Here is a 72,089-nt window from a genome sequence, read left to right as displayed (position 1 = left end):
ACTTTCTCCTTCGAGAAGTTTCCTAACTGCGCAGTTTGTCTCGGTAATTTTCCGCTCCGGTGTTTACGCGGGTCTATATGGAAATTTCCACGGGCGTTGCGCTCGCGATGCCCTGCCGTCCCGATGCCAGGGTAGTGGTTTTCCACTATTCCGAATATGCGTCCGCGGTTGACGCCGACCTGTGCGCCTATGCTAAATTCGCACGCCTTTTCTGATTCCGGGCGACTTCCCCGGGGAAGACGTCCGGGTGACCAGCACCACGTCTGCCGACGCCGGCGACCTATCCTGACGTGTTCTTGGGACCTGGTATCCCGCTTTCCGAGGTCTTTCCTCGGCGATGACGTCCGCGTCGCAATCTACCGGACGGTATCCTATTTCGCGACCTGATCGTCGGAATTCGACGGCGCGTGGTACGGCGCTTATCTAGCCTCTCTCCTCTCGTCAGAGCAACTCAGTTCCCGGAGATGATGCCCCTGGTGCGAGTTCGCGGACGGTACGCCAACTTGTTTACCGGTAGTCGGATTTCGGCGGCGCGCGGTACGGAGCCCAATTAGGCCCTCCCCTCTCGTCAGGGCTATGCAGTTCCAGGAGATGACGCACCTGGTGCGAGTTCGCGGACGGTACGCCCACTTGTTTACCGGTCGTCGGATTTCGACGGCGCGCGGTACGGAGCTTAATTAGGCCCTCCCCTCTCGTCAGGGCTATGCAGTTCCAGGAGATGACGCACCTGGTGCGAGTCTGCGGACGGTACGCCAACTTGTCTCCCGGTCGTCGGACTTCGACGGCGCGCGGTACGGAGCCCAATTAGGCCCTCCCCTCTCGTCAGGGCTATGCAGTTCCAGGAGATGACGCACCTGGTGCGAGTCTGCGGACGGTACGCCAACTTGTCTCCCGGTCGTCGGACTTCGACGGCGCGCGGTACGGAGCCTAATCAGGCCCTCCCCTCTCGTCAGGGCTACTCAGTTCCCGGAGATGACGCACCTGGTGCAAACTTCCGGACGGTACCCTAACTCGCGTATCCGTTATCGAATCGCTTCGATTTTCGGCTACGTGACCCTCTCGTGTCTCGTAGTTCTGTCATGCACCGCGCGATATCACGCCCCGATTGCTTTCTCGTAGATTACGGACGGTCCGCCATTTTCTATTCCCGCGGTCAAAATGCGATCTTTTCCAGCTACAGCCGTTTCCCGGGCTCCCCGATTCGATCCGGGACCGTTTATTGATGCGAGAATCTTTAATTAAACGAAATTGCGGACGGCCCGCCATCTTGGCTCCCCTTGGTCGGCCCTCGTCGCTGCTGCGCCTTGCCGTCCTTGATGGTCTGGTTTGTCGTCAGGGACGGCATCCACGCCGTACGGGCATCTGGTTCGCTATACTTAAATCTATGATCGCGTCGGATTGTATTATGTGGGTAATTTTCGCGCCTGAGTTCGCGTTCCCCTAGCCATAATTTTAATAACGCTTGGTTTCTAGCCCAGTTGAGTTCCCCCTCCTCGGAACGCTGTGTCAAAATCTTAAATCTAGTTTGGTTTTCGTACACCGTTGTCTCCTTCGGGTCGCCCGGCAGTCCCAGTGAAGCATACGGCTGCAAGGTAAAGCACACTTTCCACTGGCGTACTCCTAAAGATCATTATTACACAGAAGGGCTTCAGCGTATATTTTCCACGACTCGTAATTATCTTCCCTTAGATAATGAATCTTATTCGAACTCAATTCACTGTTACCCATGACTTCAGTGACAGTAATCTCTTCGACTTCACTCTTTACAATAGCCACGATACAGCGGACTTTCTATCCCTCGTGGCCAGATTTAGGTTATATTCGCAACGGACTCAGATATCGATTAGGATCGACGTCGTTCCTGGGTCCGTAACCTATTGGATTATTCGGGGTTGCGATAGAAAACAATAAACTTTAGTTAAGTCTCAAAAGAATGGAATGTTTATTGTATAAAGACAGAACTCACTGAGAGATACATTCGTTACGTGTAAGCGGTAAGGACGTGACAGACAAAAAGAAATGAGGGGGAGCTTCTGGTAGAAGAAGACGGAAATAAGCTACCGGGTGCGAAGCTAGTGTATACGCTAATCAAAATATGGCTTGATAATTAGCGCGATACTGGAATATCTAACATGAGGCTTTTTATTTATTCCATAATATTTCTATAGATTTGTAAAAAAAACGTATTGTACGAAATTCCTGTGACATATGCAACTTATATTTAATTAAAAAATGACATTATCAAAATTTTTTTGTTTAATTTAATTTGTTTTATTTATCCCCCATATGCTTTTTTTATGTAAGTACATTAAATATATATTTCTTTATATACATAGTTTTTAACATTTCTATTATCTCGTTGATTACCTAGATAAACTTTTAATGCTTGCCAAGAACGAACTCGCGAAAAAGCAACATAAAGTTGTCCGTGGTAGTAGTTATATTAGGCGGGTTCCAATCCACGAACTCCGAGGGAGGGTGTGGGAAGGGGGGGGGGTATCGGATTACGCGGGGGGAAGGGTGACGGAGGGTGGTATCGGATTTCGCGGGGGTAAAGGGAAGGGATGGGGTGTCGGGTTACACAAGGGTATCGGATTTCGCGAGGGTGAGGGGGAGGGGGGGGTGTCGGGTTACATAGGGGTATTGGATTTCGCGGGGGTGAGGGGAAGGGGGGGTGTCGGGTTACACAGGGGTATCGGATTTCGCGGGGGTGAGGGGGAGGGGGGTGTCGGGTTACACAGGGGTATCGGATTTCGCGGGGATGAGGGAAAGGGGGGGTATCGGGTTACACAGGGGAAATCGGATTACGAGGGGAAGGGGTGACCTTGGCATACCACCGGGATGACTCACCTGGATGACTCACCGGGATGACTCACCCGCGCCGCTGGTCCGCGCTGCTGGTCCGCGCGGGGGGAGGGGTCCGCGTTCGCGTTCGCTGTCGCGCCGCGGGTCCGCGTGGGGGTCCGCGGGGGTCCGCGGGGGCCGCGTGGATGTCCGCGATTGCGCCGCGGGGTCCGTCGGGTCGCGGGGGCCTCGTTCGCAACGACGCCGCTAGGCGACGTACAATAGGTAAGACTAACTCGATAGCGCACTGCGTTGGGAGCGTGTTTTGTCGATGACGCATCGAACCTGTCGGGACATGTTCGTCGTAAACAACATTTTTCTAGGAAAAGGGGGTGTTATCTTATAAACTAAACAATTTCGCGCTATTTTTTACGACGCAATTATAGTCATATTTATAATATTCTGCGTTAATATAAATATATTATGCAGCAATTAAATCTGAGGAAATAAGTATTTTTATGTTCAATGTTAAACTAAAAAATTTTTACTATAGGTAAATATATAAGATTTTATTTTATTTACCATCATTGGCGGAACTGCCTTTTGTGGACCAGCGTCTGCTCATTATATTAATTTATAATATTAATAAATATTTCTTTCTGTATTTATTATTACTTTTTAAAAATGAGTCCATTTGAAACGGCATCATGTTGAAAACCAGGTATTGCGACATGCGATAAATGCTTTAAATTTTGCAAATACATCCTTTGCGATTTGAAATATTTTGTGATTTTTTCAAGAAAGAGAAATGTAAATTTTATGTAATGAAAGTGAGGAGTTATTAATTCCCATCTGAGTATAATTAAATTGTGAATATCATGTATTTTAATGGAACAGAAATGTGGTAACAATACTGCTGAGACATGATAAGTGGGTATTTGAAAAGTTTTCTTAAAAAGTGTCCATATGTCAGTATCATAAGTATTATATGTTTCTTGAATTGGCATATTCGACTAAATTTTGTAAACTTTTGAGGATGTTTTATCATAATGCTAAAATTCGTCTGAAATACCGGATTGTCCCAACAAAGAAATAATCGTCGAGCTCCCATTGGCCACAGATTTGTCACCACTATACCCATCTGTCACATATTAACGATTAGACAACTATAAATATTCAATTACTGTAATTATTAAAAGTCGAGGAATATACAATTTAGCCTTTCTATACGCTATTTCAAAATCAATTTCAGTTTTGTTCTATTGTAATATTCCAGCGAACACTGAGTTACATGTAACTTACATGCAAGGTACAATTTTTTACTCAACAATGTAAATGCAAATATAACACATCATGTTTGTGTTTCCATTAAAATAAATTGTGAATTTGTCATACAGCGTGTAATATACAAATCCAATATAAACTTCTTAATCATGGTAAAAATTTAAGAAATTTTTAGCATTTAATTCTTAATTGTTATTTAATTTTAATAAAAAACTATATCTTTGACAGTCTTTGCAGTCTTGAAATTTAGCAAAACATACATGAGAAACAAAAAGTCGTGTTTGTTCGACCCGACTGGCCAAATAATAAATATATTCAAAATTCACAACGTTTCGACCGCATTTTCGGTCCTTTTCAAGTGATTCAGCTATGCATCTTCAAAAACCGCGTACAAAATATCGATTACGTCGCTGACATCGTGCCCTAACCACATCATGCACACGTAAAGATATTCTGTGCGTCAAAACGGAAAGTGAGAACGGTAGCGCAGAACGAAGAAACGTCGCAAGCCATAGCTGCGAACACATCAGTACAGCGTGACGGACGAAGTCATACCGTGTGGGGACGAAGTCAGTATGACTTCGTCCGTCACGCTGTACTGATGTGTTCGCAGCTATGGCTTGCGACGTTTCTTCGTTCTGCGCTACCGTTCTCACTTTCCGTTTTGACGCACAGAATATCTTTACGTGTGCATGATGTGGTTAGGGCACGATGTCAGCGACGTAATCGATATTTTGTACGCGGTTTTTGAAGATGCATAGTTGAATCACTTGAGAAGGACCGAAAATGCGGTCGAAACGTTGTGAATTTTGAATATATTTATTATTTGGCCAGTCGGGTCGAACAAACACGACTTTTTGTTTTGTATTTATTTACTGGCGAAGGAAGCTTCTTATTTTGTTTTCATACATGAGAAAGCACCCAGATAGCCAAGCGTGTCTGAGTAAAATTGCGCAAACCTGTGATTGCTTATGATGCTGGCAACTTGCCGTATATTTACTTCAATTGGTTTCGAGTAATTTAATATTTGAAGCAACACGCAGGCAACAATATATGTATTGCCAGCAATTTATCGGCAAGAGAGCAGCATATCAAATTTACTTAATATGACAGCATTGTGTGATTCTATGAATTATTACAGCAACATGACAGCAACAGCTCGAATTTTGAATCAGACGTTTTTAGACTGCAGCATAAGTTACCGAAAAGTTGCTGGCAAGTTGCTATACAAAATTGTTATATCGTGAAGGCATCAACTTGCCGAAAAATGCGGACTCAGTTGCCACAATTCTGATAGCAACACATACTATGTTGCCGGTAATATGCCAGCAACAATGCAGATACGTTGCTATCTGGGCAGATTATTTCGTGCTTTATTACAGATTATTATTACTATCCGGTAAACAAAAAAACATTAAGAACCATTTCAACTATATTGTATTAACGTTACAACGTTGCTGCAATGTAGTTGAAATGTTTCTTGATATGCTTTTCTTACTCTAATAGACATTCATTATTAGATATTTATTATTACTGTGTAACTATATTAAATTAAATGTCAAGTTTTTGGAAATTCTACAAAAACACCATTTAATTGGTTTATTTTATTATGTATTATAATATCTTTATGATTTAATGTTTATCGTATGTCTTAATTTACGACAAGTAAGGAGATATCGGAAGTGGTTTGCAGAGAATAGTAATTTGTATTCGCAACGCATTGCTTAACAATATACCTGCAGCATTTCAATTTTTACTCACAATTTATCTCCCTTATGATTTATGAATGATGTTCTGAAGATGCTTCCCTTGTTACTGTCATACTTTGTTACTACATTGGTATATGTTAAATACAGGTCGTAATAACCAGATAATTCCTCTGCAAAACAGAAAGTACAGATGTCAGTTTTAACATTGTACGTTGCTGTACTATTTGCAGATTTCATTTGATCAAATTTTAATTCCCGTATATGCGGCGCGATTTGTCTGTATGAAAACTTATATCTCGCGTTGGACGGTTGATCAGAATGGAAATTTTGCTTTCTCCGCGAGATAAAATATTACCATATGTATCATGTAGATCTAAATAGATTTCATAGTGGAGCGGTATTACATCGTTCGATAAACGGCTTCCATATCTGTTAAACTATTATTATTTCTTGAATTTTCGTCGATAGCTAGCGTTGTCGCAATAAGAAATAGTAGGCTCTTTAATAATAGTATAAAGGGTTCTATGCCAAAATTCGTTGCATGTATCTGTACAAAAGATTTTTTTGTTAAATAAAATTTCAAAGTAATGGTTTGTGGATTATATACTTTTTTTAAAAAAAGGTAAAAAAAGGCGCCAAGTACACGTATAGTAGTGTATATGTTGTTACCTAAAAAAAAAGTGGTAGTATTATACCTCGAAAAAACCTAAGTAACAAGTGGTAGATCTTTATATCTCAAAAAATCTCGAAAAAATCTAAGCAGTAGTATCTTTATTTCCGAAAAATTATAACCCAAGTGATACACGTCACAAAATTATGTTACCTTATCAAAAGAAGAGTCGCGCTTCAAGTGATCTATTACATTTACAAAAAAGAAATGATATCTTTTTAAATTAGAGCGCCAATTACAGAGAGAACATGTATATTGCCTCAAAAAATAATTGTTGCACTACTTTGAAAAATCTTTACATTGTGTCAATTAGAAAAGAATGTATGATAACAATTTTATAAGATTAAAAAATTTTATTTAAATTTAACAAGGGAATACAAGATATTTAAATACAAAGTATACATGTGTATTTTTTAATGGTCACAAAGAATTACGAGGTCTAACAACGCCAAGTTTTTTTACAAAGAAAATTTATGTATTTTAATAAAATATTTTTATTTTGTACTGTTACCTTTGTAATTCTTTGTGATTAATCTTTTATTCTATTGAAAAATACATATATAAACTTTATATTTGAATACAAATTGTATTCCCTCGTTGGATTAAATATTTTAATAAAATATTTGTATTTTGTACTCTTACCTCTGTAATTCTTTGTGACCATTAAAAAATACACATGTAAACTTTGTATTTAAATATTTTGTATTCCCTTGTTAAATTTAAATAAAATTTTTTAATCTTATAAAATTGTTATCATACATTCTTTTCTAATTGACACAATGTAAAGATTTTTCAAAGTAGTGCAACAATTACTTTTTGAGGCAATATACATGTTCTCTCTGTAATTGGCGCTTTAATTTAAAGAGATATCATTTCTTTTTTATAATTGTAATAGATCACTTGAAGCGCGACTCTTCTTTTTGATAAGGTAACATAATTTTGTGACGTGTATCACTTGGGTTATAATTTTTCGGAAATAAAGATACTACTGCTTAGATTTTTTCGAGATTTTTCGAGATATAAAGATCTACCACTTGTTACTTAGGTTTTTTCGAGGTATAATACTACCACTTTTTTTTAAGTAACAACATATACACTACTATACGTGTACTTGGCGCCTTTTTTTACTTTTTTTTAAAAAGGTAATTTTGTGCGGATATCACGCCTTTTTGTAGTATATTACGCATTTTATAAATAGTATGTACAGGATAAAGCTATTTGGAGGTATAATACTACCACTTTGTTTTTTTTTTTTTGAGGTAACAACATAACAGGGTAACAACACAATACATATACACTACTATGCGTGTACTTGGCGCTCTTTTTTACCTTTTTTTTTAAAAGGTAATTTTGTACGGATATCACGCCTTTTTGTAGTGTTACGCATCTTAATTTTATAAACAATATATCTTATAATCTTATAAACAATATATAATACAAGGTATGATATATAATACAAGCTAAAAGTGTTACGGATTATTATTTCTAAAAAAAACAACAACTTAATATTTTGCTTAGTTTTTTTTAAATAATAATCTGTAACCTTTTTAGTTGTACACCTTGTATATATTTTTCAATTTCAACATAAAACATAATCGCAATAAAGCATGATTAATGTTAATAAGTCGTTAACTGTAAAATTCTTTATTTATTTTTATTTGCGTGTCTTACTGAATGTTGTTCGCAACTGTATATGTACCGATATCTTCAGGTATCGATATTTTTGATAATTATTTTTACGTCAGACATAATTTTAATTCATCCAATTTTGCTTCCTCATAGAGGAAGCATTGTAATGGTGAAAAATTTTTGTTTCGAAATTTTGATGGAAATAGGTTTAGAATGTTCTAAAATGTCAAAAAATCATATTAGTAAAAAATGTCCGGAACTATGTGTGTGTGTGTGTGTGTGTGTGTGTGTGTGTGTGTGTGCGTGCGTGCGTGCGTGCGTGCGTGCGTGCGTGCGTGCGTGCGTGCGTGCGAGCGAGCGAGCGTGCGTGCGTGCGAGCGTGCGTGCGTGCGTGCGTGCGAGCGAGCGAGCGGGCGGGCGGGCGGGCGGGCGGGCGGGCGTGCGTGCGTGCGTGCGTGCGTGCGTGCGTGCGTGCGTGCGTGCGTGCGTGTGTGCGTGCGTGCGTGCGTGCGTGCGTGCGTGTGAACGGATTTTTGTACACGCTTCTACTTCTACAATTTTTTAGATACCAGTTTGAATTTTTGCACACAAATAGAGTATCATAGAAAGTATGTCCTCCTCAAATTTTATTGAAATCGGTCTACCGGTATAGATTTTATGCAGATTTTCCTTTTTTTGAAAAATGTGTTCTACGCTGCCGCTTTCTCAATATTTGAGATAGCGATTTATTTTTAATTTTATTATATTTTCCAGTTTTTTCTACCCCTATATTTCATATATAATTCATTAAAATTTGATTGATCAGATCTCGTATTACACACATTTGAAATTTCGAAGAATTCGTACATACATAGAAGCTTTATAAAACTTGATCTGATCAACCAAATTTTAATTAATTATATATGAAATAGGGGTAAAAAAGACTGGAAAATATAACAGAATTAAAAATAAATCGCTATTTCAAATATTTATAATATTGGGCTGATTTTCTTATCGATAAAGTATTGTTTTAGTTTTTAAGTGGACAAGTATTTTTAGTATTTTTTAGTGAATGTATATAATTATTTACGCAGTCTCCAAAAGAGTTAAGTGTGAAATCAGAACCTTTGCTAACAAAGCTTCCTCTATGAGGAAGCCAAAACAAATAAATACCGATAATTATACCTCGAATAAAATAAAAACTTGCACACTTAGGAACTATGAGGAAGCAATGTGCAAGTTTCTACTTGCACAATTAAAAACTACGAGGAAACAATGTGCAAGTAAAAACTTGCAATTTTTATTATGTCTAGACATAATTTTCGCCCAATTTTTATTATGTCTAGACATAATTTTAATTTAGCGATTTTTATTATATCATGACATAATTCTAATTCTGCCGCTAGGGAAATTTTAAGTCGATTCTTATGAATCAAGCTTGAATTCAATGTCTAGGTGTTCCAGGTTGCCGATGACGAGGTCCACATAGTGCGCTCTATAGTTTTCGGTGTCCAGGTGTATTAATACCTTGAATTCGATGGCCACGTGTTTCAAGTTGCCGATGACGAGGTCCACATAGTGCGCTTCGTAGTTTTCGGTGTCTACATGTATTAATACCTCGAATTCGATATCTACGTGTCCTACATTGGGTGCGTTCAGCCGATACTCCGCTAGCCTAGCAATCGTGAGCAGACGCTCGTTTTCGCTTGTTTCCTCTCTTTTGACCTAATGGATTAAAAGGAAAGGAAACGAGCGAAAACGAGCGACTGCTCACGATTGCTTGGCTAGCGGAGTATCGGCTAAACGCACCCATTCAGATTTAAAATTATTAATACACCTAGACACCAAAAACTATGAAGCGCACTATGTGGATTTCGTCATCGGCAACCTGGGACACCTAGACATCGAATTCAACGTACGATTACACCTGGACACCGAAAACTTTGAAGCGTACTATCTGGATCCCGTCATCGGCAACCTGAGACACGTGGACATCGAATTCAAGGTATTAATACACGTAGACACCGAAAACTGCGGAGCGTACTATGTGGACCTTGTCATCGGCAACCTGGGACACCTAGACATTGAATTCAACGTACGATTACACCTGGACACCGAAAACTATGAAGCGCACTATCTGGATTTCGTCATCGGCAACCTGGAACACGTGGACATCGAATTCAAGATATTAATACACGTAGACACCGAAAACTACGGAGCGCACTATGTGGACCTCGTCATCGGCAACCTGGGACACCTAGTCATCAAATTCAACGTACGATTACACCTGGACACCAAAAACTATGAAGCGCATTATCTGGATCCCGTCATCGGCAACCTGGAACACGTGGACATCGAATTCGAGGTATTATTACACCTAGACACCAAAAACTACGGAGCGCGATATCTGGACCTCGTCATCAGCAACCTGGGACACCTAGACATCAATTTCAAGGTATTAATACACGTAGACACCGAAAACTACGGAGCGCACTATGAGGACCTCGTCATCGGCAACCTGGGATACCTAAACATTGAATTCAAGGTATTAATACACGTAAACACCGAAAACTACGGAACTCACTATCTAGACATCGTCATCGGCAACCTGGGACACTTAAACATCGCATTCAACGTATTATTACACCTGGACATCGAAAACTACGAAGCGCACTATGTGGACCTCGTCATCGGCAACCTGGAACACCTAGATATCGAATTCAACGTACGATTACATCTGGACACCGAAAATTATGAAGCGCACTATCTGGACCTCGTCATCGGCAACCTGGGATACCTAGACATCGAATTCAAGCTTGATTCATAAGAATCGACTTAAAAATTCTCTAGCGTCATTTTCTGCCAAGCGTAGAGATTGTAGAGAACCTTCTTTTCCGTTGACTCAATATATATTATATCAAGCTTGATTCATAAGAATCGACTTAAAAATTCCCTAGCGGCACTTTCTGCCAAGCGTAGAGAACCTTCTTTTCCGTTGACCCAAAATATATATTATTACCTAATTTACCTAAATAGAAATCTTCTTCCTGACCGATATATCTATCGACCTAATTTCGAAATACGCGCGCGATATCGAAACTGGCGATACCTGCGCCACCAATGTCGAAAAAGTGAAAGTGACGTTCTCTGTTTGTTACATGTATGTTATAAAAAAAAAAAAAATGAATGAAAGCGGTCGACGTAGAAGAAAATATCTTAAAAAAAAATCTTGACATTTGGACTTTGCGTCGCAATATCTCCGCTCGTAGGGCACGTAGCGGAATATTATAAGAGAAACCCCCCCCCCTAATTGGACCCCAAGCTATCGATCAAGCCTACTTAGAACTTGATCCGTTCACTCGTTATCGAGATCTCAACATCTTGTATACTCGCAACCCGTCGCGTCGCGTAAAAGAGTCACGGTGCGGTCTCGCTTCGCGTGTACTTGGCGCGAGACACTACCGTGTCTCTTGATGTAAAATCATGAGGCATATCTGTTAAAATGACTGCCGTGCCAAAACTAAACCGTGTTATGACTCATAACACAATTAACACAATACAACAATAAACATTACCATATGTATAAAATATGGTTTATTATCCTAAATGTATTTAGTATAATAAAATGTTATTAAACCATTAACACAATAATATTAATATGTTATGTGTCTCTTTATAAGATGATACATTAATTATCAAAATTTTCTCATTTTCCTCTACTTATCTTGTTCGTTAAAGCGGCGTAGAACATTGTCTATCATATATATCATTTAGCATATAAAAAAGTGAAAGAAAAGGATACATTATATATAAAACCAGAAACTTTTTACTTAGAAATTTGAAATTTCTGAGTACAAGATTTTAAGATAAAATTGTAAACTTGAACTTTTTTTTATGACAACAAAAGAAAAGACAGCAATATTAGCAATGTTATTGCTTATAACAATAACAAAAAATGTATTTAAATATATTTATTAAAAGAACTAAATTTCTGATGACAATAATTTTTAGAAGATAATCTTTTCAAAATTAGAGGAGCAAAAATGTATATTTCGAATTCCTTCTTACGAATTATTTAAACGTACCTCTACGCTGTATATTTGTTGAAATAAGTGAAGGTGTACTATCTGAATCGAAATATTGAAATTGTGTGCCGATTAGAATACAACTTTTAGAACAATTAGCTATGGTTAACACATGCTTAACACGATGTGGCTTTGGAAAATTCTTCAATACGAGGTTTAAGGAGAACAGTCTAACTGTCCTGGGAAATCTCTGAGAACTGACAGGTCTAACGTATCATAATAAGTATGTATCAATATATGTAAACAAGATATCTAGCTAGATAGCTAAATGTGTAGTTAAGAACGAGAATACATAACAGTCTTGAAAGTAGTTCTCGTTCTGATCAAAGTACTGCGCGGTATTCTTTTGTTAGTCAGATAAGAGAGAGAGATAGATAGAGAGAGAGAGAGAGAGAGAGAGAGAGAGATTTATTATGTTAAAATATAAGATGTTTAATGTTCTATTTTTGCAAATATAAAAGTATCAAAAATGTAAAAACAATGAAAACGTTGAACATAATTATATTTGTAATACAATTTTAAAGTGATTTTTGTGTGGTTAATGTGGATAGTGAAATCGAAAGTCCATTAAATTTACGACTCTCGACGTTTGTCAATAGTTTGACATTATAGGCTGCGTTTCAAAATTCATTGTACTAAACTGCCAGTACTGAAAATCTATAACACATGTGACGTTGCAGCCGGCAGCTGCATTGCCGACGACTAACGACGACACCAAGAGACAACCCAGGATCATGGGGGATGTAGTGTTGCTACACCCCTTGGTGAAATACGATCAGGAAGAAAAGGGGTACAGACTGGCGTCACCACCCGGAGACAATGATGGACGAGCCAGCCCGGAGATCATACAGGCCCAGCGGCGTGTAGTCCGGACGGCAAAGTTGAACGTAGCGACAATGGCGGAGCGATTGAGCGCCATGCGACGCGGGGCGACCATTTGAGGCGCCTATGCGTAAAAATGTAGATAATAAAATAAATAGGCTTAAGGATTAAAAGATAGTAGATTAAGTGTCAAAAGACGAGGCACAAGAAAGTATATTTCTTATATTAGAGACATTCAGAGTTGCGTTTGTTTTCCTATGCTTTACTTTTAGTTGCGTTAACAACAATTATGGTTTAAGTTTATGGAAACCCGTCCGAACGAGGAAAATGTTTATTTGCACTAAATAAAAGAGTTTAATGTGACTTGATAATATAAAATGCGAAATATAATTTATCCCGAGTACCCAGCAAACACTAAAACAATAAGTTAAGAACAAAGATTAAAAAGCGCGGGGAGACTCACCTAGATAACCCCTGAAGGGAAGGAGAGCCACTGACGCGCGGTAAAGGTGCGTTCACACGTACTAGGGGGTAACTAAAGAAGCAGAACCACCGAGCGAATCGGGATAAAATTAACGCGAGCGAATCACGGAGATGAATAATAACGTAAAGCCACCAACAAAAGTCCGACAAAGTATGCGAAAACGAAAATCGGCTTACCACGGGCAATGGTAAGCACATCGGGTAAATAAACGACGCGAGCAATAAAGGTATGACGCGAGGGTAATTAGAACACCTCGAAAAGAGGATTACCGCGAATAGGTAACATAGCGAAATAATAGGTATCGAGATCGCATTACCATACGGGATGGTAAGAGAACCACGCGAACCACGAGGTCGCAGGACAAATTAAGAACGACATAGGGATAAGTAGGCCGCGAAAACACCGTGGACATCGGCAACCGATAGGAATAATATGGAACTCGCGAAATCGAGTTACCAAGGAAAATGGTAAACGGATTTCACGGAGGAAAAGCCGGAGCGGTAAAATCGAAACGAGAATACAACCGTCGCGGGCTAAGTAAACGAGCCCACACAGAACGATAGACCAATGTATGCGACAAGTGACCAGTGGTCATACCACGAGGCTTCACGAAACAGCGAGCGAAGCGTTAGCTATAAGTAATCCATTGTAAACGCGGGGTCCCATCTCTACCGCGAAAATTAAGGATAAAATCCAGATGAACGAATAATTAATTACGAATTAATGGAAATGGGACACCGGGTAGATTCTCGAAGGAATGTTCGAGAAAGATGAAAAACTTGTTATTGCGAGAGCCATTATCCCGAATAATAGGAAGGCGAATAATAAGACACAATAGGCCTTTTGTTCGAGGCAACATCTGCCTCAAAGGAACGCGGAAGCGATGTGTGGCACCTGGCATTGTAAGGCGAACAGGTGTGCAACAGATGTGAAGAGGCGGAGCCACGCCGAAGTGGGGAGGCAGCTCCGAAGTCGGGAGCCCAAGCGAAGCCCAAGCATCGAGGATTCCGCGCTAGAGCTTCAACAAGTACAGTCGATTCGGTCTTGAGAACCTTACGATCAACACTTAGACTCTGCGTAACATATCCCGCGGTAGACGCGTTAAATCTTAAGTCGGTCACGCGAAATTTGTACAACCTGAATTAAAATAAAATAGATGATATTTTATTTGCTAAAAGAAATCAGAGTACTCAAATTTATTCGTGTGCGGGTAACCTACCTAAAAGACATACTTACCTGATCCTGATACTTACCTGTGGGCGATCCCAAGTCCGTTCGGGGAGATCCTAAGTCGGTCCAGCGCAGATCCAGAGACACAGTCAGCGGTGCACAGCTGCAGTCCAGAAGAGGTCCGAGGTGCTTGGTCCATCGACGATCCAAGATCCAGCGGCAACGGGGCGACCTGAAACAGAAACAAGGAAAGAGGAATCAGCGAGGCGTCGAAAGGTTGGGAAAATCCTAATATCTAGCGTTATCCTTTCTCGTTTTGGGGGTTAAAATCGAGTGGCGACCGTGTCGGTGACACCTAAATCTAAATCGGGGGGAATATCACTCCTCCGTTCGGTTACAGTAGAAAGATTGGATTCGACGGGAAAATCGAGCGTTGTGGTGCGTGCGTGACGATATGGCGTGAGCCTGAAATCTCGGAGACGTAGCGTCTAAAAAACGCACCGATAGCTTGCCTGGCGCACGGGAGGGAACAAATCCCGCATTGATAAAATGGCGACCGTGACAGGATACGCGTAATCGAATTGCGTGCGAGCTGCAGCGCGAGAGTGAACCGATCGAGAATAATAGTCTGCAAAGAAACCGTAGTTTCTTGCGTAAAGACGGAAAGCGTAATCCGTACGATAGTATACATAGACCGAAATTAGGCGTGCGAATTAGGAGTTACAGTGGGAGCGTGAAACAACGTGCGGAAAAGGACGCGAAGCCGCGATTAGCATCAGCAAATTCGTGACGAAAAAATTCGCGTGGAGAACGTACGACGTTGTCCACCAGGCCTTAAGCACAAAGCCACATAAAGGTCGTATCACAAAGGCGGTACGCGAAAGTCATAGGTGCTGTAGCGAAACAAAGGTGATTAGTAGCGCGAAAAGGTGCATTCGATAGCACGCGTGTTAAGAATATCGAAACAACGTGCGCCAAATACGACGCGAAGTTGCGAAAAATAGGGATTATCGTGACAAAACAATTCGCGCGAAAAAAGGGTACGGATATTCTACGCGAATCGGCACAAAGCGCAGAGAGAACGCGAAAATTTCAGTAGGAAATAGCGTGGAGAGAGAAAATCTCGAAAAACAATCTAGACACCCGTTATACCTGGTATACGGAAGTCGAACACAGCGACCGAAAGTCACCACATACCGGGTGGGGCAACAACCGCGACGAGCGGGCATTTCAGCTTTACATACCGGGTGGGACAGAAAAAGGTCGGAAATGGATCGAAAATATCCGAAACTAATAAAATCGTGGTAAACCGTTCGTTAGGCTACGGGATAGCGACACTAATAAGCGAGACGCGCGAACGTTGAAAAAAAACGTGCGAAAAAGGGTACGCGTGGTCGTAACACCAAAACGGGCGCACGATCAAGAAAACAACGCGGCTAAAAACGTACGAGCGTTACGGGCGCCGAAGAAAGTGATCGTGACCGGGAAAAGTTGAGAACGTACGCGAAAACGGCAAAACGAAGCCGAAAAAGGAGCGTCGTGGAAAAGCGGCGCGGGGAAAAGTCCAGACGGGCATGCCCAATTTGCAAAGGACACCCGTAGGCGTGAAAACGCGATCTAGAGGAACGGCAACGCCAGAAGAACAAATTCTGGAGAACGCCAGAATAAACGCGAGTCAGAATCAAACTCAACGTGTTCCAATAATCGTCTATCGGGACGAAGAGGACGAAATGGCACAGGCACAGCAGCCGAATGAAAACGCGTTACAAGGTAACGAAAGCGATGGTAACCAAGTATTAAACTTGATTAACGAACCACCGCGAAATATGGTCGACATCAATGCGATGAGACAACAAAATGCGGAATTAGTCTGAATAATTCAGCAAATGACGGAAGAGATGCGACAATTGAGAGTAGAGGCGCGCGAAAATCGTGAGTTGCTCGAACACAATCGGAGCGGACGCGAGCTATCGGCCGGAAGACGGTCGAAGGAAAAAATAGACTCCCGTGTCTTCGACGAGGAACCCGCGCGACGCTACGCGCCACAAGAGTTAGTACCGTTAGGGGTCCGACTTCCGCGAGGGGGTTGGATAAAAAACCCGTTTGACGAGGTGACATATAGAGGAAAAAGCGATAAGCAAAATCCGATGCGATTTTTGCAAAAATTTGAAAAATTGGCACTGTACGAAAACGTTCCAGAAGACGAACAGTTGCACTATTTTGGACGATGCATGCGTGGGGCAGCCAGTCAATGGTTTGAGCTTCAGATGGCGGAGGATATAACCGAAATAAAACGCTTGTTTACGCAGACGTATTGGGGATGCCAAGCACAGATGCGGTTTCGACAACGCGTGTACTTTGGAAAATACCGAGCTAAAGAAGACCAAATGTCAATGGCGGAGTACGCTTTGAGCGTGGCCCGCCAAGCCAAGACACTGTTACCGCCAATGACGGACGAAGAAATAGTCCAAACCGTCAGAGAACACTTTGATACAGACGTGTCTAGAGAGTTGAGACCATCTGTGGTAAAGACGGTCAACGATATGGTGGAAATGTTGGACACCATAGAGAACGAAAGAGAAACGCGAAAGTTACGCGCAGATGCGCGATGCGCAAACGAGAGTAGCGGGAGTAACCGCACAAATAACGCAAGAGTAGCCGAAAAGGGGAATTCGACCAATCGCGGAGGCGCGAGCGACCAAAAAGTAGATGGACGTTACAACAATTCAGCCAGACGCGACACGGCGAACAAGGGACAGTCGTCGTACAACAAATCGCCAGGATGGCGGAAGACGGACTCGCCAGAGGCGCGGCGCAAGGGCGCGGTCGACATCGTCGAGCTGCCAGACAGCGGAGACGACGATGGGAAACCCAAAGTTACAAGATACACGCGGGAACGCGAGGCGGAAGCGAAGCGCGAACGCGGTTCAAACAAATCGTCGTGTGTGAAGAATGCAGAAAATTCATACGATCGCGGAAGAAAACTCGCGGCGATCACAGCCGTAGGTCACAACGATGACCAGTCAACACATGAAGAAGAAGATGAGAGAAGCGATATCGAGTCGAGCGAGGACGACCGAGAGTACGCGGACGAGAAAGCGTGTTGCGCGATAATACGCAACGGCAAAGGCACGAGCAACATAGCGGGTGGCAAAAAGGTACCGAGCGAAGTCACCGAGAGCCCGGTAAACATCATTCGGACGCGATAAATCGTTCGGGAACTCGACGAAGATATGGCGAAAGAGCAGGCGAAAGCAGTCGATCAGGCGGACGTGCCAATGATCGACATGAGATTCGGCAGATGCAGTACTAAAGCGCTTATTGATACAGGAGCGCAGGTCACGGCGATGACCCGTGCCTTTTACGACCAACTGCGCGAATCGAATGAAGAAATGGAATTGTTACCGATTAAGAAATTTACCCTGAGAGGAGCATTCTCGGAGAAAGGGTCCACTATTTCCAGCAAAGTACGAATAGTATTCGAGTACAAAAACGAGCGATACACGCACGAATTCTTCATAGTGGAGAACCTGGCATACGAAATAGTATTGGGAATCGATTTTCTGGTAAAATACAGGATGATGTTGGCTTGTGACGACGAAATCGACGTCAAGTTCCGTAAATCGATTAATCCAATCATACGCGTGAATGCGATCGAACGCGAAGAAGAGGCGAAACAGCAATTGCAAGAAATTTTGGACAGACATGCCGAGCTGTTCAACGGAGAGATAGGTCGGGTGAACCATTATGAACATCGAATTGACATGAACGTGACGCGCCCGTACAAAAAGAAACCTTACCCGATACCGGAAATACACATGGATCGTGTGAGAAAATATATCAAGCAACTCGAACGAGAAGGAATCGTGAGGAAACAAGCGACTCAATACGTAAACCCACTGGTAGTGGTTATTAAGAAGAATGGCGACATACGGCTATGCTTGGACGCGCGAGAGATCAACAAAAACATGGCAAACGATCATGCGCAACCACCGACGATCGAGGAAATCTTTCGACGCATAGGAAAGAGAAAAGTATTTTCCACGCTTGACGTGAGTTATGCCTTTTGGCAGATTCCACTCACGAAAGATTCAAGGCAATATGCCGGTTTCCTATTTGACGGCCAAACCTACGTATTCAAACGAATGCCATTTGGGTTGAAGACGTCAGGAGCGTCGTTCACACGGGCGATGCACGAAGCCCTGGGTGACCAAAACTTCTTGTTGGTATACCTAGACGACGTTCTGATAGCGTCAGATTCATTGGAGGAGCACATGATACACCTCGAGTGGGTATTGACAAAGTTGGAGAAAGCCGGATTCAGACTCAATAGAGACAAATGTGAATTCCTGAGAGAAGAGATAAAATTCTTGGGACACACGTTCAACGAAATAAAAGCAGAAATAAACCAAGAAACACGCGAGGCGATAGCCAACTTCGAGAGACCGCGAAATAAAAAACAAATACAATCGTTTCTAGGACTCGTAAATTGGGACCGTAGATTTATAAAAAACTTAGCGCGATTAACAAAACCGTTGGAGGAATTGTTAAAAAAGGGGCAAAAGTTCGAATGGCCAACGGAACGACAAAGCGCCTTCAATGAAATTAAGCAGGCGTTCCGCGAAGCGCCAGACCTGTATCTATTTAGGCCGGACGCGAAATATGGAATATACGTGGACGCGGCGCGAACGGGTCTTGGGGCTAGATTGTACCAATACCAACCAAACGCAGAGGCGGAAACGCGACAGACGGTAGGATACGCGAGTCGAAGTTTAAAAGGGGCTGAAGTAAATTACACAGTCACGGAACTTGAGTGTCTGGCTCTGGTATGGGCACTACGTAAGTGGCATACGTTGTTGATAGGACGACACGTGCGCGTGCACACCGATCACCAAGCGTTAAAGTTCCTCAGCACCTGCGTACAAAACAATAGCCGAATCGCACGTTGGTTCGCGTTCCTGCAGGAATTTGACCTAGAAATCGAACATTTGCCGGGCCGAGAAAACGAGATAGCGGACGTGCTCTCGCGAAAAGCGACAAACGCGGACGCGACGAACGAAATAAAAAGAATCGCTTTGATAAGAGACGTGAATCAGGGAAACGACACACGAGGTTGGATAGCCATAATCAGGGAAGCGCAAAATGCTGAAGAAAAGCTACGCGAGGCGATGCGGATTAATCCGGAAGCGATATACGAACGCGAGGGACTCGTACGAATCAAACGCGAGGGGAGCGAAAAAATTGCGCTACCGCGAGCGATCACGTGGAGAATCACGCGAGAAATTCATCAACTATTGATACATTTTGGCACAGACAAAACATGCGATTTCTTGCGGCGATACTTTGACGGATCGGACTTTGAACGCGTTGCACGCGATGTAGTAGCGTCTTGCGAGACCTGTCAGGCGACGAAATATTATACGCGACCGACAGTGGGAACCGAATACTACGAATTACCGGAGGCACCGGGAGAAACGTTGTCGTTAGACATATTCGGTCCACTACCGGCTACGCATCACGGATATAAATACGTTCTAGTAATCATGGATCAATTTTCCAAGTTCGTACGACTATTTCCGATGAAGGACCAAAAACTTGATACAATAACGCAAAATTTGGAAAATCGATTCTTTCGCGAAATAGGTATACCGCAAACGATCCTAACCGATAATGGAGGGCGATTCCTCACGGAGCGATGGCGAGGATTTGCCGCCGAAAAGGGTTTCGCGGTTAGGCGAACGTCGCCATATAATCCCCAGTCGAATCCAGTCGAACGCGTAATGCGCGAGTTAGGGCGAATTATACGCGCATACAGCAGCCAGCGCCAGCACGCGTGGCATAGAATAATTGACCGCGCGGAGGAAGTGATAAACCACACCCGACACGCGTCACACGGCTTCACACCGGTGGAGCTGAATAACGGAGAAACCGGACATTTAAGCGCGATACATCCCGCGCTGATTCCTCAAGAAGACCAAGGAGAACAACCTTGGGCCGACAAGGTCGAACGAGCACGGCAACGACTCACGGAGGCGGCACGAAAACGGAAAGCGCAAGCTGACAAGCACGGGACGGCCGCATACGAAGAGGGACAACGAATCTGGGTGAAACTCCACCGAAGATCAGACGCTAGTCGAAAACTGACGAGGAAAATACACTTGGTGTACGGAGGGCCATACCGAGTACAACGGATCATAAGGCCAAACGCGTATCTGGTGGAGGACCTAGACGGACAAACGATAGGAGTATTTAACGCTCGGCAGCTCAAACCGCATCGAGCAGCAAAGTTGCGAGAGAGGAAACCGGCTGACGAGGGTGACGAGCGACCTGACGAAGCGGACCAAGTCACGAATGACGAGGAGTCCGACGCCCGAGATACGTCAGACGAGCAGGAGGAAGACGTCGACGGACGCGCCCAAGACGACAATGACGGGGAGTCCGATGACGACGGAAGATCCGAAGGCGACGACGAAAGAGAGGAAGAACCCGAAGATGCATACGCCACTGAAACAATCAGCGACATAGATGACTGGTACGGCACGGAGAGGTGGAACGACGAAGACGATGGTGGGGACGTCGAGGAGCGAAGCATCGATGACACACAAAGGCGAGACAGTGAGCTAGCCGATCGCGAGAGTGAAACACGCCACGAGACAAGAGAAGCGGAAAGTGACGTGGAAATTGAGCCGGAACGATTAGTCGAACAGACGATCGACCGACCGGACGAACCGGAGGAGACAGACGAGGTCCAACTAGTGGAGAACGTGAATTGAAACGGCAACCCAAATGGAGACCGTACCGTGGAACTGAGCGATACGAGCCACCGCGAGGAAGAAAGCATACCGGAGGAACGCTGGAGAGCGATTTTAGACCGATTGCTGCTATCATCCGACGACGAAGGTGGAGAAAACGTCCAAGTACAAGACGACGTCATCGAATTATCCGATTCTGACGAACCAGACGGAGCGTAGATAAACACCATGTGGATGGACGTAGACGACAGTGAAGCGACCACCGTGGATTATGAAGACTTCTTCCAAGGAATCCGAGCTCACAGTAGCATGGAAAGAGAAGGAAAGATATACCTAACAACCAGAAGGACGAATGGAGTACTTACCCCGGTGAGCGAGCGACTGGAGGAATCCCACGACGAAGGCGATGACGAACCCTAGACGAGGACCTAGACGGACAAACGATAGGAGTATTCAATGCCCGACAGCTCAAACCTCATAGAACAGCAAAATTGCAGGAGAGGGAACCGGCTGACGAGGGTGACGAGCGACCCGACGAAGCGGACCAAGTCAAGAATGACGGGGAGTCCGACGCACAAGGAACGTCAGACGAGGAAGAAGAATCTGTCGACGGACGCGCCCAAGACGACAATGACGGGGAGTCCGATGACGACAGACGATCCGAAAGCGACGACCAAAGAGAGGAAGAACCCGAAGATGCATACGCCACCGAGACACCCAGTGACGTGGACGATTGGTACGGCACGGAGAGGTGGAACGACGAAGACGATGGTGGGGACGTCGAGGAGCGAAGCGCTGACGACGGGAGAAGACAAAACAGTGCGCTAGCCGATCGCGAGAGCGAGACACGACGTGAAGCGAGAGGAATAGAAAGTGACGTGGAGGCCGAATCGGAGCAAACCAGCGAACAGTCAATTGACCAACCAGACGAATCAGAAGAAGAAGACGACGTGTGGATAATTGAAAACGCAAATCCGGACGAACGGGATAGAGACCGTACCGTGGAGCTGAGCGACACAAGCCAGCGAGAAGAAGAAAGCATACCGGAGGAACGCTGGAGAGCGATTCTAGACAGATTGCTACTGTCATCTGACGACGAAGATAGAGGAGACGTCCAAGGGCAAGACGACGTCATTGAGATATCTGAGTCGGACGAGCCAGACGTCGCGTGGATAAACGCCATGTGGATGGACGTGGACGACAGCGAAGCAAGCACCGTAGATTACGAGGACTTCTGTCAGGGAATCCGAGCGCACAGTAGCATGGAAAGGGGAGGAAAACTATTCCTAACAACCAGAAGGAGGAATGGAGTACTTACCCCGGTGAGCGAGCAGCTGGAGGAATCCCACGACGAAGAAGAGGACGAACCCATGCGACATGAGGATGAACTCATACGAGGCGATGACGAACCAATGCAAGCCGAGGACAATCCAGATCACGAGGACGGCGATGAGGGCATCCCGGAGAAAGAACAGCTGAACCTGAAAATAAAAAGGGAAAGGTCAGTGGAGATAACTATAAAACAAGAAATAACAATCGAACGCGTCCAAAAGAATCACGCGAGCGCGCAAAAATTACCGAAACGGCGAAAACCGCGTAACCCGAAGACACTAAAATGGCGAGCTAAATTACGTACTAGACTAAAGCGGCGCGACAGTAAAGGTCGGTTTGCGAAAGAGAGGACAAAAGGAACACACCCAGTGGAAAGTACGAAACGCGCAAGACACCCGGTGCGTGCGAAAATTCGGAGCGCGACGCGAATACAGCGCGCGGCGGCGAGGAATGCGAAAAACAAAACACGCGCGATCCTAAACATTAAACACGAAGAACAACTGGCGGTCCGGCGCAAGAAACGCCAGCTCAAAAAACAGAAACAGTCGTCGACAATCGAACTGGAGAGCGGAGACTCTTCGGGACACCTCGAATCCCCGCTGACGGGGAGTATGCAGCCGGCAGCTGCATTGCCGACGACTAACGACGACACCAAGAGACAACCCAGGATCATGGGGGATGTAGTGTTGCTACACCCCTTGGTGAAATACGATCAGGAAGAAAAGGGGTACAGACTGGCGTCACCACCCGGAGACAATGATGGACGAGCCAGCCCGGAGATCATACAGGCCCAGCGGCGTGTAGTCCGGACGGCAAAGTTGAACGTAGCGACAATGGCGGAGCGATTGAGCGCCATGCGACGCGGGGCGACCATTTGAGGCGCCTATGCGTAAAAATGTAGATAATAAAATAAATAGGCTTAAGGATTAAAAGATAGTAGATTAAGTGTCAAAAGACGAGGCACAAGAAAGTATATTTCTTATATTAGAGACATTCAGAGTTGCGTTTGTTTTCCTATGCTTTACTTTTAGTTGCGTTAACAACAATTATGGTTTAAGTTTATGGAAACCCGTCCGAACGAGGAAAATGTTTATTTGCACTAAATAAAAGAGTTTAATGTGACTTGATAATATAAAATGCGAAATATAATTTATCCCGAGTACCCAGCGAACACTAAAACAATAAGTTAAGAACAAAGATTAAAAAGCGCGGGGAGACTCACCTAGATAACCCCTGAAGGGAAGGAGAGCCACTGACGCGCGGTAAAGGTGCGTTCACACGTACTAGGGGGTAACTAAAGAAGCAGAACCACCGAGCGAATCGGGATAAAATTAACGCGAGCGAATCACGGAGATGAATAATAACGTAAAGCCACCAACAAAAGTCCGACAAAGTATGCGAAAACGAAAATCGGCTTACCACGGGCAATGGTAAGCACATCGGGTAAATAAACGACGCGAGCAATAAAGGTATGACGCGAGGGTAATTAGAACACCTCGAAAAGAGGATTACCGCGAATAGGTAACATAGCGAAATAATAGGTATCGAGATCGCATTACCATACGGGATGGTAAGAGAACCACGCGAACCACGAGGTCGCAGGACAAATTAAGAACGACATAGGGATAAGTAGGCCGCGAAAACACCGTGGACATCGGCAACCGATAGGAATAATATGGAACTCGCGAAATCGAGTTACCAAGGAAAATGGTAAACGGATTTCACGGAGGAAAAGCCGGAGCGGTAAAATCGAAACGAGAATACAACCGTCGCGGGCTAAGTAAACGAGCCCACACAGAACGATAGACCAATGTATGCGACAAGTGACCAGTGGTCATACCACGAGGCTTCACGAAACAGCGAGCGAAGCGTTAGCTATAAGTAATCCATTGTAAACGCGGGGTCCCATCTCTACCGCGAAAATTAAGGATAAAATCCAGATGAACGAATAATTAATTACGAATTAATGGAAATGGGACACCGGGTAGATTCTCGAAGGAATGTTCGAGAAAGATGAAAAACTTGTTATTGCGAGAGCCATTATCCCGAATAATAGGAAGGCGAATAATAAGACACAATAGGCCTTTTGTTCGAGGCAACATCTGCCTCAAAGGAACGCGGAAGCGATGTGTGGCACCTGGCATTGTAAGGCGAACAGGTGTGCAACAGATGTGAAGAGGCGGAGCCACGCCGAAGTGGGGAGGCAGCTCCGAAGTCGGGAGCCCAAGCGAAGCCCAAGCATCGAGGATTCCGCGCTAGAGCTTCAACAAGTACAGTCGATTCGGTCTTGAGAACCTTACGATCAACACTTAGACTCTGCGTAACATATCCCGCGGTAGACGCGTTAAATCTTAAGTCGGTCACGCGAAATTTGTACAACCTGAATTAAAATAAAATAGATGATATTTTATTTGCTAAAAGAAATCAGAGTACTCAAATTTATTCGTGTGCGGGTAACCTACCTAAAAGACATACTTACCTGATCCTGATACTTACCTGTGGGCGATCCCAAGTCCGTTCGGGGAGATCCTAAGTCGGTCCAGCGCAGATCCAGAGACACAGTCAGCGGTGCACAGCTGCAGTCCAGAAGAGGTCCGAGGTGCTTGGTCCATCGACGATCCAAGATCCAGCGGCAACGGGGCGACCTGAAACAGAAACAAGGAAAGAGGAATCAGCGAGGCGTCGAAAGGTTGGGAAAATCCTAATATCTAGCGTTATCCTTTCTCGTTTTGGGGGTTAAAATCGAGTGGCGACCGTGTCGGTGACACCTAAATCTAAATCGGGGGGAATATCACTCCTCCGTTCGGTTACAACGTAAACTATAAATTTTCAGTAATTGCAGTAAATATCGAATACAGCCTTAATATATCGGTGCTATATATCTTTCCTTTATATGAAAATCACAACTTCAGTGCGTAATCAATTGTTTGATTTTTCTTTTAAAAAATACGAATTTTCGTTTTAAGTGTTTGTAAGAACATATTTCTCAGAAAAACGACTACATGAAACGCAGAATTCTCTGCTAGTTTTAACTTATAAAAAGGGAAAATATAAATATATTACAGTAATCGAGAGAAATGTATAGATAAAGAGTGAATCTTGTTGATGACAATCGAGAAAAACAAATTTTGATATAAAAGTAATATGTTCAACTGCAGCCGGTGTAAGTTTTCATTAAAAAACATGATTGCACAATCAATTTACAAAACGATACTGAGAGCCTGCCATCTATTTATAACCGTGTCATTGGTATTACTTAGTCGGCCCTGTATATTCGGTTCTGCTCGTTTTTCCCACCAGAGCACCTTTTGCTATCCGCGGATTTCGTTTGACAATTTCATTTCGCTTTGACTGTCTTACTGTTCGGACGTTGTGCCTCGATATGGCTTGTGACGTTTTGATCTCACTGTTTGTTTTGGAACGCATAAGAATTGTAAGTTTTTAACTGATTTTTACAGTGTTAATTAATTTACTGTTTTTGACCAGCGCGATATTATGACGATTTTGTATAGTTTTTTATTGTTAAATGTATTATTTTGTCTTTTGTTTAGTTTTGCGTTTGTCTTGACGTTGTCAGGACACCACGTCAACGATGCATGTAAATTTGTTATGCGGATCGATGTAACCTAAAGCACTTGATAAGGACCGGAATTCGGTCGAAACGTTAAAAGTAATATGCATTTAATTGATTATAAATTAATATGCTTCAATGACAGAATAACTGCTTTGAGGTGCAAATTATTTCTAGCAACTCACCTTATACAGCAAAATTTTGCTCCTAATTATAAGTTATAAGCAATGCGACAATTACCTGTGCACTAGGGTGTCATTTTGGGGCAACTTTTTTTTCATTTTACGAATAGCATATATACTTCCAGGAAGGTAAAATAAGATACCTGTTAAAATTTTAGCCCTTAATATTAATATTAACAGGTCGCTTATCGCAATTTTTTATTTTTTATTTAGTGAGATAAAAAATTTTTTATAACTATCTAACAAACAGTAATACAGCATTGCGCCACATAGATTTTCTGTAGTAAATTTACCGCTCTACAAAAAAGATCTCATCATTTTTTCATAAATTCAACCGTTCAAAAGATATTCAAAGTAAATTTTAATAAATTTTATAAAACTTGTTTTTGCTTTTTATAAATTTTGTATCATATTGACTATAAAAAATTATGAAATAATCAATACACATTTTTGTAGAAAATTTTACGATCTACAAAAAAGGTCTTGTATTTTTTCCATAAATATAACCATTTATGTAAATATTTATCGTGAGCGGACCTGGAACACGTCGCATAGGTTTTGGTTCCCATTCACCATTCGCTTTACATCTCACGTTCGTTCCTTGTCCGGACAGTAGATGTTGATTAGTTTTATCCATTCACGACATTCACGTATGTGCTCACCAGTGTCTGGTGCAGCGATCATACACGAATAACACAGGTTATCTGAACCGTACGAGGTAATGAACGTTCAATTTTGCACAGATTGTCATAATACTCCATTGTTCCAAATTGTTTGAGATCGCAAACGTAGCATCGCAACAAAGTAGCATCGCGTTCGGCTGCATGTCAGCACATGCACGCTTGCAATAAATTTCGTTCTCATATTTTATAAGGTGATTGTGAAAGTCAGTTTGACTGTTATTTCCTATTGTTCGCGTCCTCGTGATAAATTTTTTTTTCCGTCGCATGTTTAATGATATTGTTGCCATTTAGGAACCCACCCCCTTCTGTGCTTATCAGCACCTGGTGACTCCCTTTCGCAGATTAGATTTTCTGGCTACCCCCAATCCTTATTCACACCCTCCGTGTCCCCATTCCTTGTCCACTATCATACATTAAACCTGTCAACATTAATTTACAAAAGATCTTTCCCCGACCGCCCAGATAACATTACACTGTTTCTTCATGTTAGTACCGGACAATACATCCCTATGTCCCCTCGTATATATTTCTGGGCAAAATCCCGCATGGTGACTATTCCGGTGCACCTCCGGGCCCATCTCCTATTGTTGTTCTTCCCGACGCGCCGCCTCGGTCCCGTTGCTTGTGTGTGTTTATAATACGTGCCGCTCCCTCGCAACGCGCAGCGGGGAATTTTATCCACACCCGATTTGTCTCGCCCTCCTTTGTCATTGTCTTAGCATTTATATTAGCAAAATCCCGCCTAGTACCGCTACCCCCCGCCCTTTTTCTTGCGCCCACTACGTGTTCCCCCCGCCTTGGTCATCGAATCCTTTAGTTTCTTGACGTCCATTTCGCCTACCTCTCCGCCTAGCTTTCCCACCTTGTTTGCTCGCTTTGTCTTCTTTCCACGGTACTTCCTTGAAAAGACTGGCGGCACCAATTGAATCCCTGTTCAAGGACCTCTGCTATCATATCTCCTAGACCATTATGTTCACCCCAATATTCTCCAGCTCGTTTTATTTTTGCGCCCACCCATTCGCCCATTATCGCCCCCGTGTCCTTGGTTTTTTTGGGTCGTTCTGCGTTTATCCTCGCTGTTCACCCTATTTCTCCGCGAACCACCCCTTTGCATTGCTTGCCTGCTGTCCGAATTTCCAAAAATATTATGTCACATTATATTACGCATTAATTTATTATCTTAATTTAATCAGGAACTAGGTAAGCACCTAACCATAATATCCGTAACACACTCAAAGATCCTCCCTTCACTCCCTACCCACAGCATGATATATCTACCGCCTATCAGGTGGGAACAACCGTCCCGCGATTTTCCTCTTTTTGATTTCAACGTGTTTATCGTAGACCTGGAGGGGGCACGTCCCGCGCACTGCCATTTATTTCCTGGACTTGGTATCCTCCCCTATTCCTTTCTCTTCCTTTCCTTCTTTCCTCCTATTTATTCCCCTCCGCCAGTTTTACGCCCATTAGTCTTCAAAGGGGGATACATTGAGTCCGTATTATCTTACTCCGTAATTTTTGTCATTTACTAAGGTCTTGGAGCCGATATCCTTTATGATTGGGCGGCCAGGTGCGATGATAGACCGCGCACAACGTATCGGCAAATTGCTCACCGGTCCTCAATGGGCCTGTCACCGAGCTCAGGCGTAAGTCAGCGCCGAAAAGAGGTGAGGTGGAGAAGGAAGCGTCGTAACACAACGACACACAAGTTCGTTAATGACCAAGAGTAAGCAGATTATATTTCACGCAAATAATACAAAAACATATGAATCATTAGCGGGAAACTAAGGCCAGACATCGCGCGAATGGCGGTAAACAACGCGTGTAGTATAATTTCAGGCGGTTGTTTCAACGCGGCTACGCCCCGTGCCGCGCATCCTTGTTTATACGTACAAAAGAGCGGAGATTATCATAATCGAGATAAAAGATTGAAAGCTCTGCAAACAATAGCTGAGCAGCTCCTCGAACTGAGTGGTTGTGTGGTTACCGTAGATGTAATAAAGAAAAAAATTGCTAATTTAAGAACACAATACTTGGAACAAATTAATAAAATTCAAAAATCTAAATCGAGCGGAGCTGGTGCAGATGACGTATATAAACCAACTTGGTGGCTATTTGAAGAATTAAATTTCTTGGCACCTCATGTAGCATCCAGAAAAGGCGAATCCTCTGTATCAAAAAATATTGTCGCAAAATCATATGTTGATACATCTACATCCTCTCAAGAATGCGAAAACGATGAGAATATAGATGACTTATTTTTCACGGATGTACAACAAGTATTGAGATCAAATAACAGCCATAATATATCAAGAAAAGGTAAAATCAAATCCATTATTTATTTGAATATGTATTAAAAATTACTGGTATAACATAAATTTACGCACTAATCTTTTATTTTGCAACAAGCCATGACTATAAAGTCTTACTTTACAGATTTTTGTAATTCAACCCCTATCAAGACTACAAATTCTTCAGCAACGACGTCTATTCCACATAATGAAACAGAAGAAATTATCGAAACACAGAGTGTGTATTCTGAAACTTCCAGTGCGTCAGGTTCGCAGCTCACATCGGGTAAAGGAAGCAAAAGGAAAAAAGTAGAACCAAACGAAAATACTAGCGAAGCATTTTGGACAAACATCAACGCTGCGTTGAAAGACATAAAGAAAGATGATCAGAAACAGGAAGGAAAGGAAGAAGACGCTGGTCTTTATCATTGGCTATTATTTTTGAAGTCAGAAATGCAGTGCATAAAAGACAGACGACGTTTACGGAGACTACAAGTTAATATTTTAAATCTCGTTCAAGAAGCGCAGGATATAGACAGTGCTGTGCAATGAAAATGATTAACAATAACTTCAAACTATATCAATTACATTTGTTTATTTTTATTTTTACATACATGTTCAAATTTTAATGTTTCTTTGTTTTTTCCTCACAATGCCGCTCACTTATGCTGAACAAAGTTTTTTGTAAAAAATGGTATTAAAAAATAAAAAGTATAACTGTATTGGAGCTATATGTCTACAATTATTCTGACGACCTAATTATTGTTTCAAGTATTGTTACCTGAGCTAATTCTTATTACTTATATCTCTTACATCTCATTAGTTCATTACTTATATACTTATTATTTACTACTTATTACTGATACACTTACTATTATATAATATTCTAGTTACACTTAATTTTATACTTAATATACTTATTATTATTATATACTTATATATTACTTATTATATATATATATATATATATATATATATATATATATATATATACTAAAATATATACTATATATTTATACGCGGGCGTACATGCGTTTCTTCAAGTTTGTGGAACGTTTTCATTATATATATAGATTACTTATATCTTATATCTCATTACTCATATTATTGTACCATATTTTCTTGCCAAGAAACCGAACCGACTGTATTAAAATATTGTTTAAACGTTGAACGTACATGAAGAGAATTTTGATTTGGACGAACATTAGTTACATGTAAACTTTGTAACTGATTATTATATATTGATGAGTCAAAATTGATGTCTTTGACATCTGTTATTCTATTAAATGCTGCTTTACCTATAAAATTATGCAATGCACAGCAAGCTAAAGTTACATTTTGTACTGTCTCAACCGGTAAGTAAATTACAGTTTGCAGTACACAAAATCGGTTTGCCAAAATTCCAAAAGCATTTTCTACAACTCTACGACCCCTAGAAAGTCTATAATTGAAAATGCGTTCACTATGCGTCATGTTTCGGAATGGTTACAGCTTTAAAATATTGTTGCGAAGAGGAAAAGCAGCATCCGCTAGAATAACATATGGCATTAGTTCAGTCATCCCAGGGAGTGGTTTATTTGATAGAATATTCAGTGGATTTGCAGGACTCTCTAGTAATCGAGATAAATCACTGTCTCGAAAAACTCCACCATCACTCACTCGTCTATTTACTCCGACATTTACGTACAGAAACAGGTAATTCGCATCTACTAGTGCCAGAAGGACTATACTGTCAGTTCCTTTATAATTACGGTACAACGATATGCTCAGAGGAACTTTAAACTGAATATGCTTGCCGTCTAATGCACCGATGCAGTTTGGCACATCTCATTGTGTCATATAGTCTTCAGCAACACGATTCCACTCATCTTCTGTATCTGGAATCTATAATATTATGTGTTTTACGTTAAGTATTCTTTATGTATTTTGTACTAAAAAATAAAAATTATCGTTTAAATATTTACCTTCAAATACTCATCTTTTAGTATCTCGTAGATTACTCTGACCGTTTCAGGTATGATGCGTGATAAGGTACAAGTAGGTATCCTTGTTGTGAATTCTAGACTCCGATATGATTCCCTAGTAGCCAAGTATCGTAGAGTTATAGATAATCTTTGACTCGGCGGAATGCATTGTCGCATAATTGTGTCTTGTCTTTGAATATATAAATGGAGATACTTTATCCAATAAAATGTTAAATAAACGCGGATCCATCCTGAAGAATGAATGAAAAGACTCAACATTTTCATAGAGAAGTTCACTGTGTGCTAAATGAAGCGATCCTCTTAATTGACGTCGTCTTCGTAGAATCCATTTTCTTGTCCACCATCTCCGTGTTCGTCGTCGCTATTGTTTTTCTCGTTCTTTTTACTGCTTTTCATGATGTTCTACAGCCATAGCAATAGTTGCAAGTTGCAAGAGTTAACAACTTTTTTAATTTGTTCATTGTCGTTGAGCTATTCATTCTTCAAAATTGTCACAAGCATCTGAAACTGTATACATGTTATTTTCCAGGACTATAAAACGTATGAGCAAGCAATCCAGTTCGTATTTAAGTTTCACGTATTTAATACTCACTGTGTATCGTTATTTATGTTTGCGCTATGTTCTTGCGGTGTACGCCAGGCTCTACGGCAAGTAGCACGTGATGGGTTACAATCTGAATCGAGCGTTGATACGTTGTCCAGGCGTGGAGCATTAGCAATCGTGGAACTACATAAAATACCAGTCCTTGTTACCAATTGCCACGAAACTCATGAAGACGTCGAATCGTTTCGTTATCGAACATGCAAATTGTGTGGTATAAGAACACTAATTGGAGATGTAACGATTTGCAAGCAATGATAAACGCGATTCTTGTGCAGCATCACCTTCTTCACTCGGAGATGTAGGAAGTGTCCCATGTGCAACATTTCTATATATGTGTATATACAAAGATATGTTAGAAATCTGATCAAAATACATAACAGATGACGTTATTATGAAAATGTTGCAATAACATTTTTTGCATAAATAATTAAAGTAACCTAATTAAAATAACCTACACATCGTTTCGTGCATCATCTTGATCCTTCCTTCTTTTTTGAGGTTACTGGCACCGGGCGGTTAATAGAGGCTGCGGTCCACTTGACGCTACAAAGGCTTTCAATGAAGAAAGAAGGAGGAGAAGAAGAATGCTCCGAAGTATTTGTAGCGTCAAGTGGACCGCAGCCAGAATCGATTATTTCCATCACAGTTTTTTATCGCAGCGCCATCTGTTTCTATACAAGACATTGCTTCTTGCGCAAAGAACTTGGTTCAATTTCTTTGTCCAATTTCTTGTATCGTGGACACAGAGCTTTTTTGCCACAGTATATACAGTAGCGCAACTCTCTGTCGGCGCCTTTGATGTTAGTGTTGTCCAAAATGGAGTGCGCATGCGCGAAATAAGTAAGCGCCCACTAGCACCAACTGAACGACCACGTTCAAGCAGACACAACTGTTAAGTGTCGTCTTATCGACACGCTACGCTGATTCGTTGGATCTAAAAGTATAAGAGCCAATCACGTGCTATTGAGCGGTTTTACGCGCCCAACGTCTTTCTCTGAACTTCTTTCTCAATTGCTCTTCCTTTCTTCGCTCTCACTCCACTTTTACATGAAATTAATCTGCATTTAATAAAAATAATGAAGATAAATATTTATTATGTATCTATTAAAAATAAGGAAAAAAATTCAAAAATAAGAAAAAATAAAATTATATAAATGTGATTGCAGATTGAATAATATAAATGTATTGAGGAAAATTATTAGAAAATATAATGTTATATAACATATATTGAACAACCAAAAAGCAAAATATAATATTTTTTATACATTATACTTATAAGAAAACAATTATAATTATAAAATATTTAATTTAATATAATTTTATTAAATTAAATGAAATAAACGAATAATTTTTAATTATGCATCCAAAATAAAAATAAGATACGCTATATTAGTGTTTAATTTAAAATGCAATAAATGAAATTTTAATTTTAATACGACGATATGTTTCCGGATAGCACGGAGAATTAAAAAAGAATTCTTTTTAACTTCTTGATTTAAAAAATTTTTAAAGTACTTTTTTCGTATATAATTTCTGTCCCAAAACAACTCTTACAAGTTTAAAAGAAATTCTTTTCTATGTCACCAATTCTGAGTTCTTCTTCAGATACAAAAAAAAATCACTTTTCTACTCCATAAAAATTCGTAATATATTCGAAATTATGTTTAGGTAGTATTCTAATAAAGCTCTATCTAAGCGCTATTTCGAATGCATTGCGATTTCTTATAGAATAGAAAAATAATTCCTTTGTATTTGAAGGATAAGAAATGTATATACTAATCCATTTTATGTTCTTTCTGATGCAGAAACTGTTTTCGGATAGATTATGAAGGATTCTTTCTTATCCGATGTTACAGACAGAATATTAGGATTATAAACACTGAAATATTAGGAATATAAATATAGGAAAATATAAAATAGAAGTATCCGATGACTCCTATGTCGATTAATGATTATATTACTAAATTGGTATACAGATTTGAAATATTGTATCATTAATTGTTATAACAAACAATTCGTATAATATAAAGCGACATATTTATCGTACATACAAACATGCAAAATAAAATTTTATATGCAAAATAATCAATGTATACCTAATATGATATATTATAAAAATATAAAAGTGTCCCAAAAGAGTGGTCGAGTAACGATTCAAAATTCTACAACCATATTGTTACTTCGCAGAAGCAGCGACGATCGTTGTATTTCGGAATTCGGACGCGCTTCCGCGCGTTCCGTTAATGCTTCATCGAATGAGAGTCTATATGTACTTCGATGCATCAATCAATTGGCAGTAAATGGCTTATATAAAATGTGTCTGGATAGAATAATGGACATATGTATTATATTATCTCGATGATTCCCATACGCCGGATTGAGCATTGCGTTTATAAATTTATAAAATTTTTCCTAAGAGCCGTTCTGATCCGAGTAAGCAAAAGTCCACATACAAAAATCCACATACGAAATTGCAACACCATGGATTTAATAGCACTTTGATATTCTTATTTAAGATAGCAGATACAATGAAAGAATCTATGGATAGATTTGAATATATTCTGTCTAGTCTTAGAAGCTATAGTGTCGATAGGTTTCCGTTTAACGATGCTAAACTGGTAATAATTTCTGCTCCGGTGTCAGTCTTCAAGGATAATACAACTTGTCTTGTATTTAAATGTAAATCAGATACACTGAATTTCCTCGATTTCGTCGGCGCACTGCTATATTTTGCGAATCCATATCCGTAGTTTATTCTTCTCTGTAGGTACTTGCACGTCGTCATCAATAAAACACGATAATACCTAGAACATTGATATAATTTAGAACTGTTGAAAATATATACGAATATGTTATACATTCTTTGTTGAGTTACCTTATTCCGTATGTTATAAAGTTGATTGAGCCGGGATAAAGAAAAATGTACTTTCGTCGGTAGTCCCATTTCAATGAAAAACTGGCGGTTTTTGCCTAGAATCATTTCAGATTTTATTGTCGCAAAAGAAGGTGGAATACCCGTGTCTGAATGTGGATCTCCATGCTTTGTTTCTATCATATAAATTTTGAAATCCTTCTCGCTCGGTATTGCGTTTAGATTTTGTGCATCGCCGAGCACTAGCTGTTATTGTTATATTGAAATGAGATATCTATAAATTCCGCAACAATATTAATTAAAATAAAATATTTAATAATATGCCACATTAATATTAAATGACGTATTAATTTTTTGTAAGTAAGATGGTATAATACGTACTTGTATCTTTTTAGATAAATATGTTGCTGAGAGAATATGTTATCTTTCCGCAATTTACTAAAAATTTAAACAGTGGAAGTATTATAGTTTCAACCATGAGCCTTTCCCTACAAGAAAAAAAAATCATTACTTTTAATATAAATTCTGAATTAAATCATGAAACGCTGTTATATGATAACTTACAAATTGTATTGTATTGTGAAATGCATGCTGGACATTTCAAAATCGACACCACTATCTTTTGTGAAGTCGATATCTGAATTATCTGACGTCTGTTTCAGCCAGAAATTTGCATTTTAATAAGTATTTCAGAAATGTAACCGTTCGTAGACAACGTAGAATCAAGCAGCAATTTTTTCTAGATATTAGAGTATCACAGAGTTAGTTTCACAAGATAAATAGATAAACGATATTCTTCATTTAAGCATGACTGATTTTAAGTACAATGATTATGAATAATTATCCTACCTTCTGAGGTTTGTAACCACTTTATACTCCTAAACTCTTTTCACTTTCATCACAAACGTAGTTATTCAGAGTTTTTCAAACACTTCTAACAACTCTCAATAGCATTCAGTGGGTAATTGAGCTAATTCTCTCCAAATTTCTGTTCCAATACAGATAGGCATTTACTGAACTGACCATTTAAATTCTGAGAGGGAGCAGAGCAGAACGGAGAAAGGAAGAGCAATTGAGAAAGAAGTTCAGAGAACGACATTCAGATGGTGTTAGTGGGCGCTTACTTATTTCGCGCATGCGCACTCCATTTTAGACAACAAGAAATCAGGAGAGTTGCGCTACTGTATATACTGTGGTCTTACTGTACAGTATTGTGCGTTACATAAGACAAAGCCTTAAGGTGGTTGGGCTAGTACCATATATAAGTCAATATAAGGCCTAAATTTTATTTTAAGAAAAACCATTTTTATGGATATATTCTAGACACTTGTATAATTACTGATTTTATAATGTAACTTTTTATTCGATTATGTATCAATTTATCTACTGATAAATGTAAACAGTTCAAGATTTGACTTCAGTTGAAATTCGTACAAGAGAAATGTCGCGACATTGTATCTCTTCGCTGTACGCAGCTATCATGCCAGTGCCATGTGTTTGAGTGAGGTTATGTATTGTGCTTATGTTGAAAAATAATGGAAGGTAACAAACAATGTCGATGACGAAAGATTTGCTTGCAAAAGAATAGTGCTGTGGAAAGAAAACACTACACTGCGCGGCGTTGCCACATGTTCACGTCGCATACAGCTGATCGAAAGGCCGACAAGAAATGCGACGATTCATCAACTTTTGATTGAATTTTTGGCCTTATTGCACGTCAACGTGGTTTTGTTTTATACTCAACAAGTGCTAGAAGAATCAAATAATGTTATTTTCAGTTTTTTGAACTTGTTTATTTACAGACAGTGAGTGAAATTCTCGAAAAATTTATGTTTTCGGTACAATTTCCAAAACCTATGTTAAAAATACCAACTTTGAGATTTAATATCTCAAAAACTAGACGTCAGATCTTCTCAAAATTGCAAATTTAAGCGTATTTAGGTTTTCTTTATAACATATTTTTAATTCGGATTTTTTTCTTTGACATGCTCTGATGGCCCAACCACCTTAAAGCATAAAACATTGCCGAGACATCCATTCTGCTTAGGCCCTTATGCTGGGTCTACAATGCGAGTCGCAAAGTCGAGTAGTGTATATAAGGGAGTTCCACCCCGGAGGCTCCGAGGGGGGATGAGGGAGGGGGGGTATTGAATTACGCGGGGGGTCAAGGGGTGAAGGAGTGGGGTATCGGATTACGCGGGGGGTAAGGGGGTGAGGAAGGGGGGTATTGGATTACGCAGGGGGATGAGGGAGGGAGGGTATCGAATTTCGCGGGGGTGAGGAAGGGGGGTAACGAATTTCGCGGGGTGAGGGGGAAGGGGGGATCGGATTACACAGGGGTATCGGATTTCGCGGGGGTGAGGGGAGGGGGGTATCGGGTTACACAGGGGTATCGGATTACGAGGGGAAGGGGAGGGGAAGAGGTGACCTTGGCATACCACTGGGATGACTCACCTGGATGATTCACCGGGATGACTCACCCGCGCCGCTGGTCCGCGCCGCTGGTTCGCGCGGGGGGAGAGGGTCCGCGTTCGCGTTCGCGGTCGCGCCGCGGGTCCGCGTGGGGGTCAGCGAGGGTCCGCGTGGGGGTCCGCGAGGGTCCGCGGAGGCGCGTGGAGGTCCGCGGTTGCGCCGCGGGGTCCGTCGGGTCGCGGGGGCCTCGTTCGCAACGACGCCGTTAGGCGGCGTACAATGGGTAAGACTAACTCAATAGCGCACTGCGTAGGGAGCGTGTTTTGTCGATGACGCATCGAACCTGTCGTAACACGTCGGGACACGTTCGTCGTAAACAACATTTTTCTAGGAAAAGGGGGGTGTTATCTCGTAGATTAAACAATTTCACGCTATTTTTTACGACGCAGTACGTAAAAGACAAAGGAAGAAATAACGTCATCGGGACGATGATCGACCCGATAACGCATCGAACCTGTTGGAACATGTTCGTCGTAAACAACATTTTCGAGAAAAAAGAGGGGGGGTGTTATCGCGTAAACTAAACAATTTTGCGCTATTTTTTACGACACAGTACGTAAAAAACAAAGGAAAAAATGACGTTATCGGGACGATGATTGACCCGATAACGCATTGAACCTGTTGGAACATGTTTGTCGTAAACATTTGATAAAATATAGGTAGGGATGGACATGCACGCAAAGAAATTACATCGTTCATTTAGTTGTAAAAAAACCCTGTTTATTTAACTCTTTTTTTTACATAATATATATATATATATATATATATTACATACTAAAAAACTAAAGCTGCGAGCTCACAATCGACGATCTGATTCATATTGAACGCATCGCTAGCGTATATTACATTCGACGCTTCCTTGGGATCCTTCACAGAGGACGCAATATCGGAGAACTGCGCAAACTTTGCATCGACCGTCGCAAGTATTCTGATCAAACGATCGAATCTCGCATCGATGCATCGATCGAGATCGAACATACGATGCATCGTCGATTCGGTCATTCTCAAGCATACGTTTAGCAGATTCGAAACGTATGAGTTTGATGTTATTAACCGTACAAACTCTCACCGTTAGCGGTCCAACGTTTATAAAACTATGGATATCTTTGAAGTCATTGCGAAAGAAATTCTGAACATTTTGCCATTGCTCGTATAGTGCCTTCCACGTTTCGAGAGACAACAGCAGTTCCTTTCCTCGGCGAGGATCTCCAACGGCGATCTCCACGTAGCTCGGTGGACCCACGTTGATATCAATTTCGAGGAATTTGTATTCCGTAGCTGTCAGCGCGTATCGTCTGCTGAGTATACGAACCGCGCGACGATCCAACGAAATGCTGTATAAAATATATGAAATTAGTTTTATTTATTGTAAGTATTACAATTTGCTAAGATATAAAAACTGGGGTAAGCTCTATATGTTTTTTTATCCTAAACAAAACTTACCTATTACATTTCTTCTCATACGTTTGAGTTTCAACGTCGTGAATCGGCACGTAATAATTCATGGTATTCATGCGTTTTGCACCGTTGTTGTTGCTGCTGCTGCTGCTGCTATTGCATCCTTCAAAGGAGAACATTTTCGCTCTCTAGACTCTGAGAAGTTGACCGTCAGTACGAGCAATCGCGACAAGACTGATCATATAAAATTAATCGAGTATACGCGACAATTCTCAAAGTAATGATGTGGTGGGGGAAAGGAAACTGCGCAGTGGATTTTTTTTTAGGAGAGGGAGAAGTAAAGCCTACTCTAACGGTGATGATTGGAGAGGGGAGGGGGAGTAAGAAATAAAACATTATAAAAAGTTATATATAAGTTATTTATTAAAAAAAGATCGCAAATCTTTATGGCGTCGCGCGCGACCACCAGTTAAATAGTTTTATTACATTTTGTAACGCGCAATTTTTTTTATGTTTTTTGCATCGCATAGTATTGGTGTCATCTAGTTTATTCAAAGATTCGATATCTTCGTAATGCGCATCCAGAGTCTCGACAAATTAAGTTTTTTAGCGCATAATTCTCCAGCAGATCGACCAGCCATTCTCGTTTCTGGCATCCCTTGACGTACACGAGAGTCGGCATCTCGTCGTCATCGTCTTCTTTGTCTTCTTCTACACCAAGCACGGCCGATGTAATCAGGCGTTTTACCATACTGTACGGTACGTTTCCGTCTTCCCATCGTAATCCATGGTGATTGCGAATCAACCAGGAAGCGCACGATTTGTCGGATTTTGTGAGGAGATTCCACGGCATGGGGTAATTAAAGATGTGATGCGTCAGAACGCAGCCTTTTCTCAGCACCGCCACCTCCTTCACGACAAATTTCATCCCGACGAGGAATCCTTGCAGGTCCACAAACGTTGGTACGGACATGACGAAATTTCTTTATCTTTCTCTCGCTCGTCGATGCGTCAATCGAAAGGAATGACGCGCAACTCTGCAAACCGTTTCGCGACACTCTGATTTATACTTCCCCCCTCCCTTACCCCTCTCAATAATTGTATCGGAGATTGATGGAAAGAGAGAGAAAATATTTACGTTGACGTTGCCGCGAACATTCAGACTATTTTGCGCACCAAGTTCGTCAACGGGTTGTACTCAATCACGCGGTCGTGTATGATAAGACAGTACGCGGAGGTATTCGGCGGTACGTTCTCCATGCAGTCGAATTCTAGTCTAACATCCACGGTGGCGTTTTTGACGGATTCGTTTTAGCGAGAGCAATCGATGATCACAAACGGACCGTTACGTAGAAAAGTCGAAACGGTGAGACTCGGCTCGAGATATTCGTATCCGTAATAGCCCTTGCAGAAACGCGCGTACATATCGTACAGAATCGCCTATCTGTGTTTACCAAAGTCCAAATTCAGGTCGTCGTACGGATAAACTTCCGAGTTTAGATAGAGTTTTACGTTGGTCAAGTTGCAGTCGTCGAATCGACTTGTGTCGGCGGACATAACGTTCTTCCGACCCGTTTGCAGAGCAAAGACGACGTATCGCGGTTTCTCGAGCCGAGTCGCGGTCTTAATGGCCCACGAGTGCTTGGTCGGGTTCTGCAACAGGGGATACTCGTACAGATCCCACGAACGGAAACTCATACTTAGATATCGTCCGTTTTCTAAGGTGCGCAGCATCGACAGCTTGTTGACCTCGCTCAATACCACGTGAGGCATTCGCCACTGTATCTTGAGTAGTTTGACAGTAGGCTCCAACGCGAGACTTCCCACCAGGGAATTGTTGTCGTTGCGCGCTTGTATCAAAATCAATTCGTGACGAGCGTTGATCACCACGCGTTTGTAATCCTCGCAAAATCCCAGTAACAAGTTGAGCGGTATGCAGAAATTGAAATATCCGTTCGGGTTATTATGTGGTTCCCAGCCCGCGTTTCGCAGGATCACGCTTCTGTCGGACGATACCGTAACGTAGTTCTTGAGCGTGCTGGTTATTCCTACGTTTCTGCAACGATCAATCTCCATACCGTCGAGCTCGTATCAAATCTCGTCGAACATGAACGCGACGCAATTAGTACCCAATACCACGTTATTGGCTTGACCGGCTGCTCTGGTCACTGTCAATGTTTCTTCGACGTAAAGAAAACTTTCACACGGCAACGTATACAGATCCTGCTGTTGTATGGGTATTCGTATCTTGTCGCTATAGTCAAACGTTGTGTTGGCGTACGGGTTGTACGTGCGAGTCTCTATCTTGACGATGCGATCGTCAAAGACCGGCTCGCCTCCAATGTTGAGAATTTCAGTCATCGTTCAGATGTTTCGCACCGCGAATCCCAAAGATTGTAAAAACTTAACGTTCAACGCGTTGAGCTTCTTTTTCGTCGTTTGTTTAAAGCCGCCGAATGTCGACTTGACGATATCGTCGATCGACGCAGCCGTAAACATATTATTGTTATCTGTCGCGTGCTCCGAGTCGTTCAACACTAGCATCTCATGTGTCGCGCGTACACTCACGCTCACGCACACACTGACGCGTACACTCACGCTCACGCACACACTGGCGCGTTATCGCTCTCGCTGTCGTACGTGCAATCTGACGGTGATCTCTTCTCCGCAAAAATCGAGCAATCGTCCGTCTTGATCAGCGACACGTATCGTTAGATTCGTAACGCTCCGCGCAATGATCGGCAGGTAAATGATCTGCGCCGGCGTTTCCGATATCTTATATCCCGGTGGTACGCTCGGTGAAAATTCGTGTATCGTATGAACGCGTTTGCCATTGCTGTACGCACCCGCGGTCACGTTACACTCCACGCGGATAATATTTACATTGATAATATTAATCGGTGCGTCCGATTCGTGCCACTGTCCCGGCTGCAATATACGCGTCGACGAGAATCCCAGCAGCGATCCGACGTTGTTCGGTTTGTTAAAGTTCACTCTGAAAGCGCACTTGATCTCGCTCTTCATCGTATGGTAATTTGCGCGGAGCACTATCGGGTATTTCGCGACCTCGTCTTCGTAGTCGTTCGCGCGAACGGTCTCCTCTTGCGCGATATCCGCGTTTACGCGAAATTTCACGTTTCAAAAACTCGTGTATGGCCCGTTTCTTGTACGATCCCTCGGAAATCGTAATTTCCGTGTCATTCTCGTCGAAATAAAATTTATTATTCGAAGAATTCACGTTCGGAATCGTGTGATAAGTCTCGAAACACGTTAGCCCGAGCTCGTAGTCACCGTCGCTCAAATCCACGGCGGGAAAATAGTGCTCCGCGAAGATGCTGCTCTTCCCCGTCAGCGTGAACGTTATTGACATGTTGGCGGAAGCTGTTCGACGAACACTGAGTCTTCACACGGCGCGTCGTCAGGTTTTAAATTAGCGCCGATCGTCGTCGATTGTTCGGAGAAATTGCAAACATAATTGTCCACAGATGCTCTGATCGTATAGCTGATGAGACGTGCGATTGTACTCAATTTTCATCACGCTTGGTCCGAAATATCGCACCAGTTCTTTTGGTGGTCGAAGATTGCCGAAACTGTCAAAATATACGACTCTATCTCCCCTCTTGGCGTACGCTACCCAATGAGTACCGGGGCCCGCTGCATCGTCCAAATTCACGATACCGCTCTCGTTTCGACGTATGCCATCGACGATCGGTAACGAATCACGCATGAAAACACCTCTGAAGAACGGTACGCGCATTCGCCTTGCCAGTCGACTCAATTGTACGTTAGTCGTAATACCCGTGGCCATATTTAACGTCTTTCTTGACGTTTTTTTTTATCTTCAATGCTACTTCTCGCCCGCGTTTGTGCGGGCCGAGATACAGTCCTTGTCCATATTTGTACGGAGCGAGATAAAGTCCGCGACCTTCCATGGCGCGTTGTGACGTTGCGTCTCTTCCAGCTAACGCCGCGCTGCTTTGCTAGCGTTCATCGCCGTTGTAATTCCGGCCGCTCCGCCGGCCAGAGAACCGAGAACTCCCAACAACGGTAGAATTGGCAACACGCCGCCTCGTTTCGCTGTTGGAAGTATCCGTTTCTTCGTCGACCTCTTCCTCGTTCGTGTTTTCCGTGATTTCAAGCCCATTCCAAGCTTTGTCTTAGCCTTCATGGCAGCCCAGACGGCTGTAGCGGCTGCCCTCTCTCCGAGAGCCGAATCTCTCGCGATGACGCGTTCTAGCGCTCTCTCGGCGAGTATCTTGTCCGCCGCGTGTCTCTCGGTGAGGCCTTTGTTACGCGAATAGTTTATGTCGTGCTCGCGACACGCCACGTCCAATGGATTTACACCCGGATCACCTCTAGCCAATCGTTCTTGCAAACGAGTACCCGGACCGCAAAACTGATAGCCGGGAATGTGCAGTTCGAACGGAAGTGCACCTATCGCGCGATTGAACAGACTTCTACCTGTTTTTTTTTTTTTGTTGACATTTGCCGCATTCGGCTCTAAAATCGCAATGTCCGAAGGTCTCTGTGCGAATGAGCGATTCGCGGTTCCGCTCGCCTATAAATAGACGTTCGAACGATAAAGTTCGATTTAGTCGTACAAAGTATGAGGGAAAAAATGAGATTTGTGCGACAACCGTTAGCGATTCGCGTGACGAATTGCGACGACAGATCACGGTCGATGGAGGGCAACGCGGATAGGCGCAGACACGGTACGATGCTGCCGACTACTATACGTGCGATCATTTGCGGTCCCTCGAATTGCGGTAAAACCAACGTTCTGATAAGTTTGCTGGAAAGTCCGCACGGTGTACGTTTCGAGAACGTGTACGTGTACTCGAAATCGCTGCAACAACTGTGTCGCACCGCCACGGACTTTGACGCAATGTCGTGCAAGATTCGTCGCATAGCGCAACCTGAGAATGACGGTGACGCGGTTAACAAACTATACGGGGATCAGTGCGTTAAAAGTTTGACAGATCAACGGAAAGAGTCAGACGAGAAGCTTACCGCGTTCGAGAAGGACGTGCGAGCGTTACAGGCTGCGGTGAACAAGCTTCGACGTGCGAATATCGTTGAATCAGACGCGACAACGAACAACAATGGACAAACGGTTTAGCAGAAACGACTATCGAAAGGCGACGAGTGAAGAGAGGCAACGGCTAATTAACGACGGCGACGAACAGCAACGAACGACTCGAGAACGGTTGTCGGACGACTGTCTAACGGTTTAAGAACGATTGTCGGACGGTTGTCGAACGGTTCAAAAACAGCTCAGAAACAATTACGAGCGGTTTAGAAACAGCTGCAAACTACGCGGAGACAGGAAAGGCTACAAACGGCTAAAGAACGTCGACGACGACGACGATGAGTGGTAAGAAGCAGTTAACTGACGACGACGAACGACAACGAACGATTCAGAAACGATTGTCGACCGGCTGTCGAACGATTCACGAATGGTTCAGAAACGGTTACAAACTGTTCAGAAACTGCTACGAACGATGCACTAGAAGCAGAAACGGCGACAACGAAACATGAGACTGTTAAAATCGACCGATGTGGATAAAAATATCGAAAAGCGACGGTTGGTGGACGAATTGCACGCATCGGCGAGAAGAAATTTTCCCCGCAGACACGTCATAGTGCGAGGGTACGACGATCTGTGGCAAGCTGATATCGTTGAGATGCGCCCGTACTCACGTTTCAACAGAGGCTACCACTACATACTTACCGTCATCGATATGTTGAGCAAGTATGCGTGGGCCGTGCCGCTCAAGGGTAAAGGTGGCAGCGAGACAGCTGACGCTATCGCTGAGATAATTCGAGATAGCGAGAGATGCCCTAGTAATCTACAAACCGACATGGGGAAGGAATTTTACAACACCGACGTGCAACGTCTCGTGAGAAAACACGACATCAATCATTATTCCACGTATTCGGTGATGAAGGCATCGGTTGTCGAGCGATTCAATCGCACGTTAAAAAACAATATGTGGAAGATGTTTACGCTCAATGGAAATTACAAGTGGGTCGACGCCTTGCCGCGACTCGTGTCGGATTACAACGCGAGCAAGCATCGAACGATCGGCTTGCGACCCGTCGACGTTACCCCCGCGATCGCCGAAAGACTCTTGGCTACGGTGTACAGCGCGATAACGATCGCGGGCCCGGCAAAGTTCAAAGCGGGCGACTCGGTACGCGTCAGCAAATACAAGACAATTTTCGAGAAGGGTTACACGCCGAATTGGACCACCGAAGTGTTTAAGATCGTTAAAGTGCAGCGTACCAATCCCGTAACCTATCTACTCGAAGACTATCGTGGAAATTCCGTCGCTGGAGCGTTCTACGAGTACGAGTTGCATCGCGCGACTTATCCTGACGTGTATCTCGTGGAGAAAGTACTGCGCAGAAGGGGCGACGAGGTTTACGTGAAATGGCTGGGATTCGATGGATCGCACAACTCTTGGATACACAAGAACAATGTTATTTAATTCGTGCAGATTGTATTTTTAAAACATATGAAAAAATAAACTATGTAAAAAAAATATTAAATACAAAATATCCAATGTATAAAAATATGTAAGACGTATGCAACATATAAAATGTTTGAAATATATACGATATCTTTATTAATATCCTTTCTAATATAATACGTTATCTACTATTGTGAGTTTCGTCTTCATCGTGGTGCCATAAACACTTTTTTTTTAAGAAGGGGGTGTTATTGCATAGACGTATCTATTTCATACTATTTTTTTTACGACGCAGTACGTGAGACAAAGGAAGAAATGCAAAACAAATAAAAAAATAATGAACAAGATTCAGTTGGAGCGAGAGAGAAAGCAAAGGGTATATAATGAGGGATGCATCAAGCCACAGTAGTATGATTTGAGAGCTTAAACACCTCGGTGATACATCTGTGCATTGATTGAGACATTTAAAATCTGTGTGCAGCGATCGAAACAGTTAAAATCTGTGTGGAGGGATTGAAACAGTTAACAATTTATGTGCAGCAATTCATCTGTGCAGCAATTCATTTGGTAAATGTGCAAATTATTATTATTTGAAATTATTGAAATGTGATGTGACATACTTTTTGTGACACCATAATTTTATAACACCATACTTTTTTTTTTGCCAAGGGTTTCCACAGCATGGCGGTGGTTGTGGAAGGTTTCGGGCTGAAGCTCACGCAAAAAAATCTTCACACGATGGTCGGCTTAAATTGGCTCAACGACGAAGTTATTAATTTTTATATGAATTTGCTGATCGCCAGAGGTACATCTTCGAACAAGTATCCGAAAGTTCAGGCGATGAACACGTTCTTTTATTCGAAACTTTTGTCGAGCGGTCACTCGTCTCTGAAGCGATGGACCAGGAAGGTGGACATATTTGCGCAGGATCTTATTATTATCCCTATACATCTGAACGTTCACTGGTGTATGTCAATAGTAGATTTCCGCGATAAAACGATTGTTTATTACGACAGTATGGGCGGTGATAATTCGCAATGTCTGGCTACTCTAAAACTATATTTACAAGATAGTCTTGATAAAAAAAAAAAACAATCTTATGATATGAGTGATTGGGAATTTTATTCCGCCATGAACATTCCGCAACAGACGAACGGCAGCGATTGTGGTGTATTCTCTTGCATGTTCGCCGAGTATGTCTGTGCAAATAAAAAAATTACGTTTACTCAGAACGACATGCCCCACTTTAGAAACAAAATGTTTAGGGAAGTAATAAATGGAAATATTGTATAAAAATTTTTTTTATTGAATAAATGTTTATAATATAAAATATAAAAGTATGCTTGATTAATATTCCTTCCATTATACATATACGTACATATATACATACATTCATATGTACATACGTACATACATTTTATTACATGTATTGCATACATTACGTACATACATGCATACATACATTATATTTCATACATACATGAATCTTCACTGTTCCTTATTATGATAACTACTATGATAAAGGTATGCGATAATGTCCCCACGGCAACGTATCGGTCGAATCCGGCACGATATATCGCTTATCGTCGTACTGCTGTAGAAATTCGGTCGCGCGATCATTGCCTCCGCGTCGTATTGTCCGTCCCACTTCGTCAATAATTTTACATCGACGTGGTTGCGAACATTTTCCATCATTTTCCCGAAAACTGCGTTATTCATTAATTTATGTAAATTTTTTTCGAACTCATTTTTGGCCAATGTTCTAAATTTTGTATTGAGTTCGACGTAAGCGCTGAGCCACTCAGATTGAGCGAATTGCAATACGCGATGTATTTTAGTGACGTGAAGGCCATGCATGGCCCGTGCACTGCTGCAGATTGCGATAATGAATAACATAACGCTTCTTATCGTGCAGCGTGGCGAGAAGTTTGTCCTGCCGTTTGCCAGGCGGTTTATCGCGCGTCGGACAGAACGGTAGGTCAGTGTGCGCGTCGTGTTTATCCTGCGGATACTCAAGATCGACCTCGAGAATATAGCCCGTAGGCGAATCCAAAGCGATCGCGCTAAAGTCAAAATTTGAAACGTCTTTGACCCATCAAAACTCCGCGTAGGGCAGTGGTTTACACATCGCCCAGCCGTACAAGTTGTTGACATCGAAGTACATTAGGTACGACGACGGTTTCGATGAATCGTACGACTGCATGTACTTGTTGTTGGCCTGCGCGTATCTGCCGGAACATTGACTCAGACCACCGCGAATACCACGTTCGATAAACATAACCATGTCAATGTCGGTCAGCAGTTCGAAATTGACACACGTATGTTTCAACATGGCGTCCCACGTAAAGCCTGGTAAAGTGTAGTAGTACGCGGGATCAAGCCCGTAACTCGCGACGCAGCTGTCGCGCAAATTTTCAAACACGTCGGCCAACAGCAAGACATGGGTTTTCAGGTATAGATCGCTGTATTCGCCCAGGGTTCGAACGGAGAATCGCTGCCATACGTTCGCGGCGCGCGTAATCGCTCTCGGATACGGTGTCACCGGTCAAGGAACTGTAAAATGAATCGCGCGGTAGTAAACACGTATCCTCCAGCTTTTCGACGCTGTCCACGTATTCGTATGGAAAGACACCTTTTCGCGTCAATAATTTGAAACCGTCGTCGGATAACGCGGAAAATTTTGAACGTATAATTTTTAATTTATCATTATCTAGGAAGGATGCCAATTTTGCGAGACTCGCGCTCAGAAATTTGTAGGAATCGATAAATCTTAATTTTATATTGTTTCGCGAATCTGATCTTTCCGTGGTGTCTTTCACGTGTTTAGTAAATGAGATGTACTTTTCTTTTGTTATAGGCAGTACATCAATCTTGCTTTCGAACGCGGCAGCTATCTCCTTGATAATGAAATGCGCGTCATAGCCTGACAGATTGTGGAATATTACTGGGATAAAGTGAGAATCCTTATAATTCAGATTGCACGTCGAGTGTGCTGGATCTCTGTAACGCCCAGTTAGGTGGCAATGATCGCGTACACGATTATCATTTGGCGCGAACGGTTTTTCACATATGTGACATTGCGCCGCGCTGTGAAATGTTTCCCACTCGTCTCGCGTTAGGTCTACCATGCATACAATGTCGGACAATATGTTCTTTACGCGATGCGCCAATCCTTTGAATTCCTCGACGAACTACGCGACGCAGTCATTATCGCGACGAAATCGATATGCTGATAACGTTTCATCGTTCGAGCACTGTACGTAGTATGCTATACTACATACTCGATGATGTTGATAGGCGTATGACGCGTGTTCCGTCTCCGGTTGTGTCTTCTGCAGCACACACTCCAGATCGGCGTATACCACAAAGGGAAGTCGCTCTTTCCTGCTGTGATTCTTGAAGCACAGCCACTTGTTGTCCTCACTCGGTAGTTTGATAGCGCAGTCGTTTATTTTTCGGCAGTCCACAGTGTGAGACTGCAACTTGTCACTCGAACTAAAGTAGTGAAGACATCTGCAAAAAAAAATAATCATAAATATAAATTTTTTATACACAAAATATAAAAATGATATATATATTATTAAAAAGTATAAAACAACTTGAATTCGAAGCGCGGATCTAGCTCGCGGCGGGTCGGAGTTCGAAGGAGGTGCGGAGAAGCAGACGGGTGGCGAGGTTAGCGAAATAAAGTCGTGCCTTGATTAACTGACAATAGTAACGTTTATTATATTACAATATACTCTCGCTACATGTGCAAGGGGTCGACACGCGTGTACCGCTCAGGCGGGGTCGCTCGCGTGTGTCCGCGCGGTTTTCGTCGGTTGGGCGTGTGCGTGAGGCGTCGGTGGTTCGGCCGCGGGTGGCGCGGGAAAGCCCGCGGTATGTGCGGGGCGGAGCCGGCGCATTTCGTTCGTCGCGTGGGCCGGATCGCGTGGTGGTAGGTATTGGTCCGAGTGGTGCCGATTTCCCGGTCGGCGTGGTTCGGAGCGCGGAAAAATGGCGCGAGGCGCGGCGGCGATATGAATCGAGAAGCGTGGGTAACGCGGTTGAAACGGGTCGTCGGCCGAGACACACTCGGCGAAGACAGAGAATGCCGGAGGCGCTCTATCCTCTTGTCCGGACAGGCTTCGGGTGATTCGGATGACTGCGCAAAGCTGGTCGTTTAGCCGAGACACACTCGGCGAAGACGGAGAATGCCAGAGGCGCTCCACCTTGCGTTCGGACTGGCTTGGTGCGGGAACTCAGGATCGGTGTTGTCGGAACGACGGGTGATCGGGAATCGCGCTCTGTGCCAGCGACGCCGGGCTTATATACGCGTCGCGGCGTGGTGGGGGTAGCGACGGCGGTTGCGAGTGCCGGGACGGTGCGGCGGAACGATCGGTGGTTACGGCGTCCCGACGCTGCGATCGCGTTCGGCGGCGTTCGGCCGCCTTCGGCACCGCTCGGCGCGGTGAGACTGTTGCCGCGTTAAGTACGTTCGCGGACTTCCTAATATTACGTGTTTGTAAAAAATATGGGCACACTGTGCCCGGTCTTCACCCCGCGGGTGGTCGGCGGGGTGGCTTCGGCGAGGTGTTTGCGCCGGAACGATGCATTTTTGGGGGTGCATCGTTACATCACCCCCCTCCTTGGAAAGCGCGAATTCGGCGCTCTACGTCTTCGGCTTGATCTCCCGAATGCTGCGGACGGAGCCGGTCGCGTTGAATTGAATATGCCATCGTTTGCCTTCCGACCGCGTCTTGTGCTGCCGGGAGACGTGCACATGGTAATGGGGCACCCATATGACGTGCCCGTCCTCTACGGCTACCGGGATCGGGGGTGGTGGTTGGGTCCCTTCCGCCCGTAACGGTCGGACCTCGACTGGTGCTGGTTGCGGCGGTGGCGGCGCCAGGGTGCTCGTTGTGGCCGCCTCTGGAGGTGCCGTCGGGCCGGTGGTCGATATCGGCGGGAGTTTCGCCGGCGCCGGCGGGTTGTTGGCCGGTGTTGGTGGTGGTGCTAGGGGTCTTGAACGGCCCCGTATGGCCTTTATGTCGATTTGCGTCTTCTCCACCTTGACAATCTTTGGCACAGCTCGCGGTCTCGGCTGGCTCAGTGGAGGTGGCGGGGTGGTGAGCCACTCCAATTTCCGCCGTTGCTGCTCATCGGACCGCTGGATCATGCAGCCGACCGTTGGCACGCTTTTCCGTGTCGGCGGTACGCCTGCGGGTTCGGTACTCCTGGCGAGGGCGGCGGCGGCGGCTGACCCTCGGTTAAAGAGCCTCGACCAGGTATGCCCGATGTCCGGGTGGGCCGGATCATACTCTTCTGGCTCGGCGAGGATCTGGTTGATTTCCTCGAGGATATCTTTTTCTATCGACGTTTTGCTCTGGACGGATGCCATGGCTTGTCTGTGAGCTCGTTCGTTTTCGGCGCTGGCATTTATTTCCCTTTTTGAGAGTGGGGCGGTTTGTTTTTCGCCTAATCTTCTGCTTCGTCGTCGTCCTCCGTCTTTGTTTCGTTGTTATTATTATTGCTGTTATCCCCCGGTTCCGTGTTGTCATCGTTGTCGGTTTCTGTTTCGGTATTGCTGTCCTCCTCGATGTCAAGTTCGTTGTTTTCGCCGGCGTCGGTTTCGGTGTCATTACCCTCTTCGTTGTCGTTAGGCGCGGGGGCGGTGGGCGCGGGTTTTAAATCTTGTACGTGGATGTGGCGGCTCCACTGCCGCTTCTGTCGCGGAGATCGACGATTACCGGTGATACAATTCGGCGCACCTCGAGGGGGCCGCGGAACTTTGGCGCTAGTTTGGCGTTAAATGCGGCGGTTTTATTGGAGAGTGGGTATTCGCGTTTCCATACCCACTCCCCGACTTTCGGTGCCCATTGTCGGCGTCGTAGATTATAGTATTTTTCCTGTCTCTGAAACGCTCGCGCCAGATGTACTCTTACGAGCTCGTAGGCCTCCTCGAGGTGTCGGCGCGTTTCGTCCGGTGGGGCGGCCGCGGTGCTTGGAGCGGTCTCCCGGTTGAGAGGGGAGATTGGTTCTCGGCCGAATATGAGATACGCGGGGGTGTAGCCGGTGGCTTCGTGGCGGGCCGTATTGTACGCGAATTGGAGCTCGGGGATGCGCTCATCCCAATTACGGTGGTTTCGGTCGACGTATTGCGCAATCATTGTTTTTACAACCCGGTTTGTTCGCTCGACCGGGTTGCAATGCGGCGCGTGAACCGGTGCATATACGTGTCGGACGTCATGGGCGGCGAGCATTTTCGCGAGTTTACTGGAACGGAGCTGCGTGCCGTTGTCCGATAATATCGTGTCGGGGCAACCGTGGCGGAATATAATCGCTTCGGCGATGTGCGCGGTTACGGCGGTGGCGGTGGCGCGACGCAGGGGGGCGCATCTCCAACCACTTGGAGAAGCGGTCCTGCATTGTCAGGAGCCGTGTGTGGCCTTGCTTCGATCGCGGCAGCGGTCCGATTAGGTCGAGGGTGACCTGTTGCCACGGGCGGGTGACGGACGTGGAGTGCAGTGTTCCCGCCGGTCGGGTTTGCGCGACTTTGTGCTTTAGACACCGAGGGCAGTTTCGTACATATTGTGCGATTTCCCGGAACATGCCGGGCCAGTAATATAACTGGGCGATGCGAGCGATCGTTTTCGCGATGCCGAGATGTCCGGCGGTGGGGGCGTCGTGATTTCGATGGAGGATTTTGGGGCGCAGCTCCTTAGCCACGCATTCCTTCCATTGGACTTTGGGCGGGGTTTCGTTAAAGTTGAGGTTGTGCAATATGTGCCGGTACAGTTTCCCGTCCCTCACCTCGTAATCGGGGGGGTGTTTTGTACCGCTCGTAGCGTCCGGCGGTACCACGAGCAGCGGGGCGGGGTCGTGACGGCGGCGGCGGTGTTTTGACGCGACAGGACGTCCGCGACCCGGTTGAAGGCTCCCTTGCGGTACTTGATGTCCATATCGTATTGTTGGAGCTCGAATGCCCAGCGTCCCAATCTGCCGGTGGGTGCATCTAATTTTTGCAGCCAGCAGAGGGATTTGGTGGTCGGTAATTACTGTGAATGAGTATTCTTCTAGATACTCGCGCATTCGCCGGATTCTCCAGATTACGGCAAGGCATTCGAGCTCGGTCGCGCTGTAATTCCGTTCGGCCTGATTCAGTGTGCGGTTGGCGTAGGCGATAACTCTCTCCCCCTCCGGAAAGTTTTGCGTGAGCACGGCCTCGAGGCCGGTCGTGCTTGCGTCGGTTTGTAGGATGAAGCGGCGCGTGAAATCTGGGCATGTGAGGACCGGCGCGGAGGTCAAGGTATCTTTTAATTTCTCGAACGCGGTATCCTCTGCCTCCCCCCAGCTCCAGCGGGCGTGCTTTCGCGTCAGGGCGGTGAGCCGCGCGGCGATGGTCGCGAAGTCTTGGATGAATCGTCGGTACCATGATGCTACCCCCAGGAATTGCCGGATTTGTTTTACGGTTTTCGGCCGCGGCCATTGGGCGACTGCCCGCACTTTCTCCGGGTCGGTACGGATCCCTTCGCGATCGACTATGTGGCCGAGGTATTGTAGGCGGTCGACGCAAAATCTGCATTTGTCCGGGTTGAGTCGTAAGCTTGCTGTGCGGAGGCGCCGGAATGCTTCGCGTAAAATCCGGAGGTGTTCCTCGAATGTTTCCGTGATAATGATAATATCGTCGAGGTATACGAAGACATGCGGTTCGAGTTCCGGCCCGAGCACGGTATCTAGCAGCCGCTGGAATGTCGCGGGAGCGGAGTGTAGGCCGAACGGCATAACTTTAAAGTGGTAGAGCCCCTTCCCCGGTACGGTGAACGCAGTGATCGGTCGGCTGGGTGGGGTGAGCGGCACCTGCCAGTACCCGCTCTTGAGGTCGAGCGTCGTCAGGTATTTTGCCCCGCGTAATTTATCGAGCATCGCGGTGATTTGAGGGAGGGGGTAGGCGTCGGTCTCGGTCGCGTCGTTAACCCGTCTAAAATCGATACAGAATCGGTGGCTCTCGTCTTTTTTTCGTACCACGACCACCGGGGAGCTCCACGCGCTATTCGATCGCTTTATTACCCCTTCCCGTTCCATTTTTTCGACCTCGGCGTTAATGATGGCCTGCATGGCGGGATTGCGCGGTCGGTACCGTTGTTTAATCGGCTCGACGTTTTCTTTGACTCGGATGTGGTGGGCAGTTTTGTCAGTCGGCCCGCTTACTTGGTCGAAGAGCGGGAGTTCTTCCGCGAGGAATTCCCGGAGTTCCTTAACTTTGGCTGGGGTGTGTGGCGTGATGCCCTCGGTCATTGCGGTGGCGGGGGTCTGGTCGCGGGGTCCCGAATCGACGGGCGCGGGGATGGCGCGTCCTAACTTCGCCCAGAAATCGACCCCGAGTAGTACCGCGCTCCTCAAGTTTGGCATAATCGTAAACGAATGCCAGATCGTTGTGCCGGTGGTCTGAATCGGTAGCCGGACGCGGCCCGGTAACGTGATATGCTGCCCGTTGGCGAGCTGGACTTGCCCTTCCTCCGGGGTCACGGGGAAGCCGAGGCTCTGCGCGAGTTGGGCGGTGTACTCGTTGATGAAGGAGATGTCTGATCCGGTATCGAGCAGGGCGTCCAGCGGACGGTCTCGGATGCGCGTCTTCAGGTGCGGCCGGGGCGTGAATTTTACGGGGAGGACCGAGGGGTGGCCGGAATTTCCGCGGTCCCGGTGTCGTTTCCCGGAGGCGGGTGGCACTCCTTTGTCAGGACGCCGTCTTTGCCGCATTGCGAGCAGAATCTACGGGCGGGGCGCCGGCAGTCGAAGCGCGTGTGCCCGCGCTGTTTGCAGCGCCAGCAGCACTCGCTTCGGTTGTATACGGCGGCGGTAGTCGGTGGGTCGGCGACGGTGCTTTTCGCGGCGCTGTGTTTCCTGCGATTTTGCTGCAATCGCTCGAATTCCCCTGCCCGCTGCTGCAGCTCCCGGCGACTGCGCACATCGCTCCGCCAGATGCGGCTTTGATAGTCGGGGTGCATGTTTTCGTAGAGCTGCTCGACTTGTTCTTCAGTCGAGTAGCCCCCCGCCCTACGCATAAGGGTCAGTATTTGCGTCGCGTATTTTACGTACGGTTCCCCCTCCTTCTGTACGCGGTCACGGATTTCGTTTGCTAGCTGCAGTCGGTATCGTCGCGGCAGGAATGTATCCTTAAAATTGGTTATGAACTCCGCCCAGCGGGCCCAGTTGTCGCGGTTATTCCGGTACCACAGTAAGGCGTTTCCCCGGAGTAATTCGGGCAGCCCGCGTAGCCAGTGCGCGTCGAAAAACTCGTAGGCGGCCCGCAGTTCGTCGATTCGCTCCATAAATGCCCACGGGTCCTTCCCTTCGAAGTGCAACCCCCACTTTCGCATTTGGTTCATGATTTCGGTGGACGGGTTACTCGGGGGGTCGGTGTGTATCACTGTTATTGGGGTGAGCGGAGGGTCTTGATTTAGAGTTATAGCCGGGGGCGGGAGGTGGAGGGTGTCCCGTGCTTCGAACATTTCGGGCTTTTCGTCGATGAATTTACTCAATCGTTTCCGGAGGTCGTCGAGGCTGCCGTCGGTGTGGAGTCCGAGCATTTCCATTTCGTGCGCGAAGTCGCTCTTACTAAGCCGGTAGTAAAACTCCATCATTTTGCCGTTCTCCCGGGTCTGCTTCTTACGGTCGTGTCCCTGTTCGGGCGCCATAAAACAACCTGACTTCGAAGCGCGGATCTAGCTCGCGGCGGGTCGGGGTTCGAAGGAAGTGCGGAGAAGCAGACGGGTGGCGAGGTTAGGCGAAATGAAGTCGTGCCTTGATTAACTGACAATAGTAACGTTTATTATATTACAATATACTCTCGCTACATGTGCAAGGGGTCGACACGCGTGTACCGCTCAGGCGGGGTCGCTCGCGTGTGTCCGCGCGGTTTTCGGAGGTTGGGCGTGCGCGTGAGGCGTCGGTGGTTCGGCCGCGGGTGGCGCGGGAAAGCCCGCGGTATGTGCGGGGCGGAGCCGGCGCTTTTCGTTCGTCGCGTGGGCCGGATCGCGTGGTGGTAGGTATCGGTCCCAGTGGTGCCGATTTCCCGGTCGGCGTGGTTCGGAGCGCGGAAAAATGGCGCGAGGCGCGGCGGCAATATGAATCGAGAAGCGTGGGTAACGCGGTTGAAGCGGGTCGTCGGCCGAGACACACTCGGCGAAGACAGAGAATGCCGGAGGCGCTCTATCCTCTTGTCCGGACAGGCTTCGGGTGATTCGGATGACTGCGCAAAGCTGGTCGTTTAGCCGAGACACACTCGGCGAAGACGGAGAATGCCAGAGGCGCTCCACCTTGCGTTCGGACCGACTTAGTGCGGGAATCCAGGAAGCTTTGGCTAACAGAAAGGAGCTGGTCCTTTGCCGAGACTCACTCGGCGAAGACAGAGAATGCCAGAGGCGCTCTACCTTCGGTTCGGACTGGCTTGGTGCGGGAACTCAGGATCGGTGTTGTCGGAACAACGTGTGATCGGGAATCGCGCTCTGTGCCAGCGACGCCGGGCTTATATACGCGTCGCGGCGTGGTGGGGGTAGCGACGGCGGTCGCGAGCGCCGGGACGGTGCGGCGGAACGATCGGTGGTTACGGCGTCCCGACGCTGCGATCGCGTTCGGCGGCGTTCGGCCGCCTTCGGCACCGCTCGGCGCGGTGAGGCGGTTGCCGCGTTAAGTCCGTTCGCGGACTTTCTAATATTACGTGTTTGTTAAAAATATGGGCACACTGTGCCCGGTCTTTACCCCGCGGGTGGTCGGCGGGGTGGCTTCGGCAAGGTGTTTGCGCCGGAACGATGCATTTTTGGGGGTGCATCGTTACAAGTATAAGTACTTACCGATCACAAATGTACTTCTGACCATGATGCTTGCTCAATTGTGAGCTCACGAGACGGGATAGATTTTTAATCCACGCGAAATGTCTAACATTGTTGTCTCGCGGATCCTGCACGTACAGCAGATTCATATGTTTTTTAACACTCGTGCGGTCGGTAAGCCGTATTGGAAGAACGTTTGACGTCTTCTGTCCCTCGATGGTATAGACGTTGACGGATATATTGTTGAGTCGTTCGAACTGTTTAATTTGACTCAACGTCATTGGGAACTCAATGTCTCGTAAATCCAGTACCCTTGAATAATGCGGGTATGATGATTCCCGTTCTGAATGTCTTTCGGCTGGATGTAAGGCGGCGACCACTGACCATGCAAAACATGCATTGTCCATAGACAGCACATTGATCACCGCGTTCTTCACTTTAATGTCTTTAGGCAATTCCAAGTGACACCCCGCGCGCAAAGGATTGTACTTGTTGACGTTCACCGTCAAATTGAGGATTCGAGTCAACGCCCACCCACTGTCGCGTTGGAACTCTTCGAATTTCGCTAATGTGCCTCGTTAACGTGCCGCTCGTACCAATCGCGCAAGTGCGATGTACGACAGAGTTCTATGTTATTTGTACATATACTCTTATTGTCACGTTTATCACCCGCCACAAACTCCCCGTTGAACGCAGTGTTCACTTTGACACAGTTATGTTTTTTTATAATGTCTCGCACTCGCTTGCACACTACGCTGCAAGCGTCTTCTAAAAATTGTCGCGGCTCTATATGGTCTATATTAATTACCGCACCGGTCATTATTCGCGTTTTGAACGCGGCATTGATTTCTCGCCATACGAGTTCTGCCGCGCGCGTGTCGCCACTGTTACGTGCGTTCGCATAATCACCACCGCTATGGATAAATTGTCTTTCCAATCGCGATTTCACACCCTCGAGTCGCGCTATTCTGGCAACCAACGATTGCCTCTGCCCGATCGAGAGCGGACGTTTGGCACTACTGCGAAAGTCTCGAGCTCGTGTCTCGAGCTGCTCGACGAATTCCGCGCATTGCAGCGTCCATGTGAAATATTCACCCAAGGTAGTTACTTGGTCGGACAGCTCCAACAGATCGCGTTCGGTTTGCTCGAATTGCTCCATGTTTTATCTATTCAGATTCAGGTTGTTCATCAGATTCAGATTGTTCATCACCACGAATTCGACGCACATTCCATAATGTAGACTTATCGATTACGTCACACTCTTCGAAGGGGCACTTGCACACGCATCGATGACACGCTGGATAATGTCGATAGATATACTGAATGTTATAGTGTTCCAACACAAATTTATAAAGACTGAAGAAAGGGACATCACAGTGCCAATTATCACAATCGATAAGTTCACGTTCAAGAGTTCTTTGCATCTTATTGTCGACGGAACGGTAATAGTGTTGCAGACGCAAATTGTACCTTGCCACCACTTCAACGCACTTCCCAGTGCCTGTGTGAAATTGAACTAGCAGATCGACTAAGCGTCTTTCTATCTCACGCATAACTGTAGTCGCCCAATAGTGATACTCCTCATACTGCGACTTAAAGTCATGTTTAAACAGTTTAATGTATAAAGGATCATCACGAACTAGACGAGCTTCATATTCTTTTACCTCGTTCCGCACCTGTATGTATATTTTTCGTCTTATGTTAGACTTCCAGTCATAAGGATGCTTATCGGTATTGATAACAACTCCTTGTCTAACGATGCGTTTATCGGTTCCGCGTATCCCGAGTTTGCGATCGCGAACAAACTGCACCAGTGATATTCGTTGCACATCCGTCGATTTTCGTCCTCGATCTTTATCACACAAAGCATTGGCAATATCATCTATTAAATGGTCACCATAGTAAAAACGGTCGCAATAGTATGGAAAGTCATCGCTTTCATCATTTTCATAGTCCGGTAACTACAAGCGATTATTGTCAAGCGTCATTTCTTCTTGCTCACTGTTATGAAAAAATAAAAAAATGTTCACGTCGCGAAAGCTAATGTTTGTTTCGTTGACATTCGCCGCAATCCTTAATCATCGGAGCGGGACCGTCGATGTGCGTTTGCTGCCACGGTTGGTTGTAATGTTCGTCACAGCGACGATTGGTCTGAACCTCCAAATCCGCCTTTATATGCTCCAGAAGCTTGTCCCACACGTAGTAAATGTGATCGCCGCACATTTGCAACAGAACGGTTTTTGGCACAAATTGCAGCTGTTTGGCGCTAAAATCGCGAATGTCCGAAGGTCTCGACAGCAGGACAAACATCTTTGCGATTGAGCGATAAAAGAATCTCTTTTCCAGAGCATTTGCACGTGACAATGTTCAACCATACAATAACGAAGAAACCGCGATACTTTTCGATCGATGTATCACTCTCAAATCTGACTTCTGCGGCTTGATGCGCTTCATCCCTCGTTATATACACTTTGCTCTCTCTCTCGCTCCAACTGATTTTTTGAAAGATCTTTTCCTTATTTGTTTCGCGTACTGCGTCGTAAAAAATAGCGTGAAATTGTTTAGTCTACGCGATAACACCCCTCCTTTTCTTCGAAAATGTTGTTTACAACGAACATGTTCCAACAGGTTCGATGCGTTATCGGGTCGATCATCGTCCCGATGACGTCATTTCTTTCTTTGTCTTTAACGTACTGCGTAGATAGATTGTTTTTTAAGTATAAATCATACTATATTTTCTTCGCGCGCATTTCTATTCGAGCCGTATATGCGACGTCCGCCAAAACTCCGGCTGCTTGAATTTGCAATCAAATATCGCATATCATAACATAGAAGCGAGGCACCGATGTTCTGGCGGACATCGGTGCTCGCAGGTGTAATGCGAGACGTATCGCGACTATCAGTTTTATACACCGCCATTATATTTTTTTTCTGGCGATTTCTGCAACCGTCATTGAATTCAGTCTCGTCGAGTCGGCGCAAAGTGTTACACGTATATACTTTTTATGAGTTTCTTGTGTACGAACGTGTTTTGTGTTTGGGTGATTAAACTAATAGCGTTTTCGATTTGGTGACTCGACCCGACCCAGGAGGAAGAGAGAGAGAGAGAGAGAGAGAGAGAGAGAGAGAGAGAGAGAGAGAGAGAGAGAGAGAGAGATTGATTGATTGATTGATTGATTGAGCTTTATTAGCCTTCTCGGCTATTTTTTTTACATAAAATATCATTAAATTAATTCCTCTACATGAGGTACAATATATTCTCTTAACCTACGTTTGAAAGGTTCAATTCTTTGACATTGCTTAATTTTTATCGGCAGGGCGTTATACATGTTCAAACCTTCATAAAATATACTTTTCTGTGCGCTTCTCGTCCTGCGATATTGAATTCTAATATTCTCAGTCTGCCTCGTTTGCCGTCCACTCACATCTCCTACTATTTCTATTTTATTACTTAGGCTGCGGTCTACTTGACGCTACAAATGCTTCGAAGCATTCCTCTTCTCTTTTCTTTCAATGAAGAAAGAAGGAGAAGAAGAACGTTTCAAAGCATTTGTTGCGTCAAGTGGACCGCAGCCTTAAATGTTTTGGCATTATGCCTCTTACTATCTTAAAAATAAAAATACATACATTGTACATTAGCCTCTGTCTTACATTCATAAACTTAAGGGTTTGCAGCATCAATTCTACCTTTGTGTATCGCGAGCATTGCAGTATGACTCTCATGGCACGGTTTTGTGCCACTTGCAGTCGATTCAGTTGCGTCTCACCCATGCCTATTAACATCGTTGCGCAATATTCAAAGTGAGGCGCTATGATAGACTTATACACAGTACATCGAGTGTACGCCGATATATCATTTCCTATTCTATTCAGAAAACTCACTTTTTTCCCTATTTTCTTCAACATATAATCACAGTGATTCTCCCAACGGAGTTTACTATCGATCATTACACCCAGATGTTTCGCTATCTCGACACGCTCAATTATAGTTCCATCCAAACTTTTTACTATTATGTCTGTTTTTATTTCTTTCCTTATACTTCTAACTATCATATATTTGGTCTTATCTGCATTCATTTTTAACATATTCACATTCATCCATTCTTCAAGTATACCGAGCACCATATTTAGTTTTATTTCTAATTCCTCACAACTTTCTCCTGTTACACTTGCGGTCGTGTCATCTGCATATAATCTAAATATGCTTCCCTCCGGACAGACTTTAACTGTATCATTTATATATAAAATAAACAATAGAGGTCCTAATACTGATCCCTGTGGCACGCCATATACTGTCTCAATTATTTTAGAACATATATAATTGAATCTAACTTGTTGTTTTCTATTACTTAAATACGATATTATCCATTCCAGTACCACTCCTCTTATTCCATACTGATATAATTTTTCCACTAATCTTACCCTATCTATTGTCTCAAACGCTCTCCTAAGATCCAGGAATAACACCCCCACCATTTTTTCCTCCTCAATTATCAATTTCCATTCCTCAATAAAACTTTGAATTGCTGTCTCACACGACTGCTGTTTCTTAAATCCCGATTGGTATTCGGTTATTATTTCATTGTCTTCTAGAAATTTTTCCAACTGTTTTTTTATAACTAACTCTAATACTTTTTCATATATTGGTAACATATTGATCGGTCTATACTCGCTCGCTTTTTTTGGTTTGTTTACCTTTAATATCGGTATTATCGTGGATGTTTTCCATTCTTCTGGAAATTTACCTGTCCTAAGCGAATCATTTATTACCCCTACAAACTCATCTTTTATCACAGGTAGCACCATTTTCAGTATATCACTATTTATCCCTTCCTCTGTTCCGTTCTTTCGTGGTAGTTCCCTAACAATTTGTTCCAGATCACTTGCACTAATTGGCTCAAAATTTTCCATAACTCCCTTATTCTCGATAACATAAATAGGTCTCCTACCTGTGCCTTCTATCCCCTTATTACTAATAGATTGCACAATGTTGCTAATACTTATTACATAATATATATTAAATTTATCAGCTATATTGCATTTTTCTATGTTTTCTAATATTTCAAAATCTACATTATTGATGTTCTCTAAACCTCTTTGCTCACCTTTAATTAATTCTTTCAAAGTTTTCCACATTTTTGTAAGATCACTTCTATTATTATCTATCATATTCTCATAATATTCTTTCTTTTTTGCCCTAATAAGTTTAACTACTGCATTTCTTTCATTCTTGAAAAATTCCCAGTCCTGTTCTTTACCTGAGCTTATTGCTCTACTGTGAGCCACATCCCTTACTGCTGCCATTCTAATTTCATCTGAATACCACATTTTCCCTTCCCATATTTTTGGAATCTTAAACTTTTTCTTAGGTGCTACAGTATCCATTACACTTACTATACTATTAACAAATCTCTCCGCCCTTTTACTTATATCTAGCCCTTGACCTTGCTCAGTTCTTTCTTCCATTATTCTAAGAAATTCATCTACATTAAATTTACCATAGTCCTTGCCTCTAAATTTTTTATATTTATTTCTCTTTTTATTCATATTAGATTCTACTTTTAGCCATGCATGGTCCGTTATTTTTGGTTTCTCATTCACTTGTACCTTTATTTCTTTATTCGAAAAAATTAAATCTATCATTGTTCGACTATCTTTTGTAACTCTCGTTGGACAATCAACGTATTGCCTCATCCCTAGGTTTTGCATTACCGTTAATAATTTCTTTGTGTAAAATGAATCTACCAATCTACCATTATATTTATATTAAAGTCCCCTATCACTATACAGTCATACTTTATTATTAGATCTTCAACCGTATCTTTCAAAAATCTCACAAAATCGCCATTTGACGCACTCGGCGAATGATACACTACTGCTATCATACCTTTATACAAATTCTCTCTTATTTCTACCACCACGCACCAACAATTTGACACTATCTTTTTCTTATCAACTATTTTAAATTTAATATCATCCCTAACATATATATATATATATATATATATATATATATATATATATATATATATATGTTAGGGATGATATTAAATTTAAAATAGTTGATAAGAAAAAGATCATCCCTAACATATATATATATATATATATATATATATATATATATATGTTAGGGATGATATTAAATTTAAAATAGTTGATAAGAAAAAGATAGTGTCAAATTGTTGGTGCGTGGTGGTAGAAATATATATATATATATATATTTTATATATATATTGTTATATATTTATTGTTATATATATATATATATATATATAACAATACTCCTCCTGTGTTTCTATTTTCAGCATCACATCTAACTATACTATACCCCGGTACATTGACCTCACTATCCTCAATTTCTACAGTCAATCTAGTCTCGGATAACGCTAAAATCGCAGGATTCACCCTCTTCATAATCTGATGTTGAATTTCATCCTTATGCGCCAAGAAACTCTGCGCATTTGTATACCAGAGTAATTCCGCTTCTCCTTGTAGTTGCTATTTTGCATCTTCCAGCCGGCTTTTTTTTCTCCTCCTCCAATACTTTCTTAAATGTCGGACATTCCGAATCCAGCGCCTCGTGTTCAACATTTATCTTCAAGTTGTATGTCTGATTCTTAAAGGTACAGTTTACACACCTCTTCTTTGCCGTTGTACATTCGTTCGCCTTATGATTTCCTGCACATTTATAGCATGTTTCCTGCCTCGTGCAATTCTTGGCAATATGATAATATCCCCAGCATTTAAAACATCTTCTAACACTAATGTAATTAAAGATCGGACACTTTCGCCATCCTAAATTTATTTTTCCTCTGCTTATTAGTGATTTATGAGTGCTTTCATCCGGTTCGATTATTACGGATCCTTGCTCAATATCCTTATTTTTTCCTCTTAAAATTTTTTTTACTAAGTGCATACAGCATTTCTCACCAATTCTATTCTGCTTCTTCATTATATCTAACAATTTATCATCCTCCATTTTTAATTCCTCTCCACCAACATTAATTATTTTGATCTTAGGTTTCCTCTTCTGTGGCTCCGAGACCTTGACCTCCTCACCCATTGCCGCTTGTACCGTCGCCTTTAGCTTTTCCTTCTCTTCTTCGGTCTCACATCCTAAGATCACTGTCCCTTTACCTCCTTTTCTTAATTTAGTGATTCCTATTTCCATTTTGGATATATCAATTTTATCTTTAATTATATATTAGAGAGAGAGAGAGAGAGAGAGAGAGAGGCGCTCCTCCCGCGCCCCGGCTTCCGTTTGGGGGCACAATATCCGCGCCCGGCCGCGCGCGGGAGGACCTGTTCCGCCTGACGAGGTGTCGATTTCCCCTCATGGACAAAGCGCTGATTGCCTACGCGAACCGCGTAGCGAGTTTGTAGAGATAAAAACGTCTACTACTAAGGAGTATAAGTTTATGGTGAGACGCTTACTAAACGTAGTACTCCACGCACGTGGAGTAGCAATATAACAAGACTATAATTCCCGAAGATTATTTCGAAGAATGTTGCAAGACCTTGGAGAATTTCGCATCGACAAACTACGCAGTGCGCTATTGAGTTAGTCTTACCCATTGTACGTCGCTTACCGGCGTCGTTGCGAACGAGGCCCCCGCGACCCGACGGACCCTGCGGCGCAACCGCGGACCTCCACGCGGCCCCCGCGAACCCCCGCGGACCCCCACGCGGACCCGCGGCGCGACCACGAACGCGAACGCGGACCCCCTCCCCCCGCGCGGACCAGCGGCGCGGACCAGCGGCGCGGGTGAGTCATCCCAATGAGTCATCCCGGTGAATCATCCAGGTGAGTCATCCCGGTGGTATGCCAATGTCACCTCTTCCTCTCTCCTTCCCCTCGTAATCCGATACCCCTGTGTAACCCGATACCCCCCTCCCCTCACCCCCGCGAAATCCGATACCCCTGTGTAACCCGACACCCCCCCTTTCCCTCACCCCCGCGAAATCCGATACCCCCCTTCCTCACCACCCCCCCTCGTAATCCGATACCCCCTTCCCTCACCCCCTGACCCCCCCGCGAAATCCGATACCCCCTCCCCCCCCCCCTTACCCCCCTCCCGCGTAATCCGATACCCCCCTCCCTCAACCTCTTCTTCCCCCGCGTAATCCGATACCCCCCCTCCCTCACCCCTCCTCGGAGCCCCCGGGGTGAAACTCCCTTATATACCCTACTAAGTCGTGAGTCGCAAAAATTGACCAATCACAGTCGATTATTCTCCTCAAATTTGACTGATTGGTCAATTCTTGCGACTCACGACTTTGCGACTCGCATTGTAAACCCGCATTACACAACGTTGGGTTTTGAACACTTTCAAAACGCTTATCAAACGCTATGTATAACGTTTCGTGATAGTTCTGCAATGTTGAGGAGACGCTTTTCAGAGCACGTTTAATAAACGCTGATTCACTTTCGTGCAGAGAGTTTGTTATCAGACTTTTCAAACGTTTAGCAAATGCTTTTTCCAACGCCGTAAGACAAGTGTTTTCCCTCCGTTCAGCAAACACTTTTTCAATGCGGCAAATTATAGGGCCTTTACGCAAACGGCTTGGAAACGCTTTATAGTGCGAGAGCCCACCGCAAAAATTTGGGTCCATCGCTTTTATGGATAAATTTACTTGCAAAAGGTAGTTTATAAGTCATATTATCATAAACGATTGTCAGCCAAACTCGTACCCCTTGCGTTATGAGCAATAAAAATTTATTAACAAGTGGATTTCTAAGCGATTTGGGTCCATCGCTTTTATGGACGAAACTTGTTTCATTCGAAAGGGCATCAAATTCCCTTTTAGAAAATACCCGGCTGATTTGCTCTGGCCCCTGCAAAACCCAAGCTGATCATGATTTTTGACTCAACGCGCGAGTCAGATCGAGCGTGGCGTTTGAAATGCGCGCCGTAAACAAGAACAGAGCGTCGCGCTTTTATTTATACTTTGGATACTATCTAATATTATAAATTTTTAAAGATTATAATTGTTGTTATTGTTATTATTTAACGTTTATGATATTATAATATTGTGTAGGGATTAAGAATATTTTTGATTTTCTTTATCATTCATATTATTATATTTTATATGTTAATTATATACTTTTATCATTTATCATAGTTAAAAATATCATATTTCCAGATAAAAAGTATGGAACTGTCAGAGAACGTAATGTAAATTGGAATTTTGTCGAATATTTCCAAGTTTTTTACATTTTTTTATAATTAATTGAATTTTAACAAAATCATAGCAAATACTACACGGAAAAAATGATATGTAAAAAATAATAAAATTATCAATAAAAGATACTGTTTAGCACTGTAATTTAGTCATTTTACTGAATTTTTATTATAAATTGATGTATGAACCTAATCTTACTGTAATATATATTAATATTATTATACACTGTAAAAAAAGCATTGATGTGCATATCAAAAATTCATTTGACGTGTTAGTAGTATCTCATTTATTTTATTGAAAAATTACGAGTTTATCATTACCCGTGGCCGAGTTACATAATAAACTGTAAATAGTCATCAGATTTCTGACGATTTTTTACAGTTTATTTTTTTCCGTGTAGTATTTGCTATAATTTTGTTAAAATTTAATTAATTATAAAAAAATGTAAAAAACTTGGAAATATTCGACAAAATTCCAATTTACATTACGTTCTCTGACAGTTCCATACTTTTTATCTGGAAATATGATATTTTTAACTATGATAAATGATAAAAGTATATATAATTAACATATAAAATATAATAATTAATATGAATGATAAAGAAAATCAAAAATATTCTTAATCCCTACACAATATTATAATATCATAAACGTTAAATAATAACAATAACAACAATTATGATCTTTAAAAATTTATGATATTAGATAGTATCCAAAGTATAAATAAAAGCGTGACGCTCTGTCCTTGTTTACGGCGCGCATTTCAAACGCCACGCTCGATCTGACTCGCGCGTTGAGTCAAAAATCATGATCAGCCTGAGTTTTGCAGGGGCCAGGGCAAATCAGCCGGGTATTTTCTGAAAGGGAATTTGATGCCCTTTCGAATGAAACAAGTTTCGTCCATAAAAGCGATGGACCCAAATCGCTTAGAAATCCAATTGTTAATAAATTTTTATTGCTCATAACGCAGGGGGTACGAGTTTGGCTGACAATCGTTTATGATAATACGACTTATAAACTACCTTTTGCAAGTAAATTTATCCATAAAAGCGATGGACCCAAATTTTTGCGGTGGGCTCTCGGACTATTAGAAACGTTTTTCCCGACGCTGAAACACAAGCGTTCCCTCCATTCAGCAAACGCTCTGCCAACAAAGCCGCTAGGCGGCGCATCTTTATCGCATTTAAAATACACCCAGCCGCGTATATAAGCAGACCCCTGTGAGTGTAAGGCACAAAGTAGATTCGGCTTCGAAACCTCCATTATCATTAATAAAAATTATTTTTTTAATGACAAGAGTAAACGCTCAATAGAGGCTGCATGCACCCTTATGAAAAAATGTGCCCTTTATTGCCATTAAAAAATGCCATTGAACTCCCATTGTTCCAGACGAAATGGAAATAAAGGCATTTTTGCCAAAGATAAAAAGTTCCACACAAAATCCCATTGGTATTGCTATTGATATTGCCACTGGTTTTGCCGTTGGTATTGCCATTGGTATTGCCATTAGTATTGCCATTGGTTTAACACTGACAATACCAATGGGATTTTGTGTGGAAATTTTTATCTCTGGCAAAAATGCCTTTATTTCCATTGCGTCTGGAACAATAAAAATTCAATGGCATTTTGATAAGATATGAGGTGTGATCTATAAATAATAAAGGCCAGAATTACAATGAAATTACGAGCTCTTGTTTTAATGTGTTACCTCTTAACAATACAGCGGATAAAGAGAAAGACTCGACCAAAGTATCGATTATGAATATCGAACAGAATATCGAATTGAGTATCGAAAGTAAAGACACAAATATGGCGCTTATCTCAAAAACAAAAAATAAACTTATGTAGACTTAGTATATAATGTCTGATTACTCTTTAATATATAACTAACACTTCCCCTTAATCATACATTACTAAACGCATCTTAAACCTAACTCCTTAACATATAAGTTATGTTTGACGCACGATAGCGGCTTTGTCAATATATCCGCTACCATATCACACACATCCGTTGGTTTATATTTAATATCTATAATGCCTTTTTTTCATACGCATCTCTTATAAAGTGATACCTTAAATCTATATGTTTTGTACGATTATGATACTGATGATTGCTTATAATCTTTTGCGCACTCTGATTGTCGTTATATAACAATAAAGTATCCGCCTTATCATAAATCTCACTTAATAAATTTCGCATAAACATTGCTTTTTTTGTCGCATTACACATACTCAAATATTCAACCTCCGTACTAGATAAAGCTATTGTCTTTTGCTTCTTTGACTCCCAGATCACTGCACAGTTTCCAAATTTTACAACTAATCCCGAGTATGATCTCCTGTCTGTAATATCTCCTGCCCAATTTGAATCTGCAAACATTTCGATTCTTTTCCCACTTCTTTCAAATACAAGTCCATAATCAACTGTACCAGATAGATATCTAAGAATCCGTTTTGCTCCGATCCAATGTGTGTCATCATGACAAGTATTAAACTGACTTAATACACTAGTAGCATAAGCTATATCCGGTCGCGTACATATACTGCTAAATGTAATAATCCACCAATCAATTGCTGATAAGGGTATTTAGGATTCTTGGAACCTTTTTCAAATTTAGTGTTTAATGCCATTGGCGTAGAGACTGGCTTAGCTTCTGCCATACCAAACTTTGTAAGTAAATTTTTAATATACTGATTCTGACTTAAGCTTAACGTACCATTCTTTTTATCTCGATCCACTTTCATGCCAAGACAATTTGTTACTTGTCCAAGATCCTTTACATCATATTTTTCCCTCAGCACATTGTTTAGTTTCTGTTTCTCAGCTTTAGAGTTGCTAAACACAAAAAAGTCATCAACATAAACCGCAATAATACTTATTGTTAGTATATCACCGTCTCTTTTAATATATATACACGGCTCCCACTTTGATCGAACATAGCCCATACTTGTTAAATCTTTGTGAATCGTTTGATTCCATGCTCTACTTGCTTGCTTTAAGCCATATATACCTTTCTGAAGTAAACAGACTTTGTTCGCACTATCATTTTCAAATCCGCTTGGTTGTTCCATATATATATATACATTCATCAAGATCACTATTTAAGAACGCTGTTGTGACATCTAAATGATCTATTTCCATATCATATTCATTTGCAATAGCAAACAGCAATCTTAATGTTGAATGTCTGACAACCGGTGTAAATGTTTCATTAAAATCTACTCCGTATACCTGACTAAAACCACGCGCAACCAAACGAGCTTTGAATCTTTCAATGTCGCCTGAAGGGCTTCTTTTTATCTTATAAACCCATTTACATTTAACTACATTACAATCTTTTGGACGATCAACCCAGACATTATTGTCTATTAAAGACTTATATTCATTTTTCATCGCATTTATCCATTCATCTTTAAGTTCACAAGAAATCGTCTCTTGAAAAGTTTGTGGTTCATCTATAGTTACATTATTAAAGGATACATTGTTATCAAAGGATACTGTAGACATTACATAGTCCTTAGTCCAACTTGGTTGACGAGTGTCACGCTTTGGTCTGTTCGCAATAGGATCCTCACTATTGTCACGTTGCAGCATACTTGGAACATCATCTCCTTCAGCAATACTATCTAAATGCAGACTGTTGTCCACACTTTCATATGCTTCAGAATCGTCATTATCTTCTTCTGCATCTGAGTTTACATTTGTAGCTTCATGATGTATTTCAGACGTTGAAATTATATCTTTGCATTCTTTCGATTTCAGCGTTTTTATCTTCTCAGCGTCATCTTCAAGAAAAATAACATCTTGAGCTTTGACTACTTTACCAGCTTATGAAAGATTTGCAAGTCGATATTCCTTGGTATACTCGCAATAGCCAACCATTACGTATTCTTTTGATTTTGCATCAGGTTTCTTCCTGAGTTCCTTTGGCGTGTGCATATAGGCTCTGCATTCAAATATCCTTAAATTACTGATATCCACTTTTGATCCTGAGCAGACTTCTTCGGGCGTTGCCTCAGGTATAGCAGCAGTTGGGCTTCAATTCTTCACATAGATTGCCCTCATTACAGCTTCACCCCAGTATTTCTTGCTTAATGTTGAATCTTGTAGCATGGCTCTAGTTTTCTCTATTATAGTACGATTTAATTTTTCAAATACACCATTTTGTTCCGGTGTATATGGAACAGCTGTGGTTTCATGAATTATTCCATATTTCTTGAGAAAACTTTCAAATAAATGATTACAGAATTTTAAACCATTATCCGTCTTTATTCTTTTAATCTTTAAGTCAGTTTGGTTCTCGACAAGTGTTTTAAACTCAATAAACTAGCTTAGCACTTCCTTCTTTGACTTGATTAAGTAACCAAAAGACTTTCTTGAATAATCGTCAGTAAACATCAGTAAGTAACAAGCTCTACCCCAAGTCATTTCACTCATAGGGCCACAGAGATCTGAGTGTATCAATTCCAATTTTTCTTTGGTTCTTTTAGCTTCTCCTTTTGGAAACGGATTCCTTTTTTGTTTACCTTGAATGCATGGAATACAATCTTTCAATTCATCATCTTCAAAGTTGATTCCTGTAGCAAGTCCTCTTCTAAGTTTTAGCATATCTTGTTGATTTAGGTGAGCCAATCTTCTGTGCCAGATGTCCTTTGATGATGTTGCAGCCGCCATAGCAATAGATTCCTCAGTTATTCCTGTAAGTGATGTATCAGCTTGATCCAACTTGTATATTCCATTTACTTTTGATGCCGATACTTTGGATTTGCCTTAAATTCTACATTCACATTTGTTATACACATAACATTTCTCATCATCAAAAACAACTATTAAACCTTTTTCAGTTATTTTACTTACAGATAACAGGTTTGCTGCAATTTCAGGTACATACATGACATCTGTAATAATCCTTTCAGTATTATTCTTTAGATTAACTTTAATCTCATCTGTTCCTCTGCTATGTAGCTTTTGATTATTTGCAATAACGATCTCTTTTGATTCATCGTTTGAACATTTGGAAAACCAATCATCTCTCATGCTCATGTGCGTCGTACAGCCTGAATCAATATACGAACTATTTCTGTCAAAATTGCCAATTGCAAAACTTGCTGCTAACAACAGCTTGTCCTCTTCAGTCTTCTCAGAGAGGTTCTTCATATCCTGTTTCTTCTTTTCTTTCTTTAGTTGAGGACATTTTGGCTTGATATGACCTTTTTTTCCACATTTGTAACAGGTTATTTGCCTTTTTTGACTAGCTTCTTTTACTGGGTTTTTCGCAGCAAATGCAGCATCGTTGTTAGTATCCCTCTCTGTACTTATTCTTCGATAGTCTTCCGATAATAATCTTGCTTTTACCATTTCACTAGACAATCTTTCATGAGTGGCTTCCATTCCCATTACCAATGAATCAAATTCTGCAGGAAGACCTCCTAGTAAAAGCATCGCAACTTCTTCGTCATTTACCTTGTGCCCAATATCCGCAAGCTGTTGCACTAGTGAAACCAATCCACTGACATAATCATCCATGGATTTAAAGTCTTCATATTTGGTTCGAAGCAGTCTACGTAAGAGACTGCTTATCTTCGGCATAAACTTTTGCCTTCAAATGCCGCTTGTAGGTTATCCCACGCTTGCTTTGACGTATTTGCTTCTCTCACATAGGCATAACATGCAGATTGAACGTTTAGACAAATCTTTGCAAGAGCTCTTTGATCTCGGATTGCATCATTATCTGCACCTAAGACGCAGTTCCAAAGTCTATCCATAATTAAGGACATCTTCATTGCAAATTTCCAGTTGTTATAATTCTTGGCACCTTCTAACCTTTTTAGTGTATATCCACTACCGACAACAATAGAAGATTGAGACGTATTTTCCGAATTCATTTTTAGTATAAATAACTATCTGAATATATATCGAAAAACTTCCCAACCTCAAAATATCCTTTGGGCAGTAATACACGCAACTTGACTTCGCAGGTGACTTCCGAACTTTTATTACAAATCTAAATGCACCTGGGCCCATAACCTGATAAGATATGAGGTGTGATCCAAATAATAAAGGCCAGAATTACAATGAAATTACGAACTCTTGTTCTAATGTGTTACCTCTTAACAATACAGCGGATAAAGAGAAAGACTCGACCAGAGTATCGATTATGAATATCGAACAGAATATCAAATTGAGTATCGAAAGTAAAGACACAAATATGACGCTTATCTCAAAAACCAAAAATAAACTTATGTAGACTTAGTAATGTCTGATTACTCTTCAATATATAACTAACACATTTTAATAAATGGTACTATTTTGTCTTTAATATAAATGCCTTTATTTCCCATTGCCTTTGGTTCAACGGACAATCTAATAGGAGCTCTTGCCTTAAGGCCATTGCACGTAACAAAGTTTTAGTCATAATCGTAAGGCCGTAAGAAAATAGATCAATCACAGTCGATTATTCTCCTTGAGCTCGAAGAATATAATCGAGTCTATTTTCTTACGGCCTTACGATTAAGACTAAAAATTTGTTACGTGCAATGGCCTTTAGGCGACTAGCGCCTGAAAATATCTGTTTCGCGGGTCTCCTTATACATATACCAGTCCGTGCCGAACCTTGAATTTGAGAAAATGCATGAACGATGCGACGTCTAGCGGCGTCGATGCGAATTGCTGGTAATACAGTTACCGCGCGGGCGTGATGATGATGCATGTACCACGGTGGCGCGAACCGCCACATTTACCTACCATTGACGAATTTCTATTACAATTCACACTGAACAACATTGGCTGAAGGTAGAAAAATTCCATACAAATTTTATCCTTCATGAGTCATTGGCAGTTTCCATTACGCCTGTATAGAAAAG

At 43.0% G+C, this 72,089-nt stretch overlaps 4 protein-coding genes and 1 long non-coding RNA gene across 5 annotated transcripts; 1 reads left to right on the top strand and 4 right to left on the bottom strand.

Annotated features, from left to right (window-relative positions):
- Positions 1 to 29,996: 29,996 nt before the first annotated feature.
- Positions 29,997 to 32,852, bottom strand: LOC143896469 (uncharacterized). The gene is made up of 4 exons (XR_013256661.1): positions 32,472 to 32,852; positions 32,005 to 32,341; positions 31,392 to 31,919; positions 29,997 to 31,311 (listed from the first exon to the last, which is right to left on the bottom strand). It is a non-coding gene; the product is annotated as an uncharacterized LOC143896469 (long non-coding RNA).
- Positions 32,853 to 38,134: 5,282 nt separating this feature from the next.
- Positions 38,135 to 38,966, bottom strand: LOC143896475 (uncharacterized). The gene is made up of 3 exons (XM_077404378.1): positions 38,804 to 38,966; positions 38,430 to 38,694; positions 38,135 to 38,227 (listed from the first exon to the last, which is right to left on the bottom strand). The coding sequence occupies exons 1-3, from the start codon at positions 38,935 to 38,937 to the stop codon at positions 38,135 to 38,137; spliced, it is 492 nt and encodes a 163-aa protein (XP_077260504.1). The 5' UTR covers positions 38,938 to 38,966.
- Positions 38,967 to 40,198: 1,232 nt separating this feature from the next.
- Positions 40,199 to 40,834, bottom strand: LOC143896474 (uncharacterized). The gene has a single exon (XM_077404376.1). It carries the CDS (start codon positions 40,832 to 40,834, stop codon positions 40,199 to 40,201), a length of 636 nt encoding a protein of 211 aa, XP_077260502.1.
- Positions 40,835 to 44,292: 3,458 nt separating this feature from the next.
- On the top strand, positions 44,293 to 45,249 carry LOC143896473 (uncharacterized). Its single transcript, XM_077404375.1, has 2 exons — positions 44,293 to 44,646; positions 44,833 to 45,249. The coding sequence occupies exons 1-2, from the start codon at positions 44,293 to 44,295 to the stop codon at positions 45,247 to 45,249; spliced, it is 771 nt and encodes a 256-aa protein (XP_077260501.1).
- Positions 45,250 to 48,401: 3,152 nt separating this feature from the next.
- LOC143896468 (uncharacterized) lies at positions 48,402 to 56,441 on the bottom strand. The gene is made up of 2 exons (XM_077404370.1): positions 56,064 to 56,441; positions 48,402 to 48,744 (listed from the first exon to the last, which is right to left on the bottom strand). The coding sequence occupies exons 1-2, from the start codon at positions 56,321 to 56,323 to the stop codon at positions 48,423 to 48,425; spliced, it is 582 nt and encodes a 193-aa protein (XP_077260496.1). The 5' UTR covers positions 56,324 to 56,441; the 3' UTR covers positions 48,402 to 48,422.
- Positions 56,442 to 72,089: the final 15,648 nt, after the last annotated feature.

The sequence above is a fragment of the Temnothorax americanus genome, unplaced genomic scaffold (assembly GCF_048541705.1).
Source record: "Temnothorax americanus isolate GAGA-0224 unplaced genomic scaffold, ASM4854170v1 Scaffold185, whole genome shotgun sequence".
Taxonomy (NCBI): Eukaryota; Metazoa; Arthropoda; class Insecta; order Hymenoptera; family Formicidae; genus Temnothorax; species Temnothorax americanus.
The sequence above is the reverse complement of the archived record's forward strand: the minus strand, read 5'-3'. Positions and strand labels throughout refer to the sequence as shown.

Bases quoted from the DNA above. Each gene is read 5' to 3' on its own strand.
- LOC143896475 (XM_077404378.1), bottom strand. From the start codon at position 38,937: ATGTTCTCCTTTGAAGGATGCAATAGCAGCAGCAGCAGCAGCAACAAC. The intron at 38,695-38,803 runs GTAAGTTTTGTT...TATTTTATACAG, and splicing joins TATGAGAAGAAATGTAATAG to CATTTCGTTGGATCGTCGCG. The intron at 38,228-38,429 runs GTGAGAGTTTGT...TCCTCTGTGAAG, and splicing joins TAAACGTTGGACCGCTAACG to GATCCCAAGGAAGCGTCGAA.
- LOC143896474 (XM_077404376.1), bottom strand. From the start codon at position 40,834: ATGGAGATTGATCGTTGCAGAAACGTAGGAATAACCAGCACGCTCAAG.
- LOC143896473 (XM_077404375.1), top strand. From the start codon at position 44,293: ATGAGACTGTTAAAATCGACCGATGTGGATAAAAATATCGAAAAGCGA. The intron at 44,647-44,832 runs GTGCAACGTCTC...AACGCGAGCAAG, and splicing joins AGGAATTTTACAACACCGAC to CATCGAACGATCGGCTTGCG.
- LOC143896468 (XM_077404370.1), bottom strand. From the start codon at position 56,323: ATGACGTTGAGTCAAATTAAACAGTTCGAACGACTCAACAATATATCC. The intron at 48,745-56,063 runs GTAAGTACTTAT...TTTTTTTTGCAG, and splicing joins CAGAAGTACATTTGTGATCG to ATGTCTTCACTACTTTAGTT.